The sequence below is a fragment of the Schistocerca nitens genome, chromosome 8 (genome assembly GCF_023898315.1).
Source record: "Schistocerca nitens isolate TAMUIC-IGC-003100 chromosome 8, iqSchNite1.1, whole genome shotgun sequence".
Taxonomy (NCBI): domain Eukaryota; kingdom Metazoa; phylum Arthropoda; class Insecta; order Orthoptera; family Acrididae; genus Schistocerca; species Schistocerca nitens.
In genome coordinates, this window is record NC_064621.1 from 366693751 (window position 1) to 366765839 (window position 72089).

The window sequence follows — 72089 nt, forward strand, 5'->3', positions numbered from 1 at the left end:
TAAAAATTGGGAGCGAGCCCCTAAGACCCCACCCATGTAGCGTGGTGAAGATGTGATGTTGCCATGTCATATCGTACGCCTTCTGCATGTTAAAAAAGATGGCAACCAGATACTGACGGTGGGCAAATGCCATGTGGATGGCACACTCCAGGCAGACCAAATTATCGGTGGCAGAGTGGCCCTTACGGAACCCACCCTGGAACGGAGCCAGAAGGCCCCGAGACTCAAGTAGCCAACTGAACCTCTGGCCCAACATGTGTTCAAGCAACTTGCACGGAACATTGGTGAGGCTAATAGGGCAGTAGCTGTCCACATCCAGTCAGTTCTTGCCCGGTTTCAACACAGAGATGACGATGCTTTCTGCCATTGTGATAGGAACTCACCCTCAACCCAGATACGCATCTGATAGTGAATGCGATCCAGCCCGGGAGCCGTATCAGGGCAAGCGGCTAGGGCACTTTGGAATTCCCACTCACTGAATGGAGCATTGTACAATTTTGGGTGGTGTGTATGGAATGAAAGGTTCCGACATTCCAACTGCTCCTTCAGGAACCAGAAGGCCAGTGGGTAATTCGTAGGAGCAGAACTCTGAGCATAATGCTCTGCTAGAGTTCTGAAATCGTGTCTGATTCAGTACAGACTGCCTCATTCAGGGAAAGCCCAAGTATGCTGACGGGTGTCTGATACCAATAGAGTCACCTAATCTTGCTCCAAATCTGAGACGGAGAGGTACTGACACCAATGGTGGAGACGTACCGCTCCCAGCACTCCTGCTTCCGTCGGCGAATAAGGCATCAGGCTCAGGCATGGAGTCGCTTAAAGGTAATGAGGTGTTCCAGTGATGGGTGCCGCTTATGACGTTGGAAGGCCCGTCTGCGTTCTCTACTCGCCTCAGCGATCTCCGGTGACCACCAAGGCACAGTCCTCTGCCAAGGGGACCCGGAAGAACAGGGAATTGCACATCCCGCCGCAGAAATGATGCTGTTGGTGATCGTCTGAACCACCATGTCAATGGCGTCAGGAGAAAGAGGCACAATAGTGGCGAATGAGTCCCAGTCAGCCTTATTCAAAGCCCATCTGGGGAGGTGCCCAGAAGAGTGATGCTGTGGCAGTGACAGAAAGATCAGAAAATGGTCACTACCGCACAAGTCATCATGCACACTGCATTGGACAGATGGTAGAAGGCTGGGGCTGCTGACTGAAAGGTCAGTGGCTGAGTATGTGCCATGTGCCACACTGAAATGTGTGGAGGCACCATTATTTAAGATGGAAAGGTCAAGCTGTGTCAACACTTGCTCAACGGGAAAGTGCCGCAGCCTGTTGCCACCAACCCACCCCACAAAGGGTTACGGGTATTAAAGTCGCCCAGTAACAGAAAAGGTGGCAGCAGTTGGGCTATCAGCGCAGGGTACATTCTGTGGGACATCACCATCCAGTGGAAGATAGATACTGCAGACAGTAATAGACTGAGGCAACCACACCCAAACAGCGACAGCCTCTAAAGGTGTTTGAAGAGGTACACACTCGCTGTAAAGAGAGGTAAGGATGTAGACGCAGACTCTGCCAGATATCCTTGCATAAGCTGCCCGATTCTTGTAATAATCCCGATAGCCATGGAGGGCAGGGGTTCGCATTGCTGGAAACCAAGTTTCCTGGAGAGCAATACAGAATAAAGGGTGAAGGCTGATAAGTTGGTGGAGCTCAGCAAGGTGATGGAGAAAAAATGCTGCAATTTCACAGGAGAATGACATTGTCCGTGGCCGAGAAAGGCATCAAGGACCGAGGAGGCAGATTATGCCACTGGGTCACCAGTTGCCACCAACTGAGTACCTGTGGGAGCGACGTCCATCGTGTCGGATGGTCCGGCGAGATCTAGGTCCTCAGCGGATGCCAGGATCTTAGGGGTCTTCGGTTTCGATTTTTCGCACTGTTCCTTGGGTTGCTCTATCTGGGACAGCTTCTTTGATTCATTTTCCGGGACAGAGGACCGCGAAGCCACTGGCGGGTGTCTGCTTTGCCACTGGTAGGAACCTGGGAAGGGAGTGACCCAAGGGACCCCTTCCTAGTGAGAGAAGCCAAAGAAGACTTACACTTCTCCAGCCCAGAAGTGGGGACTGATGTCCCCAATGGTGGGGGAGGTTGCTGCTCCTGAGGTAGGTGGTGTGGGAGCAACAGAGAGGGAAGTGCCTCCCACCAACAAGGGGGCAGGTGTAGTCTTATGGCTCTGAGAGCTGACTGGAATTAGTGCAATGGATGGGACTGTATCAGTAGTGATATCGCTGGTGTAAGATGTTGTGATGTGCACGGGATGGGGCCTTTCAAGTTTCCTTTTAGCCTCAGTGTAAGTCAGTCAGTCCAGGGTCTTGTATTCCATTATTTTCCTTTTCTTCTGCAGAATCCTACAGTCTGGCAAGCAAGGGGAATGGTGCTCTCCACAGTTGATACAGATGGGAGGCAGTCCACATGCAGTATTAGGATGGGATGGGCGACCACAATCTTGATATATGAGGCTGGAAGCATGGTGGGAAGACATATGGCTTAACTTCCAATACTTAAAGCATCATATCGGGGGAGGGATATATGGCTTGAAATCACAGAGGTAGACCAAGGGATATACGGCTTGAAATCACAGAGGTAGACCATCACCTTCACCTTCTCGGGTAATGTGTCATCCTTGAAGGCCAAGATGAAGGCACCGGTGGCAACCTGATTAGCCCTCGGACCCCAGTGGACGTGCTGGACAAAATGGACACCTCATCGCTCTAAGTTGGCGCGCAACTTGTCATGAGACTGTAAAAGAAGATCCCTGTTAAAGATAATACCCTGGACCATACTTAAGTTTTTATGGGGTGTGATAGTAACAGAAACATCCCCCAGCTTGTCACAAGCGAGTAATGCCCGTGACTGGGCAGAGGATGTTGTTTTTATCAAGACTGACCCAGAACGCATTTTGGACAAGCCCTCCACCTCCCCAAATTTGTCCTCTAAATGCTCTACAAAGAACTGAAGCTTCATGAACGCAAAGGATTCCCCATCAGTTCTTGTACCTACTAGGTAGCGGGGTGAATAAGCTTCACTGCCATCCTTAGCCTTTCGTTCCTCCTGTCGTGTGGCCAGGGAGGAAATCGATTTGGGGTCATACGTGTTTGCATTAAATTGAGCCCTGGAACCCTTAGAGAGACCAGAGACCAGCAAGAGAAGATGTGCCATGCCCCACTGTGTGTCATCCGCCCTGATGCCATCCACTCCGACCAAGTACCCTCCCCACAGGCGCCACCCACCCGCAGCAAGGGCCACCTGGCAGGATGGCCATTGCCGGGAGTCCAGATGACACAGGGAGATAGGCATCTACTCCTTGGCATATGTGGGGAGTTAATGGTGCAGGCATCAGCAGAGCGATCCCTGTGTTGTCAGGGGGCTACAACCAACAGGGTACATGGCGGCCCCACCACAACAGAGTGGTTACCATGCTGGATATCAGGTGCAAAGAAGTCCATGGTCGTTGTCAGTGCACAGAAAGCAACACAGCATAGTGGATGGCGGAAACAGCAACCAGGAATGTATCCTCACCCAAGAGATGGAGAGTGAGCGGGACTGCAACGTGACGACAAGAAAGCGGACTAAAGATCTCAATGCATAATGGACACGATGCACCATGTAAGGTGCCCTTCCCCAATTGGCTACTCTTCGGAAAAAAATTGGAAGTATGGAGGTCAAACCCTACAGGGGACCATCACATAAAGGCTGAAACATGTGGACTCCTTTTAGTTGCCTCTTACAACAGGCAGGAATACCGCGGGCCTATTCTAACCCCCAGACCCTCAGGAGAGGATTGAAGCAGAAGAAATGAATGTATCAAAATATGAAATGAACTGCCACACTTCTGAAACTTCCATATATCCCACACTTTGCACATTCTTCAAATCTCATTGCACAACACACAATTCAGAAGTCCATACAGAAAGCCATTTACATTGTCAAATGAGTTGTTATGTTTCTTAAGGAGAGACCCTTTGCTTTAAGCAAACTTACTGAAATGTCAGAAAAATTAAAAAAGACCAACTGAAACTGAAACAAGATATTCCAACCAGATAGAGCTCTACTTATGAAATGTTGCAAAGATTTACTTTAAATAAAAAATCCATGATTTCTTGCCTTGCTATTTTGGGTGGAAAATCGATCACCTTAAACATAAAAGGTACAGAATGGAAGATAATGCAATAGGCTTTAAGGATTTTGAAAGTTTTCGATGAGGTAACCAAAGAAATGTCCTCAGAGAAAACAGTCTCACTTTTAAAAATGAAAATCCTGCCAAGATTAATGGAACAGCAACTAATATCTTTTACATACAAAAATAAAGAATATCCTCAAGAAACAGGGTCATCGTTTGATAACTTGCTGAAAGGGTTATCAGAGTGGTTTAGGGTTATCTCCAGCGCCGAATTGATTAGTCAGGAAACACTCTGGACCCCTGATTTAAAGGCAAGGATTTTCAGATGAAAAAACATTTCAGGACTGCTACATGAAGGATATTACATGAATGAAAGTGTGAGCTATTCAACAAGAAAAAAACAGAGTTCTTCAATATAGGAGGAGTTCATTGAAACTATTAGTCGGCTTCAAGCAAATATTTAGTGAAGGGATATTTGCCTAGAAACAGCAATCCCCTAAATTGGTGGGAAACAAGAAAATTCCTGTGGCCAGCACTATGTCAACTGGTTCTAAAAGTATTATGTATGGCAGCAACATCAGTTGCCTGTGAACGAATATTTTCAAAAGTAGGGTAAATGTGCACTAAGAAGAGAAAGAGACTGGCATTGACTAAAATGGGTCAAATTTTATTTATAAATGACAATACTGATTAATTTTTCCTTCATGAGAACATATATGGTAATACTGACTGAAGTGATGACTACAGATACACTTCAATTACAGTTGTCATAACTTTTATATTTTTTTCCAAAAAAAGTATCAAAATATAACAAGAATCAGTCTTCATTCTCAAATTTTTTCTACTTGATAAAAATATTTAGGATTTTGTTGTAATGTGTATAATTTTTACACATTTAAAACTTTTGTATCTGAAAATTACTAGAGACATAACACAAAATTATTACTCCTTTTTGTATGTTATTTCAAAATAGGGCCAAATTAAATAAAAATACAGCTTTAGTGACCTGAATTACAAAGGCAGTACACCTTCCTTTTAGTTATTTTTGTGAGTGAATGGTGAGTGCTGAATCAAGAAAAAGAGGTAGTTCATTTCAGTGACTGACCAGTTCTGACCCGATCCCTGAAAAGAACAGTTTTATGGTAAGCAACGGTACATTTGTATGATTCTCCTGTGTGAGTGATTCCTTAAACATTGAATTTAAAACTACAGCCTTCCTTTTGCTATCTTCTACCATCAAACCAGACTGGTCAACAAGTGACTGGTTGATCAAAATGTTCAAATGTGTGGTATTCATCAGTCCTTAAGCTAACACACTACATAACCTAAATTATCCTAAGGATAAACACACCCATGCCCGAGGGAGGACTCGAACCTCTGCCGGGACCAGCCGCACAGTCCATGACTGCAGCGCCTTAGACCATTTGGCTAATCCCACGTGGCAAGTGACTGGTTTGAAGCCTTGGACCCGCTTAGAGGTTTTACAGAGGACCAGAATTTTTTTTGATTTTCCACCACATTTTTAACCAAGATATGACAGCAGTAGCTGTTGTATGCTTCACGCATAGATCTTTTCACAGATGCACGAATCTCTGTCAATCTTTGCCTGTCATTATTTGCACACTCTCTTTTGAACCAAGAGCACAGTCTTTGCTTCCTCAGCATTTTCTGAGTTTCATTACTAAACCACGATGAGTCTTTTCCATCCTTAATCAACCTTCTAAGCACATACTTGTCCAGAACATAATTTACATTCTGTTTAAATTTCGCTCATAATTACTCTATAGCCATCATTGTGGAACTACTAAATGACTGCAGTTCATTGCCTAAGTAAGATGCTACCAACTCCTTATCTCCTTTTTGTAGCAGTAACTCTCTCCTTGCCCTCTTGCCTGATTTATTAACTTTAGTAACCATAGTTGCTATGCAGACATCACGATCACTAATTCCTGTCCTATACTGATGCCACTGATAAGGACCAGCCTGTTTGTAGCTACAAGGTCCAAGATACTTCCAGTATATGAAGGCTGCCAAACTAGCTGCTCAAGACAGTTTTTGGAAAATGTGTTCAAAAGTACTTCACAAGTCTGTCTGTACTCCCTGCAATTAATCCATACATGTTCCATTCTGCACTCAGTATGTTCAAGTAACCACCTATTAGTACTGCATGATCTGGGTATTTATTCACAACTAATGATAGACTTTCTTTGAATGACTCTAGAACTGCCACAACAGAGTCGAGTGGTTGGTAAAAACATCCAACAATGAACTTGGTTTCACTTAGACCTGTTATGCTTGACTAGATAACTTCACTATCATACTGAATTTCAAGTTCAGTAGAGACAATATTTTTGTTGACTGCAATGACCACTCCCCCTCTTATGGCATCTAATCTGTCTTTCTGATAAACATTCCAAGACTTGCTAAATATCTCAGAGCTTTTTACTTTGGATTTAGCCAGCTCTCAGTCCCAGGAATAATTTGAGGTTGAGGACTTTCCTGGAGGGCGAGTGTTCATGAGAGTGCCTCGAACTACTGCATAGTCTAAAAAAACTCCACGCACTCAACAAGTACACTGCTACCAGAATAGCTGCTTCCTTTATGTAGTACACCTACAAATCCCCACCCGATAACGCAGGTCCAGAAATCTGCAGACAAGACTGTCACAGAGATGATGAAGCTTTTGGTTGAGACTCTACACTCGGCTACAAACCGATGGACCTGATCAATTTTGGGAACAATACTGCAAATCGTAAGCTGTGCTTGCAGCCCACATACGAGGCCAACAGTTTTCCTCACCTCTGCCAGCTGCCTGTAAGAACTGAGGATGGCCTAAGAAACCAATGTGACAGGCATTGTTAGTGCCGATGTGACTCACAACTTGCAGACGACTGCACCCTGTACACTCGATAGTCACGGGCAAGACCATCTCCACATTTCAGATGAGGCCCCCTGGCAGACATACTGTGTGCACATTGGCTTTCTTTCCAGCCCTGAATGCTATCGTCCTAAGGGACTCCATAACGCACCTAACATTGGAGCTCCCAATAACTAGCAAACCCATGTTCACTCACAGGGTGAATGGGTGAGGCCATAGGGCCTGCCTCCACATTGGCCCTCCATCTTCAGTGAAATGAATGGGTTATCACCTTGCCACTCACCCTGCAGGTCCACCACATCGGGTACAATAGAATGTGTCTCAGCAGTAGAGCCCCTGGGCAAAACAAGCAACACCTGAGATGTTCCATGCAGCACTCCATAATCTTTGCCACCGCTACACCTCAAGACAGTAGACCGACGACGACTGATCGAAGCCAAAACCACATTCAATTGTTTGCAAACGGACTGCGGCCAGCTCCTCCCATGTCCGTACGCAGCAGGCACACATCCTACCTATCCTAGCATGACTAACTGAAGAGTAAACACTAAAAGCTGGCAAAAACCTAGATAAGCAACTTATTGCCCTTCTGACATGTCACTAAGGGATGCTGCCACCTCACTGAACTTTGTAGCTGGCTGGTGACAAGCAATCTATCCTTTTCACAATATTATCATTATTCCATCCTGGATTTTTCATTATTTGGGAGTATACAAACTGTGCCAACTGGATCCTTCCTACCAACATCAGCTTTTCTGAACTGAGCAGGTCAGAATCCCCTTGCAATATATCCTATGTTCCCATAACCCTCATGGTCTCAACTTTGCCAGTTACCAGGTTGGGAAATGTGGCGTGGGACAGAGATGGAGAGCACACTGGCGGAGCCACAAAGAATTCTCCATCTCTCTCTATGTAGAAAGCAAATGGGCACTCGCCTTCTTATTTGCACACTACTATAGGCACTACAAAGAAATGTGAAGTGTGATTTATTAGTCTCATTTCATACAGTGTACAGATTGCTGCCTCCTGTAGGAGGCACTTGAAGTTTGAAAAGAATGTAATGATTATCTAAAAATCTTTTTACTTGATTGTTCAGTCACTAATCTTGGCTGAGTCACTGGATGATGATGATAATGATGTTTGGTTTGTGGGGTGCTCAACTGCACTGTCATCAGCACGCGTACAAAGCCCCAATTTTTACACAGTTCAATTTTTTTCGTAGTTCAATCAAGCCACTGTCACAAATAATGATGATGATGATGAAATGATGAGGACAACACAAGCATCCAGTCCCGGGGCTGAGAAAATCCCCAACCCAGCTGGGAATCGAACCCGGGACCCCGTGATCCAGAGGCAGCAACGTTAGCCACTAGACCACGAGCTGTGGACTGTGAATCACTGGAGAGTGCTGCCCTCTCTCAAGTTATATGTGCCTGAGGGCCATTGGCCTGGACGCCACCCCTCCAAGTGTGGCTAACAGGACACTCACCACGGCAAAAGTGAAAGGCAGTTGTGAATGGACACTCAGTTGGGCAGCTGTTGTAGGTCAGGGCCCGCACAACTTGTGTGTGATTGTTGTCATTAAGTGCTTGTCTATATATGTTGTAATTCATTGCAATTGAAATGAATTCGAACCATTATACGGTCCTTTAAATTCCCGGTCCTCCGGTAAAATTTATGATTCAAATTTCCGTCTGCAGATGCTATCAAATTTCCGTCTGCAGATGCTAACATTTTGGTCCATCAGAGGTGGATAGTGATGGATGTGATGAAGCAGCATGCAGTGGCAGCCATCAATGTTTGGAACGGCAGTGATGAGCTTCAATGGAGCAGCATGGGGAGACAGCCAGTGATATCAACTTGGTGAACCTATAAGCTAAGTACCTGGTCTCATTATTCTGCTTCCTATAAATTCCCACTCATTCTAACTGGTGCTTCTGCTCTTGCTCGTTACCACTAATCTTTCATGAAGGATGAAGTGTTAAGAAGGAAACTTGTTACTACACACTCGGTGGTGAAAGCAAGCCTCACGCATTTGTTAAAATTAGCAAATGAATTTGACATAAGAGGGAAATCAGACACTTTGGATATTACTGTCAGGTTAGAACAGTTGCCAAAGATCATGGAGAAGTATGAAGACAAGGAGTCACAGCTCAAACTGTTTGACAATGTAGACAGACATGTTGACAACAGAGAAAGTTTGAAAATATGATCTTAGAGGTTTTGAAAAAACTGAGAGCAATGCAGATGAATCACATCCATGCAGCTGACAAGGTTTTGTCAGATGCTGGATCTGTTTTGCATGCATCAAAACCTAGCATCAAGTTGCACACTATGAATCTGCATCATTCACTGGTGACATAATGCATTTTTAAGACACATACATGAGGCCTTTGGTGCATAAGGAGGAATTAGAGAACATAGCTAAATATCATCATTCACTTAGTTCATTAACAAGTGAAGCTCACAATGTAATTGCTCATCTTCTGGTAACTAGCACTAATTTTAAGATAGCTTTTGATACAGCTTGCAACAGATACAATAGCCCCTGATTGATTAAGCATATCTGAATAACCTCTTAATGATGCCATCAATGAACCAAGGGCATTTGCAAGTGAACTTCATGCACTACTTAATGAGGCTGCAAGTAATGTGCATGCGCTGATGGCATTACAACTATATGTATCCTTGCAAGACATAATTACATCACAGCTCCTTATAGAAAAGGTTGACCAGTCTATAAGAACAGAATATGAAAGCAGTCTAAGTTCCAATAACTATCTGACATTCAAAGAGGTGTGTGCTTTTCTTGAAAATATATGCAAATCATTGGAAATCATCAAGACTACAGTACCACCATGACCCAGCACATCTGGGAACAAACAGCAGAATGCTTCCAACGCCAAACACTTTGGACATTCGAGACAAACCTAAATCGCTACTAGTACTGCATGTCATGTGCAACCTGCCTTACACATTTCACAAGTGCAGCAAATTCAGGCAGCCCGCATGTAGTGAAAGCAAAGCTGTTGTGATGCCAAACAATTTGTGCTACAATCGTCTGAGGGGTGATCATAGGGCTTCTAACAGCAAATCTGTTTGTTGTTATAATTATCAAAAATGACATCACATGCTGCTACATGCAGAAATACAACACACTCAGAATGGACCAAGGAAAGATAGTGCCAATAACATGCAAAACAAGCACAATGACATACATTCGTCAACTTCATTGAGTTATTGCTCATTAAAAGTCAGCCCTGGCAAACGAGTGCTGCTTGTGACAGAGAGAATAAGGTTACAAGGTAGCACTGGCAAATGGTAAACTGTTTATGCTCTCTTAAGATTCTGGGTCGCAGTCATGCCTTATATCAGAAGCATGCGCACAACGCCTCAGACTTCAAAGATAGCACAGGAGAGTACCGATTCATGGAATAGGTGCAATCCTTTCAGAAACAAAACACCATGTCTCTGTTCAAGTTGACTCCTGTATAAGTAACTTCCTGTTATATGCTGACTGTTTGGTTTTGACGAAGATAACTGACATCTTGCCGAAACAAATAATTGAACCCAGTATGTGGGACTTGCTGAATGTACAACTCATTGATCCAAAATTTTGGTCACCTGGCAAAATTGACATGTTGCTGCAAGTAGATGCTTTCCCATACATTCAGAAGGCAAGGACTACCTCCATAGTAACTGATCATCATGTGCTTCAAGAGGCAGAACATTGTTGGTTTATGTCAGGACAATATCTACAGTAGAGCACAACATTTCGTCAAGGTGGCTGGTCATGTCTTGCTTTGTAAAATCCAAGATTGATGTTCAAACATTCTTGAAAAATTCTGGGAGACAGAAGAATTCAATCATGTTTTAATTACAAAAGAAGAGGAGCAATGCGAAGCACACTTTGTGGATCACACAAGTAAAGATTCCACAGGCAGATTCATTGTTTATCTCCCGCTCTGCAAAGAGCAGAGTCAATTAGGCAATTCTTTTCAATTAGGCAATTCTTTCCAAACTGCAGCAAAACTCTTCTCTCAGATTGAACAGAAACTAGTAAGATACCTGAAGCTTAAGGAAAGCTACACAGAGTTTATGAGGGAGTACGAGACTTAGGACATTTGGAACCAGTAGTCACAACAGCTCCTATTTCATATTACATCTTGCTGTCCTTACGGAACCCAACTTGACTACTAAAACAAGAGTAGTGTCACTAATCAGTTTGCTAATGGTAGGTCCAATCATTCAACAAGAATAGTGCTCCATAATACCACACTTCTGCATGCATCACATTGCCTTCACAACAAACATAGAGAAGATGTATCAACAAGTTCTGGTAGCAGATGAAGATCACACTCACCAGCGAATATTATGGAGGAGTGATAGACCTGCATCACTGCAGGAATACCATTAAAGACAGTCATGTGTGGAATGGATTGTGCATCCTTTCCTGCAGTACGGTGTCTGTCACAATTATCTTGTGAAGAGGGTGAGCGGAGCGAGGCAGCAAACGTTCTTGTGAATGTTTTCTATGTGGGTCATTGTATCTCAAGCTGCGATATGGTAGAGGCTGTAATCAAGGTTCAGCAAGATCTCATGAAGCTATTGAAGGAAGGTGGGTTCTCATTATGGAAATGGTGCAGCAAAAGTATGGAACTACTTGAACATATCCCCTCAGAGTTGCGGAAACACAACTACCTTTATGGCTTGATAACGATGAGGATGTTGAAACTTTAGGTTTACTCTGACATACAGCTGCTGATAAGTTTCAAATTGTGAACAATGTCAAACCAGCACATTATGTCTACAGCTACACAAAATGCACTGTCACGTCAACCATTTTTGATTCACTATGATTAATTACTCCCATTGTGATCACATTCAAGATATTTTACCAATGTCTATGGCAGCATAGCTTAATGTGGGATGAGCTCTTACCTCCAGAGTTGCACTGCTTGTGACAGACATTATACAATGAAATTCGTATGATAGACAACTTTCTTGTTGATCATAGAGTCATTACAGGAGGGGCACCTGTCAGCATATGACTGCATGGGTACTGTAATGCTTTGGAGAAGGCCTATGGATGTTGTATCTATGTACGATCGAGTAATCAGCATGGAGTTACATGTGTTAAGCTATTGAGCTAAAAAACATGAGTGGCTCCAACGAAAAGGCTGTCATTACCTTGCTTCGAACTTTGTGGGGCTCTTGTGCTTTCACAACTACTGCAGAACGTTGTTTGCACTCTGGGTACAAAAATTGAGTGAATTTACCTGTGGGCTGATTCATCCATTGTGCTGGCATGGCTCATGGCTCCGTCCACGGGGTGGAAGACATTCATAGGGAACTGTGTTTCTGAGATACAAGACACCACAGCATCTCAGTATGGAGACATGTATCTAAAATAAAAAACCCAGCTGATCTGACTTCGCGAGGAATGTCTCCTACTGAACTGAAAGAAAACAGCCTATAATGGAATGGACCATCCTGGCTAAAAGAAGACGTCACCTCACAGCCTGTATTAGATGCCTCTAGCAGTTATGCATCTCAGGAGTTGCCAAAAGAAAAAGCCAATGTCCTCTGTCACATCTGCAGAGTAATCCCAGATGATCTCATCTGTCAATTCTTGAATTTGTCCAATTACTGTATCAGATTTATTAAGAACTGCAAGGGAAACAAGAGTCACTGCTGACTTGTGTCCCAATGAACTGCAGGATGCTTTGCTATGGTGCATTGGAATAGCACAAGAGAATAGCACAAGAATCCACATATACAACATAAATCTACCAATTAGAGAATAAAAAGCCAGTAGAAAAGAATAGCAAGCTCAAAATCATTGCAGCCTATCCTCGATGACACAAGATTACTATGGGTTGGCGGCAGGCTATGGAATGCTGATCTGTCATGTAAGGAGAAGCATCAACTGATACTACCACCTCATCATCATCTCACAAGACTAATAGTACAAAGTGAACATCGCCATCTTTCCCATGCTGGGTGTCAACTGTTGCTTACATCTCTCAGGAAGCATTATTGGATATCTAAAAGACAAAATGCAATTCGATGTGTTCTGCATCAGTGCTCGACTTGTCAGCAATTAAAGGCAAAGCCTGCATATCAGCTCATGGGAGACTTACCACACCCAAGGCTTGAAGCTGTGGGGCCTTTCTTCAAATGCAGGGTTGATTAAACATGACTGTTCTACATGAAAACTTACCCACAGCAATCCAAATTAAAGAAAAAGCTCTGTGTTGCCCTGCTTGTGTGCCTGGCAACATGAGCAGTGCATTTGGAGGTAGTTGGCAACATGACTACTGAAGGATTCCTGTCGGCCCTAAGAAGATCACGGGGTGGATGACAAAACTTGTACAGCAACAATGGTACAACTTTGTCAGAGTTAGTCAGAAACTCTGTGAGTTACAAGCTGCTGTGAGCAGTCATTATCAGCAGACACAGGTAAAAAGCTTCACACATGAAGAAGACACTGATTGGCACTTCATTTCTCCAGCGTCATGACACTTTGGCAGAATATGGGAAGCAGGATTGAAGTCCTTCAAGTACCACTTGTGGCAAATGATGGGAATCTTATGCCCAACATTTGAAGAGTTGACAGCCCTGCCTTGTCGAATTGAGGCTTGCTTGAACTCTCATTCTCTCATGCCACTATCTTGCGATCCTTCTGACCCTCTTGTCCTCACCCCAGGTAATTTCGTGATTGGACCTGCTATCACAAGTATCCCTCAGCCTGATCAATGTACAGCCAAATAGAGCTAGCTCACAATGTGGGAACTACTGCAACAAGGGTCATCTGACTACCTACTACAGCAGTGGGCTAAGGGGACGGCCCCCAGTCAGAACATGCAGCCTGGCACATTGGTTGTGGTAAGGGAAGATAACCTGCCACCCTATGCTGTAAGCTGGCCATCACTGAAGAAGTACACCCTGGACACGATGGAATGGTGCAAGGGCTACTATTCGTACACCACAAGGGGGTTTTCAAGAGACCAGTCTGCAAGCTATGTCCTTTACAGACTGAAGTGATATACACACAAACATTGCATTTGTGTTTTTTTCCTTTTCTTGTACGGATTCTTTCTCTTGCTCTGTGATTACTTTGCTACAGACTCAGTGAATTTCGTCATTTTTTTATGTTTCATTGTATTCTTTGCTTATGTGATTGTGTTTCTCAGGCACCAGATACAAACTGTAGTAACGAGAAGACTGGTTAAAAGATGCAATGATGTATGTACTTCAAAATGTACTCCTTTACCCTTTAGCAGGGCTTGCATCATTTGGAAAGAAATTAATATTTCTTTGGCGATCGAGTCACTGGAAAGTGCTGCCCTCCCTTGAGTTATTTGTACCTGAGGGGCGTTGGCCTAGTCGCCACCCCTCCAAGGTCGGCTAACGAGACACTTGCCATGGCGAGAGTGAGAGACAGCTGTGAATGGACACTCAGTTGGGCTGCTGTTGTACATTAGAGCCCGCGCACCTCAGATGATAAAAGATGATTGAATGTGATTGTTGTCAATAATAAGTGCTTCTCTAAATACGTTGTCATTGACTGCAATCCGAATGAATCCAAACCATTATATGGTCCTTTAATTCCTGGTCATTCAGCAAAATTGACGATTCAAATTTCCGTCTGCGGACGTTAACATTGATTTTAGAAAGTTATGCATTATAGTTAACATTTATGCAAGTGCATCTAATAAAAATACATATAATGCTACATTTGGTATATATTGGCAGTTTACAGAATTACAGTCTATGTCTTTCTATTGTTCAGAGTGTAAAACTGTCTTCCATGAATTCTTTAATGGTACAGTAACATTTTTCTACTAGAATGTTGTGGAATAATCTTTTCCAAAGTGGGTGAAGTTGAAACTAGACACTTGTTGATTTTTTCTGAGACTTATTTATGATATTAGTTGAACAAACAAATGGATAAGAAAAGAAATGGAAGAATATGATGAACCTGCCTCTCATGGTGAATAAATACAGATGTTGATGAAGGAAAAAGTTTTATGAGGCTGTTTCTGTTGATGGGGCTTTGTTGTTTTCTACAGTGCAAGTCTTATTACACTGTTCTTTTATAATGGAGGCTCGAATTTGATAATAGGTGATGGAAGAAAAGGAAAAAGTAAAGGAGAGCAAAGAATAAAAGAAGGGAATGAAAGGGGAAGCTGGGAGGCAGAATTTTGCACAGAGAACATTTTAATCATTGTTAAACAATTTTTCTGTTTCAGTCACTTTTCTCAAACAATATTAATTGGCATGATGCCTTTTCAGCAGCATGCTGCTATTGTCAGTTGCTGTATTGTGCAAATATTGGGTGGATAAAGCCTACCACGGGATCTCAACCACATTAAGGACATATTCAAGATGATACTGCATGAGACAAATATGATGTGCTTTCAGGCAGAAGTTACAGGTACAGCAAATAGAACACAACAAGGTGGATAAGACAATGGTGTACGTGTTGTACACTGATAAAGTATCGGACAAAATTGGAAGAATCTTGGCTCGATGTAACATTAAACATGTTTTATGTCCACCTCCTAACTCATACACTATTAGGTATGGTAAAAGATGACATGGGGCAGGATAAACCAGGTATCAACCATATTCCATGCTAATGTGTTACGGCATACATCCTATAGACTCTGCAGTCAGGAGACATACTGAACTCAATCAACCAACAAAATCTGCAGTTGCAAAATACCATATAGCTGTATACAGGACTCAATGAAATATGAACTCAGAGAAATGTTAAGACAGATCTAATCATTTTGGGATTGTATTCTAAAGGAGGTTGTTGAAATACAAATGGTTGATGGTATGATCAGCACAAACTGTGACTTCACTTTCAGTAAAGTGTGGAACCCAGCACTCAGCCATCTCGAGTCACAATGTTGACTAAGAGTGATTTCCATGCTCAACAGGGTGACCAGTGTTTCTGCCCAACAACTTACACATTAAACAGGGGTGACAAAAGCTCTGAGAGATCAGAGTTCTGCACGACATTCGTCAATAGCATCACCCATAACAACAAAGAACACAAATTTTATGTTGTTGTTTGCAAGAAACAAATGGAATTCTTCAACATTTCTAATTTTCATCATATTGAAGACGATCAATATTTGTCACTGACAGAAAAATATCGTGAATCATGTCATTATTGTCCAATTTATGAGGGACAGCCAGCTCTTTGATTAAAAGAATGTTTCAGTATTCATCATCAATAAAAAGAACTTGAATTATTTATATCTGCAATAAAATGTTTACATTTTGTGTCTAAAGTTATAGTATTTGTATGAATTTTGTACACTCTTTAAGTTCTTTCATTCTTAGTGTGAAAACAACCATTCTGTACCACTGCATTCAAACAATTTACAACAACATCTCTCTGCCTCCATGGCTTGTACATCACACATATTTGCTGCGAATGTTTTCATACTGGCATTATGTACAATTTAATTTGTAATTAGAACTGGACAAACTAGCATCTTGCATGTGGTTTCCATTACAGATGGACAACACTTCCCATTCACCATTACTAACACTGTTTTTATTGTTTGTTTCATTTCTGTATCACTTCTTAGTGTTATCCCTAAATATTTAAACATTGTGATGGCTTCAGAAGTTTAACACAAATTTTGTAACTGGATACTATCGCATTCTTTCTCTTTGTCATGGATCTTATTTTGTTTGCATCCACATTTAAAGAAAGCTACTACTCATTACAACAAGTAGCAATTATGTTCAAGCCCTTTTCCATTTCCTTCCAATCATCCAGCAGCAGTACTTTCTGTAGATAACAATATTGTTGGAGAAAAATCCAAAAGTGCTCTGCCTTTATGTGAGGGCCACCCAGAAAGTTAAGAGCATGTCACCATACCAAATATTCTTTAATAATAATAATACAGAAATTGAATATACACGTTTTGGCACATACTTTGTCTGCTTTTCCACACATTAAGGCAGTTGTTGCACCTTGGCACCAGTTTGTGTATACCATCTTCATCCATGTGGCTGCCTGGCTATTTAACCAGGTCATGACAGCATCCTTAAGGCCATCATCATTTGTGAAGTGTTTACCAGTAAGGTGCTCCTTCAGTTTTGGAAACAGGAAAAAGTCTGATGGTGCCAGGTCCAGATTGGAGGAACGTTTCTCATAGATGTCCCATTGAAATTTCTCACACAGCATTGTTTATGTCTGGTGGGTAGTATGCAGATGTGCACTGTTGTGCAACAGAACAATTCCACACAAGAGTTTGCCTTTTCAGCAGTGGACAGCCCGACAATGACATCCAACGGTAGTACAGCACGCTTTACTAATGACTGCTGTGTTGCAGGGCATGAAATCAATGAGTAGGACTTGTTCACTGTCCCAGCATAAAGAAGCCATCAATTTTTGAGTTAATGCAGTTTTTTTGAACGTATGTGGCTTCTAAGACAACTGAGGATGATGCCATTCCATAGACTTCGCTTTGTTGTGGCGGTATTACGAGAAACCCATGTTTCATCTCCTGTAAATATCTGGTCAATGAATGTGTTGCCATCCCTTTCATAATACTCCAAGAATGTAATGCAGCACCCATTCTCACAGCTTTCTGGTCATCTGTGACCATGCATGGCATCCGATGTACACAGATTTTGTCGTACCCTAAGTCCGAAGTGACAGTTTCATACACAACTGAATGAGACACTTCCTGACATTGTTCATGCATGTTGCTAATAAAGAACAATTGATTCTCTTGAATGATACAACCCACCTTTTTTTTCGGCATATCTGTGATGAGGAGGGATCGTCCTGATCTCTCTTCATCATGAATGTCTGTTCTCCTATTCTTAAACATTATGCACCACTATCAGATACCATTTGCATTTATTACAACTTCACCATAAATGGTAAAAAGCTTGGGTTGAATATCACACGGTCTAATATGTTCTGCCTGCTGAAAACAAATAACAACTCATACCTCTCATACTCGTCGGGATTCACAATCGGACAACCATGGTCACAGCTATCTCTGCACTAAACACGTGACAAAGTCTGACTTACAGTCACATGCAGCAACTGTCCACATCATACTGAATACCAGAAAACAATGAGCAGCTCCCACAACACAGGTAAACGGAGTGTATGTGCATACCTTCTGCATGGCTATCGTATACTGAGTTAAATCTGTAGTTGCTATGACAAGGCGGATACCTCAATGATGTAGGCAGCTGTACTGGAGGGTATCTGTGGGAGTGACCAGACCGACTATGGTTTCTGAAGATGAGAACAACCTTTTCAGTAGTACTAGGAGCATCAGTTTGGAAGATTGACTGATCTGGCCATCCCAAAATGGCCTTGCTGTGAACAGCTGAAAGCAAGAGGAAACTATGGCTGTAACTTTTCCCAAGGACCTGCAGCTCTCTATAGTTAAATGATAATGACATCTTCTTGGGTAGAATATTTATAGGTAAGATAGTCACCCACTAGACCATTGGGTGGGGGCCATTTTGCTGTATGTCATTATCAGGAAAAAGAAGACTGGTATTATATAGGTTGGAGTGTGGTATGTTAGAGCACTTAATCAGGTAGGTAGCTTGGAGAATTTTTTAAAAAGTAAATGTATAGATTGAAGTTAGATATAGTGGAAATTAGTGAAGTGCTTGACAAGAAAAGAAGAAAGAACTCTGAATGTAATTTTTAGACATACATTTAATTATATATTAGATGACCATAACAATTTTAAAATTGTACACATATGGGTCAAAACTGGGAGAATCCCTTGGCTGCTAAATAGTTTTTCTTTATTATTTCTTCAGTATCTGCCTTCCAGGTATGTTCACAGTTTACCATGATGACCTGTATACAATTTGGAAGGCACCGGAGAAGACTATATGACATTAAGGGAACATATTGCTCTTCTTCTCTCATTTCCTTAGCATTTTGTAGGCCTTTCAACAAATGTACCCAGCAGAAAAAGTTGTACAGAATATTCAAGATGCATTTCTTTGCTGCACAGCTTGGAAAGGTGTGATACTCTGCTGGGTACCTGGGCACAAGGGGATAAACAGAAATGAACAAGCTGACACAGCAGCCACAGATGGTTCTTGGTGTGAAAGAGTTGAAAAATGTACTATTTAACACACTGTTGAGCTTTGGTAGAAGGACGTGGATTGATGGGAGGAAAAGTGATTGGAGCTGGGGAACAACGAGCTACAGGCTGTGAAACCAACAATCATCAGTTACATTCCTCCTCCTGGTCACACAGGCTGGATGAAATCTTACTCACTTGGCTCCTTATAGAACACAGCTCCCTCATGGGTGTTTTTTTTTTTGTCCATTGGGAAGACCAACCATTAGTGATGTTTGTGCTGAACACAAGCATATACATCAAATTTTATTGAAGTGGTTTTTATACATTGATGGGGTAGCTGAACTTACATGATGATGGGTCCTCTATTTTATGAGATGATGACACAAGTGTGATTTATGTTTTAAAATTTTGTGAATTATCCAGATTCCACCCTATAGTCTTAGGTTGGTGGTTTTAGTGTGTTGCAAAGCCACTGGCTCATCCTTTATTAGTCCAGTGACAATACCAGTTGCATTATTTTTCATTGCATCTTTCCTTTTTTAATTAAAAGTTTTTGCATGGATTTCAGTTTTACTTATTTTGTTTTAAGTCCAGCTGATGCAACAGTAGTAGAGTTGCTAGCAAAGAAATGAGTCACCTTTTAAAAAAATGGAAATTTACAAAAAATATACAATAATGAATCCAGAAGTCTAAAAATGGTAGATGCATGTTACAGCTCATACCAGCTGAAATTTTAATGCATAAAGTACAAACAGTATATCACATACAGGGCAGTCAAATGAAAACTGAACACCCGCCACAACAAGACAGTGGAGTTGTTGCATTCAAAAATAATCACCACTTGTATTAAGACATTTAGCCCACTGGGAGATGAAAGAGTCAATTTCTATTTCACTGAATGTGGTCAGCCTCTGATGGATCCACAACCACACTCACACTTGCACTTTCTCGTCTGACTGAAACAATATCCGCACATGTCTCTCTTCAGGTCGCCAAAGATGTGAAAATCACTTGGTGAAAAATCTGGGCTATATGGAGAATGTTGCAGTGTTTCCAAAGCAATCTGCTAAAGCATAGCCTTCGTTTGACTGGCAGAGTTGGGGGGAGCATTATAGTGCTACAGGATGATTCCATCTGACAGCATTCCTTGGTATCTTGATTTTACGGTCCATCACAGTTTCTGCAAAGTGTCTTCATAGTGCTGAGCATTGATTGTGGTTGCATGCTTTAGGAACTTGACAAGTGCAGAGTCCCTGAAGTTGGAGCAGGTGGTCATCATGAACTTACTGGAACTTGAGTAACCAGCTCTGGATTTCTTTGGTGGGGGTGATGTGGGATGTTTCCACTGCTGGCTTTGCCATTTGCCCTCGGGTTATGAGAATGCTGTCGGACGGAATCATCATGTTGTATGATAATGCCTGCCCCCATGTTGCCAATTAGATGAAAACTATGCTTTAGCATTTTACTTGAGAAACACTGCAACGTTCTATGTACAGATCATATCTTTCACTGTACGATTTCCACATCTTTGGTCACCTGAAGAAAGACACACAAGGATGTTGGTTTCAGCCAGACAAAGAAGTGCAAGAGTGGGTGTGGTTGTGGAATCGTCAGTGGCCGAACATGTTCTATGTAACAGGAATTGACTGTCTTATCTCCCAGCAGGATAAATGTCTTATGCTTATGGCAATTACTTTTCAGTGGAACCAATCCATGGTCTCATTGTAGCAGGCGTTTGGTTTTCATTTGACTGCCCCCTCATATAACAAAATAAGAATTTATAATTATGCATATACACATATGCAAATGAATTATTCATGTTAGCACTCACATTGACTGAAGTAACTTCTTCATATATATGAAAACAGAAACAGTATATTTTACTACAAAAGGTAACAGTTTGTACTTACTACTTATACATATACTAATGAGACATCCCAAAATAAAAGCAATACATGAAAATAAATACGGTATATTTTACAACAAAACATTAGAATTTATATTCATTCGGACAGGTAAACAGACATACCAGTAACATAACTGCACATCAGTATGCTCATTTATACAAAAAAAAAGAGGTATTCCTTCAATTTGCTCTAAAGTTTTGGCATTTCATTAGTAAGGCTTTTGATGTTGGCTGGCACTGAGAGAGAGAGAGAGAGAGAGAGAGAGAGAGAGAGATTGGAGCTGATATGTTTTTATTCACATTGAAACTTTTATGTATTTCTTTTAACCACACTCAAAGATCTTCATAAAGATTAAAGATACTGTAGGCCCAGATGTCATGTGCTTAAAACAGACATAATTATCAATGCACCATCATTGCCATCACACAATCTTCTTACCCTGACGTATATGCCACATATTAGGTGCTTATAACATACATATTCACCACCATCATCATTGCCATCACCCAATCTTCTTCCCTGATGCATCTGCCTGTCTAGGCTGCCACTCATAAACAGTTATTTTCTGTCTCTTAAGTGTGTCTATGCACCATCCACCACTGCCTTCCCTAACTTTCATGCTCTGTTTCCATCTTGGCATTTCCATTATCAAACAGTGTTCGGAGTAAATAGTTGATAAAAGAATGGCCTGATTCATAATCTAGTCATCTTCAAACAGTTTTTCTGTGTGACACGTAAGTTATGTATCACCATCCTTTATACGATTCCTTAGCCAGTTTCTTTCCTCATTATTGTTCAGTTTGATGATGTTATTTTGTCCAAAAAGTTAGTGGGTACAGGTGGTTAAGGAGGAAATCTTGTTCTAGTAAAAATAAAACAGGTAAAAAATCTATGTGAAAAAATGATCCATTGGAGTCTTAATGATTTAAATATCTTGGGTGGCATTATGAATTAGGGAACAGAAACTTAAATCAGGAAAGCAGTTTAATAGTCATTTGTACTCAGCAAAATTTTCTTTGTATATGCAAATGTAATTAAAGGAATTTCAGGTTAAGGTACAGATGAAAACCAAAACATGTGTTCTGAACTTCAGGTAGTAATTAGACACTATGTGACTCCCAGAAGTGACAAGAATTGATTCATTCCAATACGTAATTATACATGACTGAGTCATGTCAACATCCACTCCAGGCTATATCTGAATGATTAGTGTCATTAGCAATGCTTCCTCTACTTGGAGAATAGAAATGTAAACATTAGAGTCTACACTTTCTATCAGAGTTGAAACTAATTATCTCTTCATTTTTTCCCAAGCATCATGCTTACATTTGTTTAACTGTTTATAAGAATGCTAGGAAGAGAACCAAATTTCTAGTGCTTTCAAGTTTTCAATCCCCACATTGAACTGTTGAGAGCTTTACAAGCCATCCAGTCTTCAATGTAGTCGAAGAGCAAATATCTGACAGCTCTAACCACATGGTTTGTGTGTAGTTTTCTCTACTAAAGGTGTGTTTTTGTCTCCTCCTGCTGGAGTATACGTTTCTTTGAGAAACTCCTGTTCACCATTAACAGAAAATAACTCTAAGCAAAGGAGAAAAAGAAACAGCTGAAATGATATACAGATGAGCTGGCTCCTAATTGGGAAGAGATGCTCAGACAATACAGAATACATAAAAACAAGGGCTTGAGCCGGATGACACTACTTATAGAACTTATTTACAATGTAAAAGGAACTATAAAGACAAACTGACCCTTGCCAAAAAACTTGCATGTGAACTTTACATAAAAGGTGCTCCCAACAAATGCAAAACAGCATGGGACATCAATCAAGAAAAGTTGCAAACCCACATACAAGATGAGGTGCTGGACCCAGAAAAAGCAAATGATTACTTTCTAGCCTCAGTGTATGAGTTGAAAGACAAAATTAAGCAAAATGACACCTGTGCTTCAGATCTTCTTGGTGCTGAGCCCTATTAAAAGGTACCGGTATGCATTCCAATGGAATGTTGTCACCACCTAACGATATCATGAAAATTTTTGGATGTGAGGTTGGCCAGTTATGCAAAACAAAAGTGATCCAGAAAATTCATGCACACCAAATGTAAAGGTATTTACAAAAAGAAACGATCTGTTGTTTGAACTAAAAATGCACATAATTTTATATCATTTAACAAAAATGTTCACATTGCAGAAAAAATAAAAATGAAAACCCCCTGATGATGGCACAGTGGTGCTGAAACATATTTGGGTACTGAGAAAAATGGTGTTTTGCATAACTGGCGGACTTCACATCAAAAAATTTTAACTGTAAAGACGGCCAATACAAGGAGCTGCAAACCAAAAAGATTGATATTATGAAAGTTGTGTCAATGTTTTCAAATTACAGAAGTATGGACTGTTATTGGTTCTCTAACTATATAATTAAAAAATGACATGACACTGCTCACTACACACCATGACATGACAGAACAGCATCAGGCGGTACAGGAAAATCAGAAATGGCAATGAATCAGTTTTCTTCCAATGAACTCCTATGTAATCCTGATAACACACAGAAACAAATTCTGGGTTTAGCTACAGCCAAGGAAAGTAAATCAGTACTGTTTTTAGGCTTTCATGTTGATTCCAAATTAAATAATGTTATTTTAGCAATTTCTGCAAGAGAATAGCAAGAGTATACTATCTCATGTGGAAACTGACAGATACAGTCACTGAGATATGCTTGAAGGTGGCATATGCTGGCCAATTACAATCACAGATTTTCTATGGCATACTATTAAGAAGACATTCTTGCCATGAAAAAAAAAAAAAAAACAGAATAAGGAGCAAAGTTAAGCCTAAGGAGTACTGCTGTCCCTTCTTTATCAAGCTCCAGATATTAACTCTTGTTAACCTATATATATATATATATATATATATATATATATATATATATATATATAAAAAGAAAGATGATGAGACTTACCAAACAAAAGCGCTGGCAGGTCGATAGACACACAAACAACCACAAATATACACACAATATATATATATATATATATATATATATATATGTCAAAAGCAACTTAAAAAGAGTTCAACACCACAGAGACTATACGCCCTCACCATACCAGATGCAAACTGAACCTCGATATGCTGAGACACAGACTCGCAAAGATGACAAACTCACAAAAAATAATGCACTTAAAGCTTTTTAATAAGCTTGCAATATCTGCTTGAGCACTGACCTATAATATTTTCAAAGTTAAGATAAATGACTGGTTACTCAAACAGTCATTTTACAAGATAGTAGAACTATTAATTGAAATAACTATTACTCTTTAAGGATGTTTCTAAAAGATGGGGGGTTTAATTGTAAAAACTGCACTGTAAAAATTGTTGTTGATTATATATGCAATGTATAAACCTGTTTTGTTGAAGGCAGTCAATGGTGAATAAACTGAATACTGAAGGTAGGTGTTTCTTGACTACGGTCTCCGGTTACAAGACATGTGCCCATGCAGTAGGAGAGAAGTGTTACATTTAACTTTGAATCTGTGTGTTTGCATCTCCTTCTCAGCAGATGGGTGAAGTGACAATATGTTTGATACTTGAGCTTCTCCTTCAGACCATCTTACTCAATGAAACAGCCTTATGCCACTTTAAAGGGTGTCTTTCTTTTCTTTTTTTCTTTCTTTAAAAGCCTATTATGGTGATTGCCATACATCTTTGGGGTTTTCTGAGCTTTCTTTTCATTAATTCATTCAGTGCTCACATCTCAAAGCAACAGGCCAACACTCATATAGTCTTCAGATTACCTGCACAAGCTGAATACCACTAAATGTTTCCCAAAAGCTTCCCACACTACCTTGATGCAATGGAAGATTTCATGTCTTACAATACACAACATATTTATAAGCTGAATGAGATGGATGTACCTTGCTAGCTCATAAATACGAGACTGGGTTAAAGACTTCTCTCCTTCTCTTAGTCCCTACAGTGGAAATTCTTTGTCATAAGTAAACCTACCAATCAGATTCAATCCAAGACAAATACTGAACCCTGCCTGACTCACGTTAATCCTCCGTCCACACCCACTAGCCTCAAATCACCTCCTGTTAACTTTCCAGAATTCCCTAACCTCGAACCTTGGCTCACCATCATTTCTCCAATCCCTCAACAGGAAAACTAACCTCACATCCACAGTAAGAACTGCAATCCACCACCTACACACAAATCCTGATCTTATAATCCTACTTGCTGACAAAGTCCTCACCACTGTGGTTACTAACTGCAGCAATTACTTGGTGGAAGGACTTCGTCTCACTTGTCAGATACATCCACCTTCAAGCTATGCCAAAGTAACACAATTCCAGAAGTCCATTAGGATATCCAGTCCCTCCTCAAATCCTTAGGTTCACCTCAGAACTATTCCCTGAGTCTACTTCTCTCCTCACCTCCATCACTCCCCACACTCCTACCTCTACATTTCCCCGAATTTCATAAACACAACTTCCCCAGACACCTATTGTGGTTGTTTACTGAGACCTCACAGAGAGAATCTCAGCACTTGTGGACCAACACTTTCCACCCATTATTCATAACCCAACTTCCTATAAAAAAAGACACAACAATTTCTTCCACCGACTCTCCAAAGTTCTGTTCCTTTATCACCTGGCATCGTGCTCATCACTATTGATTCTATCTCCCTCTACACTAACACCCCCAATGCCATGGCTTTGCCACCACTGAACACTACCTTTCCCAGTGCCTGACTGACACCAATCCAACTAGCTCCTTCCTGGTCACCAAGACCAATTATATGCTCACCAATAATTACTTCTCATTTGAAGTTATCGCCTATAAACAAATACTTGTTATGGCAATAGGCACTCCCGTGGCACCATCCTATGCAAACCTATTCATGGTCCATCTAGAAAAATCCTTCCTTATCACCCAGAATCCCGAACCATTGCATGGTTCAGATTCAATGACATCTTCATGATTATGACCAAGGGTGAGGACACCCTATCCACATTCCTCTAGAACCTCAACTCTTTCTCTCCCATTTGCTTCATGTTGTCCTCTTCAGCCCAACAAGCCATCACCCTTGATGTTGGCCTCAACCTCAAGGGTGACTAAATTAGTATCCCTGTCCACATCAGATCTGCCAATCACTTACAACAGCTCCACTTTAACAGGTGCCACACACTCCACACCAAGAAGCCTCTTCCATGCAGCCTACCCATATGTGATCATTGCATCTGTTCTGATCAACAGTCTATCTTCAAAAATGGCTATGGTATCACGGAGGCCTTCACAGACCAAAATTATCCTCCCAACATTGTCCAGCAACAGATCTCCCATGCCTTTTCTCATCAGTCATCTACCATCCCTCCACCTACCTATAGTCTGACCACAAACAGGCACTTCTCTCCTAGCTCAGTAACAAGCAAATCTAGAGCAACTGAATAACACTCCCATCGATCACTATGTTTACATGTGACACATCTTCCGAAAGACAAAAGCTGAATTTCAGAAAATGTTTTCGCAGTCACGTTTACATGTTCCGGCATGAAGCGAATTTTCTAGCCCAGTCAAATATGGCATCTGTAAAGCACCTGTTACAGTTTCTGATTTAGTCAGTCTCTTCAGTTAAATATTAGAGATAGACAGCTTCATGTTCAGTCTAAGATTTCTACTTTTCCTTCATTGCACAAAAACCCTCCATCCATACTAGCCAATTTTTTTATCTACAAGATATAACCTGATAACTGAAGCACATTTCAAAAATGGTTGTGTGTTCACATAGCAGTGAAAATTGATAGTGGGAGTGGAAAACTGGCAGCTAGAGCTGGATTTTCAGAACTGATTTTGGTGTGTTTACCAGTGATGGATCATGGGCCTAAATTCTGGGGGAGGGCTTTTCATGTACGTATACTCAGTGTTCCTAAAGACAATGACCACGACCACTCTCACCACAATCAACACCATCACCACTACTACTAAAACGACAATGACAACTACCACCACTACTGCTGCTGCTGCTAACAACAACAACAACAACAACAATAATAATAATTATTATTATTATTAGGATAATGACACTCACTTTTATTTACAAATGAACAAGTCGACTGGGTGTTTGAGCATTGTTATTTGTGAAACAAGTTAACTCAATGATCCTTCTTCTTCCCAAATCTTTCGATGACATTGTCACACTGTGTGCCTCAGCATTGCTACTGAGGTGGTTTATCAGAATGAGAAAATCTTATTGCAATGTGAAAACCATGTTTTCACTTGTATTACAATATTGTCCAATACCCTGAAGTACACCTGTTTGTATTTTGACATTAATGAATTGACATTGTATTATCATTTCACCTCTACTCATGAAAGTTTCTAGTTGCAAATTAGTCAAGCATTTCATAGAATTTAAAAAGTTGTGAATGGCAGATATTATTCTGGCATTACAGTTCCATCAAAGGAATGCGTTTACCAACAATACTGTTGAGAATTGTTGTGTGTCTGGAAGACTGGTGGAGGAAAGCAAAAATACCCTGAAGCTTCGGGAGAAAAATCTTTATTGGTTTTATACAAGAACAGGCTCTGATGCAAAACTAAGCTTAAATGTTGTGCAAAATAGAGAGTAAAAAAAGATTGGGAGGCAATTTCATGAACCTTAGCTTGCAGACCATTTAATTTTTTAGCTAGAACAGAAGCACCATCATAGGTTTGGGCCACCAGTTTGTTCCCCATATCATAATTCTTAAACACACCACTCAGCACAGTGAATAAAGCAGCTTGGGTAACATCATGAAAATCAAGAAAATGTTCTTAAACGTTGCCTTTTCAGTCCACAAGCCTCACAACAATAGAGCATTGTGACTTGTCCAAAATGTCTGTTGCTTCATTCACAATGCTAGCATAAAATGAGGTTCTATCCAGACTTAAATACAGTATACAGGGTGTTACAAAAAGGTACGGCCAAACTTTCAGGAAACATTCCTCACGCACAAAGAAAGAAAATATGTTATGTGGACATGTGTCTGGAAACACTTACTTTCCATGTTAGAAACACACAGCAACAGAACGTACCAGCGTGATTTCAACCACTTTCTTACAGTAAATGTTCAAAATGTCCTCCGTTAGCGAGGATACATGTGTCCACCTTCCGTCGCACGGAATCCCTGATGCGCTGATGCAGCCCTGGAGAATGGCGTACTGTATCACAGCCGTCCACAATACGACTGCAAAGAGTCTCTACATTTGGCACCGGGGTTGCGTAGACAAGAGCTTTCAAATGCCCCCATAAATGAAAGTCAAGAGGGTTGAGGTCAGGAGAGCGTGAAGGCCATGGAATTGGTCCGCCTCTACCAATCCATCGGTCACCAAATCTGTTGCTGAGAAGCGTACGAACACTTCGACTGAAATGTGCAGGAGCTCCATCATGCATGAACCACATGTTGTGTCGTACTTGTAAAGGCACATGTTCTAGCAGCACAGGTAGAGTATCCCATATGAAATCATGGCGGTGAATCGAGGAAGTACAGTACATACTAACGAAACTAAAATCAGCTCTAACATGGAAATTAAGCATTTCCGGACACACGTCCACATAACATCTTTTCTTTATTTGTGTGTGAGGAATGTTTGCTGAAAGTTTGGCCGTACCTTTTTGTAACACCCTGTATATATTCACAAACTGACTCATTTGCACACTCAATAAATTTGTTCTATATAGTTTTTGAAAATCCCAAAAACAGCCCATTTTCTTCCAATGTACTTTCAAATCTTCTATCCTGTTTAGCACATATTTAACAATGGCTCTGAAATTCCTGGGTTCAGGTAATCTTCTGTCTCATCATGACCTCTGAAACTAGCTCTTGTTTACAAAGAAGACTTGTGATGTCAATTAGACCTTTCATGATTCTGTTTCCTTTCACTTCTTCAGTGCATCTGATTTTCATCAGTTTGCAATGTTCATTAAGTAGCTCTAAAAAACTAAACACATGTTTGGATAGTTCTCGTAAAAAATAAAACTAGTCAGATGGTCTTTAGAAGAAGCATTCTGTGCTAAACCACTAATCCGATGCTTCAGATCGTTGAAAGCTTCAGCGGACCATACAATCTTTCTTGTACATAAGAGCAAACATGGGCAGCAGAATAATTTTCCTTTTCTAGGACTAGTACATAATCACTTGTGCTGCTCACAGCATGGAGTTTGGAATGTGTGTGTTTTGAATTATCTTTTTAAAGCAGGTATAATTTTGGTCATGTACGGCCTTTCCTCAAAATTTCATGTTGTCCAGTTTCACATCTCCTTGAAAACGAATGCTTCTACAAGTAAGTAATGATATTCTCACTTGAACGTGTTACATCAGCACTTGTACAAGGTTGGGCTTTATCCACATTCACGGCACATGGGACAATTAACATAAGGGAAACCCAGAGAGGCAGCAGCAGCATAGTAATAGTATTACTATTATTCTATGCAAACAGTCTTTTCGCCATCAATTTTTTAAAGTTTTAGAGTACCCAGCAAAATTTTGAGTATTTTTTTCCCTTTGATTACTCATAAACAAGAGTCCACTGGGGGAGTGGCTGCAGGGTGTAGTAATACTTGGGACCTTAATCTAAATTACCATATAGATGGTTTCTAAAAGTCGATGCCTCTGCTGGGGACCTCTCCTTGTTAGCACAATATTTCCCAACCCCAAATTATGTGCAATAAATGGCTCAAAGCAGGAAAATTTTGCACTGACAACAGGGCTAGGGGAAATGTTAGATCAGTATTTTAATAGCATGCACACATTGTAAATAATTTAAATAGAATTTGCAGAAAAAGGAGCAGAAAAATATGTAACTTACATGGATTATCGAAACGAGGTGGTATGTGCAGTGTTCTGTAATAATCAGATGTTTTTAGATTCTCTGTGGGCACATCAGCTCGCGGAGCTGGACAGACATCTAACATTTTGATGGTTGTGCTTCAGGTCCCTGTTAACACAAAAGATAGGTATTTTTCTGCAGATTACTTATTTTCAGTTTATAGAAACAATTGGGCTGTAAAATTATTGCAAACAAATTTATCAGTAAATATCTCATGTAAAAGGTGAACGTCAACAAAACAAAAATGTCAAAAATGTACAAATACGGGGTAATTGTAAAGGCATGTAAGTGAAGATACTTCCTGTTACTAAAACTGGACAATAAATGCATGGAAATGTACTAATTAACTGAGATAAATTATCTGGCAACTGATTCTGATATTAACTATGAACTCAAATGACAAAATCATCAGAGACGGTGATTTTACTGCCCTCCTGTTATCATCTTCTACACTGGCAAAACATTTTTCAATGTATGTGGCTAATCCACACAGTACATGTATGAGCTGAGTGCAGTAGCAGAATAGCATCTGGGATACAATAGCATAGTGGGAATCACTAATTATTATCTATTACCCACTTAAGATCTTGCTATTCAAGAGAGATAAACCTTTTTTAAGTTTCATTTCTTTATTATTATTATTTTGTGCTCAATTACCACCTTAATATTCTTCCTTCATTAGCAAAGTCAGTGCTGTTGTACCAGCTTTACCATGCCAATAAACAGAGTGTTTATTTCGTAACTACTCTGCACACAACCCATTGGAGGTTGTCTTTGTCATTCCAACTGGAGTCCAAGATGCAAAAATTATCCAATGCATACTCGTCTCAGGAATTATTTTATACTCTTTATCTGGTATGACCTCTTCTATGAAATTATACATATTCATTTTCCTTTGTCGGTACTAATCTCCACTGCTGTTGCCTCTCTTCTACTTTCTTACTTAGCTGTCTTAATTTTCACATCTTCCTACTTACTTACAATCTTTTTTTCCTCTCACTTCTAAATGTCTTAATTTCCATTTATGGCTGATTTGATTGTAGTTATTCTAGAGACATTATGAAGCTCAAGCGTAACTATACAAGTCTTACCCGAAAAAGGCCATTATACGAGGATCAGTCAGAAAACAATGCCTCCCAATTTTTTTTATTATTTGTCAAGAATTTGAAATACAACTACGTATGTTGAAAACCACAACAATGACAATTAATTTATGAGTTTTCAATGTAATTTTCCACAGTTTTGGTGCAGCTTTTAACAAGAGCATGTATTCCAGTGGTAAAATGCTCAGTCCTGCTTCTAAACCCATTGATGCATGGACATTTTCACAGCCTCCTCATATTCAAAGTGGGTCCCACAGTATCTTTTAGTGGCCCATACAGATGACAGTTTGATGGTGCCAGGTTAGGGCTTTACGGGAGAGGAGGTGAAGACTTCTCATCCAATTTCACAATCTCTTCAGTGGGTTGACAATTTGTGTGAGGTCTTGCATTGTCACGCAAAAGAAAAACATCTGTCGTAGCTTTTGTTGTGCGAACTCGCTGAAGATGAGCTTTAAGCTGTTTCAGGGTTCTGACATATTGGACAGAATTTATTGTGCATTGCAATTTTGAACTCTTTTTTTTTTCTTTGATGAGTTTCTATGATAACATTCCATAGACTGCATTTTTGATTCTGTTTCAAAACAATGAACCTATGTTTAATATCTGATCACAGCTTTTTCCAGAGACTCCTCTCCCTCCAAATGGAAGAACTGCAAGAGTTATGAGGCAATTGTTTTTCTAGTCTCTTTATTCTGGTCATCTAACATTCTAGGTACCCAAATTGCATAAACTTTTGAGTATCCCAGTTGCTGAATAATCATCATCGCACTGCCTTTACTGATGGATGTTACGCAATAAAAATCATCTGCAGTCACCCAGCAGTCTCTACAAATGATGTCATCAACTCACTGAATGAAGTGTGGAGCCACTGCAGTCACCCCCTTGAGGTTCTGCATTTCATCAGCCAACACTGTTTGTACTTCAGCTATGTTACAGGGATCAACTCAGCATCTAACAGTGCTGATATCCACTGTTGCATCACTGTAAGCATTTGTCAGTCTTTCATGAACATGAATGGGCCTTTCACCTTCTGCCTTGAAGCACCCTATCACAAATTCTGTCTTGTACAAACATCAGTGTCAGCCATTTTGCACTCAACGGCAGTATTGGCATCTACTGACATAGAAAGTTACAGCTCTGATTACATATACACCTACTTCCATCTATATCTACATTTACGCTCTGTGAACCACTGTGAAACGCAGGCAGAGAGTACATCCCACTGTACCAGTTATTAGGGTTTCTTCCCGTTCCACTCACATATGGAACGGGGGAAGAATGACTGTTTGAATGCCTCTGTGCGTATTGTAATTATTCTAATCTCATCTTCATTATACCTATGTCAGTGATACATAGGGGGTTGTAGTATATTCCTAGAGTCATTGTTTAAAGCCAGTTCTTGAAATTTTGTTAGTAGACTTTCACAGGATAGTTTACATTCATCTTTTTAAGGCCTATCAGTTCAATTTCTTCAGTATCTCTGTGACACTCTCCCATGGACTGAACAAAGCTTTGACCTTTTGTGCTGTCCTTCTGTGTATACATTCCACATCTCCCGTTCGCCCTATTTGGTATGGGTTCCACACATTTGAGCAATATTCTAGAACCGGTCACGTGAGTGATTTGTAAGCAGTTTCCTTTGTAGAGTGACTGCACTTGCCCAGTATTCTACCAATAAACCAAAGTTTACCACCTGTTTTACCCATGACTGAGCCTATGTATCATTCCATTTCACATCCCTACGAAGTGTTACACCCAGATATTTGTAAGGGTTGCTCAATTCAACTGTGCCTCACTGATATAGGATACTATGTCTTTTGTTTTGTGAAGTGCACAATTTTACATTTTGGAATGTTTAAAACTAGTTGTCAGTCTTTAAACCACTTTGAAATCTTATTGAGATCTGACTGAATATTAATGCAGCTTCTTTCAGACAGTACATTATAGATAACTGCATCATCTACAAAAAGTCTGAGGTTACTGTTAATATTGTCTGAAAGGTCATTAATATACAACATGAACAGAAAGGGTCCCAACACACTTCCCTGGGGTGCACACAAGGTTACCTCTGTATCTGAACAGGACTCTCCACCCAAGATAATGTGCTGCATCCTCTCTATCAAAAAGTCCTCAAATCCAGTCACAAATTTCACTTGATACCCCATATGATCATCTTTTTGACAATAAGTGTAGGTGTGGTACTGGGTCAAATGCTTTTTGGAAATCAAGAAATACTACATCTACTTGCCTGCCATGATCCACAGCTTTCGGTATGTCATGTGAGAAAAGTGCGAGTTGGGTTTCACATAATCAGGGTTTCGGAATACATGCAGTGGACTGGAGGAAAAGCTTTGTGGAATAGTGCCAAATTCAAATTTTTCACTTAACAAACTTTATTTGAAGGAGAAAAATTATGGGACATTATTTCTTGACTGACCCTCGTATGTCATTCTGAGGTAGACGCTATCACAAACAGAACTGACATGACTTTTTAATTCCAGGTAACAGTAAACTTATGTTCAGAATGTGTGTCTTCACTGCTGTTAAAAAGCCTAAAATCTGTCACTGATTTAGTTATCCAGTGTTCTAAATGCTAATGTGTTTCAAGTAAGTGCAGATAAAAGATGGGCATAACTTCTGACTCAATATGCCAAACCAAATGGTATAACAATTCCGTGAGCTAGCTCTTACACTACCAAGTTAGAACAGATATGCCCTGGAGTTGGATTTTAGTCATGGTTCTAGTATCCTTGCCAACTACAAATTGTGAGATATATAGAGGCTCAGATAAATTTTATTACACAAGAGGTACTGATAAAGTCTTAACTATCATCTCAAAGAAAAAGAAGTTACTCCACTTTTTGTTTTTTGTTTTTAACAATTAGGCTACATTTCTGGTACACACAGAAATCCCAAAACCACCACACACTGCTAGAAGAGCCAAAACAAAGTGGAGCAGCCCATTGATAGAGTATTGTACAATAATTTGTTTTTGCCTTTGATGGGGAACACGTAATGATGATGAATGAAGTGGCAGACCATCTCTCTTTGAAGAACTGGGAATTGAAACAGAAGTGGAGGCCCTGGTGGTCAACGCCTGGCATACCACAATTGAGGTGAAAGTGAAAATCAGTCATGGATAAGTTTTCAACATCTCGCATCTCGCGACACATGACAAGTTTTGATGCCTGCTGCATTTCAAGACTACTGTCACCATTCAAAAAGCCCACTGAACCAAGGTAGCAATGGAAATGTTTCAGCTGAGTCAGACTAATCCATATTTCTTAAGGGGCACTGGAAAACCCTATCTTTTCAACATTACAATAGCGCTTATAAATTACATATTTTCTCAGAAAGTATTTGAGCTACGAAGTTGAAACTTTTACAGGTTACTTATTGGAGTGTTGGCTACAACTTACCATAGGGATTTTTAAAAATTTGAATTTAGTTGTTAAGAGATTAATTTTTTTTCTTTTGTAAGGAAAATTCACTACTTTTTGTGCCATTTTTTGTTTATAAGTTCAGCAATATACAAGTTTTTGGAAAAAAGGATGTGTTAAGTTACGCAGAAGGGACTATGTAACATTTCCTGAAAATGTGAAGCAAATTGGTTTGGTAGATCTTGAGAAAACATGTAATTTGTATGAAAAAATAAAACTTTTGGGAACCGAGCAACAAAGTTCGGATTGCCTTTTTATTGCATTCCAGGTCCATAGGATGGATTATCTTCATTTTCTGCAAACTCCTCCTCCAGCTTCCTCTTTGTCCTCCTCCTGTTTACTCTGGCTTGTATTTCTAGGCTATTTACAGCCTGTCAGCAGCCTGAAGATGTTCCTTGGCAAAAGCAAGCATTGTTTGTACCATGTTGAAACCTACCTTCATTCCCATATTTTGAAATACTTTGCACCTTACAACATTGCCATCATTGAAAGTAGCAACAGCATCATACACACCAAAGTGAAGTGTTTCTATTCCAACAAACACACTCTTGTGGATTCTTGACCATATAACACTGTTTGCACCTTTCACTGGGGTTTTGAGTTTTCCACGAACACACTTTTTCAACAGTTTAGGCGCTGCTAAGTATCTGAAAATAGGTTTTACCACCTCCATTACCGCATCAGGCAGACTGTGTTTATGAGTGTACACTTCACCAGCTAGGAATCCCTTATTGTACATACATCAACTGTTTTCCACTTTGGGATGCAAGTAATGATGGTGACTTTGATAAGTTGATAAAGTACGGAAAAAAAAAGAGAGAGAGCCCAAACAGCTTCTTCATCTCATCATCACTGTGTGTGTTTCGCCTAATAGCCACTCCATAACAGTTCTGGTTTTTGTTGGTTACACTGTCATTTAACCTCCTCTCCCCATCCAACCCTTTACTCTCAATGAGTTTTTGTTTTTAGTATGAAGCTATTCGGTCGTCGAAGTCTTGATTCCATTCATTTCTGAACATGTCCAATACACCCAAATTTCTGCACTGCAACATTCTCACCATAGAACTTCAGTTCTTGAATATGTTTTAAACTTTTAGAATCACCCTCACCAAGGTAATTCGCACTTTATCACACACAACGGAATGCTGAAATATACTAGCAACAGCAGCCACTTCCATTCCTTCACCTGCCACTATAATTAGCTATGCAATTATTCTGATGTGTACCTTTATTTTTTTGTGGACACTACAATATTTAGATATTACTACTACATCTAAAACTTTCCCTGTATACATACTGGTGGCAGATACTACACCATACACCATGAAGGGATGTGTGTCTCCATTCACGACAGGTACCATTGAATGCTGCAGTCAAGTCTCTATTACCACTGTTTTCTATTACTGCCTCTTCCACAACTTTCTTCATAGATTCTATATAGACATCTTCTGCTTTATACCCTATAAATCTATTATAGTTCATAAACTTGGTTGGGGGATTTGGAAGATTCTTTATGCCACAGAAAACTGCACTTGCAGTAGCACTCTTAACAACTGTATGCAAGGCATAAACAAATCTAATTTTGTATTCATAGATTTCACTACCATTTTCTTCATCTGGAGTAACTGCAACACTGTTCCAAAAGGTGGTCATGTATGAAAACTTACCACACTTCAGTTCCATTTCACTGGCAAGTCCTTCGTGATTTTTTTATAGAGTTCCAGGCCAACTTCACTACACTGAATACATGTTACACAGTTTGCAAGAATTCCATTGAGAGCTGACATATCAAATATTTCATTTACATCTGATTCACCCATAAAACATTCACATTTTTTACTAACTGAACCAAGCTTCCTCTGCAAAGTACTTTCTTTCTCACTTTTATTGCAATGGGCAGGTGTACCAGCAACATTAGGTCATTAGGTTCACACACTTGGTTATCGTCTTCGGCTTTCCAACATTTCTCCTTTTCTTAAAAGGCTTCAGAGGATTTCTAGTCACTTTACGTTTACCCATGATTACTCTTCAATAAAACAGGAACTTACATGAACAGAATTCACTAGGTTAGCCACAACACTTATTTTCTCTCACATCACTAAAATGTACATGGTGAGCATGTAGATTAATGAGTACAACACTTGACAGAAGTTTAGCATTGCCACAGTGGGTCACACCCATGCATAACACATTTCAAAAATATTTTAAAAATAGTTGTAATCTCCTGAACTGAATAAATTATATAACAATTGAACGGGGTAGGTCTATAGGCTTTTAAAATGCAAAAAAAGTAAAAATTGAATATTTCATGAATTTGAACGTTTCTGAAGCCTCTTAAATTACCTAATCACCATGGACAAGTGCTGGGTGTAATAGTACAACATTGAGACAAAGCAAGCATTGGAAACATGCAGGTTCACCAAAAGCAAAAATGGGATGAAGATCAAACCATCACTGAGCAAGGTGATACTGAGTATTGTTATGGGACTGACAGTTGTAAGGAGCAAACCATCTCAGTAACATATTACTGAAATCTTCTTATGATGTTACAGGAGGCTGTCAAGACAAGGACTTCAGGAAGCTGGTCACAGAAAGAGTTTTTGCTCTGTGATGATGTCCCTGCTTATATGGTCAGGAAACAGCCACAGGTGCTGCTTCTATGGGCCCTGAAATTTGGTCTCGGCCCCTCCCGTTTTCTCCTAACATGGCATTCAGTGACTTCTTCTTCATCTTTCATTAGATGAAGCAGGTATCATGTGGCAGGCATTTCCTGAATACAAAATGGTAACACACAACTTGGGCAGGATGGAAACAACAGGTAACAAGCAGTGAGTAGGTCAGTCTACTGTTTGACATAGCGAGGAGTGACACTGTACATGCCATCTTGTTAATTTATCACGTGATGTGGAATAAAGCCACAGTCCCTACAGTGTCGCCAATATGTCGTCTACTGGTTAGCACTGCTGTCGCCATATCACAGGGTTCTGGATGAGTCAGCGAATTTTCTCAGTTTGGGTGTGTACATTGTCCTCATCATACATCTCATTTCACCAGACGTGCAAGTCATCAAAGTGGTGTCTAATAGAAAGACTTGTACCTTGTGGCTGAACAATCCCAGACATGGTCTTTTGGCCAATAAGCCATACAGTCATATGGTGCCTACTGTGGAGGGAAAGCTGTGCATTTATGTAGGAGCTGTTTCGCCAATAATTATTATAAGGACGTTGGATGTACAAAACTAAACTGGCTGGGTTAACTTAATAAATTTTCATAAATTTTTAATAATGCCTATCTGTTTGTGCTAACTGGAAAGCTTTTGCAATACTACGTGCATACTTAACAGAGGAATCTAGAAATTCCACAGCTTCATGTGGTACCTCCTTATTTGGGCCACATCTAACAACTATATTAAAAAGAGGTCTTTATCAGAATGCTCACACTCGCTATAAGTAAATGCAAGCTTGGAACTTAAGGGCTGAAGATCAGCCATCCACAGATGACTAGATATAATATGAGAGATTCTTTTTAAGTTCTTACAAACAACCACTAAATGGTCTTTTGCCACTGTTTTGAATTTAAAGCAACAGTAGTCTAAAAATGGGGTGAATATTTTATTTACATCAAACATTTAAAGAAACGATGCCATGAAAAATGCAACTCTTAGGAATGTTTTGGTGGGGTGACTTTTTACAATTTTTGTAAACGTCTAACTCAATAACAAGCCCTTGAACTGTTTTGTTCGAATTTTAGTAATCAATTGCCTTCAGGAATGTCTGCTTACAATTGGTTTGCAGAATTTCATCACAACTGTGCTTCTGTCAGTTATGAATTTCATGAAGATCAACCAAAAGCTGCTCCTCCTCCGAAAATCAATGGCACTGTATGAAACATGAGTGAACTGTATCAGTATGTGACTTACCGTGAGATACTAGCATCCATAGACATATTACAGATTACAGTACATATGATTCTTTATGAACATTTAGCTATGAAAGAAACATATTTCTGATGGATTCCAAACAATTTGCATGGAATTAAAAATGGGATCAGGTCTATTTGTCGAAGGAAACATCAAACAATTCAAACAAGGAATCTGTAGTAAATAACATTGCAACTTCGATATGTCCATATAGATGGAAGCGAAGCAAACTCAATTGTTTTTGTGTCCCAAGATGAAGTGAACCACGAGAAGTGGTTTCTTTGTGAAGCACTTCAAAGAAAATGATTGTTTGTTTCTTTGGATGCAATTTTTATGTCATGACCATTACATTAGAGGATTGATGAAGTTATTGCTGGATGATATACAATTATTTGTTTACCACATGTCATTGATGAAATGAGGGAAAGCAACAAAAATTCAGATCAGCCTTCAGCATGACAATGCCAGCTGTTCCTAGGCATATGGAACAATTGATTGATTGATGAAGAAAAACACAAAATGAATTCTTTTTGTTCCCCTATCTCCAACCAAAAAAACATATGGACAGCAATTTTCTTCAACTCAAGAAGCCTCGTTGTTGAGGTACAACATCAAATTGGAAAAAAATGTTTCTGGATTTTTTCAAATGCAAAATATATAAATTTTAATGGCAAATATGTTGAGTAACTATAAAGTGATTTAAAATGTCTAATCAAAATACCTATAGCTGTCTAAATTTCCAGTTATTTTATCTGCGAAACCAGTTAGCACCACATGATGCCATTCTCAAAGCCCTCTGACTGACATATATGAAGAATCCCACCTCTGGTCCAGTCAAAACAGGGGCCAGCCACAGTGACTAGTATCCTTAGATTTCTTCTTGACACAGCAACGCCTTCGATCATCACTTGCTGGCATTCCGTGACTGGTATCCATGGATTTGATTTAGGGATACCTTTGATCATCACTTGCCAGCATTCAGTGACTGTTATCTGTAGATTTCTTCTTGACACAGCAATACCTATGATCATCAGTTGCCAGCAAGTGATGATCGAAGGGATCATTGTGTCGATAAGAAATCTATAGATACCAGTCACTGAATGCTGGCCCTATTTTGTGTGGTTGACCACAAGTGGGATTCTTCCTACTCGTACGTCAGGGGACCTGAAGAGGACATAATGTAACACTAAAACTGGTTTCTCAAATAAAATAACTGGAAATTCAGATGGATGAAGGTGTTTCGATTCAACAGTTTATGTTGAACAGCCAAAGTCCTGTAACCATCTATATAAAGATGGACTTGCAGAGAATAAAATGATTTGTTCCCAAACTTGTTTCCTTTCATGATTTTTGTAAAAACTTAATTGTAAAGAGTAGAAACCAATTGCTACTTACTTCAGTGTCATTGTAGTTGGCATTCAACTATACAGGCCTAGCTAATGAGAATTTAACAAATCGTTCAGTTGTTGAATCAATGACAACATAGGGTCCACTAAGAGAGGTAATTTATTTAACAAGTAACATATATCAGCATATGACCATTAGAAACAGAAAGCTTTCCAGCTTTGCTGATCTGTCACCTGAAAGGTGCCGAAAAGCCGCCACAGCATGAATCTGCAGGGTCCAGCCTCCCTTGTCCCCAAGAGGTGATGCATATGCTGAGCAGCGAGGTCAACTACTGTTGCTGTTCCCGCAGGAGCTAGTTAAGAAGGAACTGCTGTTCATTTACTAACTGCTGATAGTGGCAAACCTCCTGCATCTGGAAAAAATGATGTAATGACAGGTCCCTGCAAATTTTAATCAACATGTAAAATATGAAGTGTCTGACCCCAATTGTATATCTGTAGTGAGCAGCTGTTTATTGAATATAGGAACTGTGAGTGGAGAAGCACATAGTTACAAGTTACAGAGGCAAAATTACAACACTCTGAATAGTATGACACTGTACAGATGCTACCATAAACCTATCTAAGAACAGGACATACAAGTCATGTCAAACACTTCTCACCACCAATATCCAAAAATAAAAGATGTTATTATGTGAGGATCCAGCAGAACAGGTCTGTAACATGAACAAACTACAATGACAGTGGCAGTGCGGCAGGATTTGTGCCACAACCAATGGCTGTTCCTGGTAGTTTGTGTCAACGAATCTTGAGATTCAAAACTGCAGTTATGCTGCTTTCATCAGATCCTAAGTATAAGATGTCTTACAAACAAACAAGATCAGTTACTAGTTTCAGTAAAAGAAAATAAAAGAACTGGTGGAATATCAGCTGACGTATTATGCTTATCAGTATATGGAACAGGGAGTGGTGATATATTTTAGACTGGTGCATAAGTTCATAGCGTTTTTGTTTTACATGTTGGTAATCCAGTTGCTATGGGTTTATTTATTGACTGTCTTTTTTTATTTGTAGTTCACTGCTACTGTTTGAGCTTAAATATTGTCATTTTGTCATTTGGAGAAAGTGAGTGGAGCTGTGGGTGCTAGAAAATGGAGAGATAGGCAGAGAAATCGGAACATTTCCAACATATTCTTCTGCTTGAGTTCAACAGAGAGGTGACAGCAATGGAGGCAGCCAGAAACAATTGTACCATGTATAGGGATCATGCCACAGGACAGAGCATGGCAAGAAAATGGTTTTCTCATTTTAAAGAGAATAGTTTTGATGCTAGTGACTCTCCACATTCAGGAAGAAGGGTTTGATGAAGATTGTTTAAACACATTAATCCACAATGATGCAAATCAGTGTATTCGAGAACTGGCAAATGTGATGAACTGTGATCATTCCACCATTATGTGACATTTGCAAGCAATCAAGAAGGTTCAGAAATCGGGTATTTGGGTACTGTATGCTCTTAAGTCAAAATCACAAAAATCTGTGGGTGGCCATATGTGCATCTTTGCTTGCTTGTCATCAGTTGACTCATGAACAACAATGACCATTCCTATCCTGTATCATTACTGGTGATGAGAAATTGTGTCTTTACATTAAAACAAGGAAAAGAAATGAATCGCTCAAACAAACAAAGCAGCAACTCCCCATACAGAGACATGCGCGCATCAACAAAAGATACTGTTATGCACTTGGTGGAACAGTGATGGTGTGGTGTACTATGAATTGCTTCCCCTAGGTTTAACCATCATTGTTGACATTGTCATCAACTGAGAGGCCTGGAACACTCAACCCGATAACAATGACCAGGAAGACTGAGTGAAGCGATGCTACTCCGTGACAATGGCAGCCCCCATTCTGCCAGACTGACAAAAAACTCTGTACAGGAGTTGGGTTGGGAAGTCATTCGACACCCACCTTAATAACCTGATCTTGCACCCTCAGATTTTCAACTTTTCCACACTCTACCGAACAAGCTTCAAGAAACTTCCTTTCCGAACATGCATACCAAACATGGCTCCATGAGTTCTTCACCTCAAAACCACAAAATCGAAAATTTACCCGACTGGCCAACTGTTGTCAATAGTGAAGGAGAATATATTATTGATGAGTAAAGTCTTTGTTAAGTGTATCCACTTTTGGAAAAAGGGTCTGAACTTATGCAACAATCCAATACCTTATTCACGAACCTAATATACATAAACAGTTAATTAGTGAATATTACGCGGAACAGCTCTCTGAATGCTGTGGCGCAATGTTTATCTGTAAACATGCACACTAATAGCACTTGCAGTTTGCAGGCTATTCACAGGCATCATCCATAATTTAATCAAGCATTTAGGGAAAGTGTTAATAATATTAAGCAGATATAACTGATGATTTATTATCAGAGATACTTTAATACTTACTGTCTGTCTTATATTACTGATGGTGTATAACAAGAGTAATTGTCGTCTAGCTTTAGATTATTTCACACTGTAAAGTTCCCAATGAGGATTGAAAGTCATAGCTCAACAACCACTGACAACCTGCTCATACACTTAAATATTTTCAGGGATTTACATACAATACTGACAATAAATCATTTATAATAATAATGATAATAATAATAATAGAGATTTGTTTAAAAAATGATGTCCCTAAAGGGACAACAAAAATCATTAGAAAACTAAAAAGTGATAATTTTCCTTCCTGCTATGATGTTTATCGTAGACAATTAAAAGTTTTTGGCTGATATGACAGGGCAGCAGTCAAAGCCACCTTTGTAGTCAGCCAATGAGTCAAAGGATTTTCCTGGCAGAATTAAATATTCAATAGTAACAATTTACAATAAAATGCTAAATAACTGTTGCAAATTTGCTCCTTTAACAACACAGATTTTATTAAGCACAAATTATATGCAAATAAATCACATAAAATTAACAGTTCCTGACTATTCTGGAAATACACAAAACAGAAAACTTCTGTACCAATATGGTACTCTTGAAATTTGTCGAAAAATTCACATGACAGGCAAGGAGAACACTGTTTCTAGGGCCAAATGGGAAGCACTCAAATACCATCCACACTCTGGGTGCACCGATATGCTGTCCGTTTGTTCACTGAAAACGCCACTGTTGATTGTATAGTAAGCAAAGACAGTACCACATTAGGCAGATCAGGAGTCAGTGTGCATGCCAAACTTTTATTTATTTAATCAGGTCACAGGCTTCAAAGACTGTACATAACGAGAAACAATGGATTAAATTTATAAAGATAAAATCTGTGAAACTAAAAACTGTGTGTAAACAAACATATAATGTGAAATATTATTGGGCCTAGAAGCTTTGGTCTAAATCTGGTCACCTCTGAGGCAGTCTCCATGAGCTCATCAACAGTGCCACACATTAATGGTAACTAACAATAAAGTCCAAATGATAGTCTAGGAGAAAGCCATGTAGCATAGGGTTGTTGTCGGTAGGTACATCGGGAAGCTCACTGTAGACATCAGTCAGTTGCAATAAGTGACAGCCTGTGGGAGCCCTTAAGCTTGCTGTGGGTGTCTTGCCACTTGACCTGGCCCTGGAAGGTGTATCCTTCTATGCTGGACATATGCACAATTACATCAACTGATCCATCAAAATGTCTGGCAAAAACACAACATCCCTCCCCCTTTGAATTGGCTCATAGGGCTGGAACAATCCTGGCCGGTGCAGGGGAAGACAAGGTGGGTGTGGTGTGGTATGCTTTGAAGGCTGACATGCAGCTTCAGAACTGCTGGTGGTAGAGGATTCTATCCTGAGTCTGGCACAGGAAAGGCAGGAGGCGACATATTTCAGACTTGCAGCTCACAGCTAGTCCCTGAGAAAGCAGACGTCAGACCCTGCACAGACTGTGGTGGCTTCCAGCACATTATCCGGGTCCAGATCCATAGTGTAATGGATGACGGCCAGAGTATTAGGAATGCCAGAGACCCACTACCGAGATGTTGTCCTGGAGTCAGACTCCACTTCTGCTGTTGTTGGTCCATGGGATGGGTGAGGCAGGCTGCCACCGCTGGCGGAGAATCTGGAGGCACAGATTTGCCTCGGATAGCACAAATGGAGCTGGTTCCAGAGTTGGTGAAGGATGCCTTGAGTTGTGGTCATCAGGACAGATGGTAGCCTTGAAGAGTGGTGATGAGGCCATGTAACCAGACAGGCCACATCCAAATGTTGTAGCTCCATAGGGGAGGCCATTTTAAAATGTGTGGTTGCTTCTTGTTGTTGTAATGATGGAGGATACAACTCATCAAATGTGGTGCAATGAAGGCATCCATGTAATAGTTCTGCAATGCTTCAAACAGAAATGTGGTGTTGTTGCAATCAACACCACTGGAGGCGATGCCTGGTGATAATTGGCAAGACATCACAAGATTTCAGCAGACGCCAATTTTGATTGTGCAAAATAATTCCGTGGCCAATGATGCGCCCCCACAAACCCCAGCCTTCATCAGTGACATCTGCAAATTGGATAAAGGACACCTTCATGGCAGATAAGGTTCAGTTCAGTTGGTCGTGGGTCACAGATCAGACAACATTGCGTCCTGCCTTGCATGCTGTTTGTTTTTATGTTGATGTACATTACTGTGAACCTTGGACTCTGATTTTGGATTGTACTTTAGGAGTGACTCAGGTAAAGATACGATTACCAACTTTTGGCACAATTTAATTATTTTCCCTTGTGCAGATATCTGACTGCGATAGTTTGCAACTCCGCTACTCCTGGCCACCTGTCTCCCTATGTTGGTATCCACAAAGGGACATCACAGGTAAGAGGATAAAAACGAAAGCAGTTCATGGACTTCATAGTTTCTTCATTTGTCCAGTGTTTGCACAAAACATCTGACCATTCCCATGGAGGCTAGGCGAAACAGAATTGCGGTAATGTGCTCGATTCCATTTTGAATGCAAAATTATTGAAAACTAGCTGGTGCAAACAGTGGACCAAATTGGTGACAAGAGATCTGTGGCTCCTTCAATAAAAAAACACAGTGGCCAGGGACTTAGTGGTATCATCCATAATGGTTTGTTGCATTCTGATGACATTTGGGCAATGAGAATGTAAATTATTAAAATTGACCACATGGCTCCCTGAAATGGATCAACAGAATCAACATGCACCCAAGCACTTGGCTGGCTACATGTAGGCCACAGCTGGTGGGATTGGGGCAGTGCTGATTGCTGTGTCTGACTAGGTTGGTAGTGTCAACCAATGTACAGTATCCCCATCCACACTCATCGGTCGCCAAGCCGGATCATTCATTCTCGAAATTCTTCAGTGGGTCTGATGCAAGAATCACAATATATGGGAACACAGAACCTCTGGAATCATCACTCAATGCTGACAACCATCTAGATTCAGTCATAGGACACCTTTAAAAAAAAGAAGGTAATGGCATTGTGAAAAGAAGCAACAAAGTTCTGTGGTGGCTACCGAAGGAAGGGCTTGTGGCCAACTGGACTGTGCAAACTGATAAACCTGCTCAAGAGTGGATCCTTATGGCTGCTGCAACATCTCTGGAAGTGACAGGAAATTCTGCCACCGACTGTTTCAGTTGTGAGTCAATGTGAAAGCTAACAGTTTAACTTGTAGAAAACTCGGATGTCTGCTCGGATAACGTCATCATAATTTCTACATGACGAGAATTCTAAAAAGAGACCTGTGTTTTAGACTATGAGACATCCATTCAAGCAACTCTAAGTTAGGGCCAAATGTGGACAACAGCAACTTTTGATCTGTGACCAGAAGAAATTTATTGCCACACAGGAAAATGCAGAACTTCTGGATACCAAAGATAATTGCTAGTGTCTCCTTCTCTATCTGTGAATAAATTTCTAGTGTCATGGTGAGCACATTAGAGGTGAACACAAGAGTTGTTTTGAACAATTTGGGTTCTTATATGATAGACTGGCCCCAACACCATACGGTAACATGCTGGTATGCAATGTAAGAGGCTGAGAAGCCTTTAGTATAGAATGTGATCCATACTCTTAGTGTAGTATCCAAAAACAAGTTGATGAGAAACTAAAAGTTGAGATAATTAAAATTTTATAATTATGTCTCATTCTGCTACAGCATGCACATAATTTGTGTAACACTTCATTTCCAAGTAAAAGCAAAACAAAAACATAAAAATAGTATTTCAGTCTGTATTCATGGTAGCAGGATGGTTACTGGCTGATACTAGGTCAGGCAAGGAGCAGTTTGGACACACTGCTACGGTTTAAGAAATGCTAAACAGCAGTCAGCAGACTATTGGAAAAGGACACCTTTTCTCTGCATTCGATTCAATGTATGGGCTATGATAGCAATTTGGGAAATATATTATGTGTAATATGTAACTTTATCCATGAAAACCCACAGATCCTTAATGTTCTTTGGGGTAGGAAAACAGGAAATGTTTACCACATTCTCTGATAGCAGTTTTGAGGTTACTCTGGGACTATATACTTAACAGAAGGCTTTGAATATAACTGAATGGATAAAAAATTTATTCACCAAATCATGGCAGGAAAAAACACCGATAAAAAAATGTTTTAAGTCTTTCCTTCTCATCCCATCAGCTAAGTCTCCCCTGACCTGGGGTTCCAACGACTTTTCCGAACTCTACCACTTTTCCTAAGCCTCTTCAGTCCTTTTCCTTCACCCCTCTTCCTTCCCATTCAGTCCTTCTGCTGGAAGAAGGAGCCACTGGCTCTGAAAGCTTGCATACCTAAGATCTTTTTATATATGTGTGTTCTCCTGCTGCTGCTGCTTGGTGAGTAGATTTTTTATCTATCCAATTACATTTTATTGTCAAGAATTCATTATTTTTGATAATAGAGAGCTTTGGTACTATTTATCAATATCTTTAACTGACAATGGAGGTGGCCATGCCTGAATACTTTGCTAATATGCCTAATAAAAAATCTGGTTCAGCTGAAATGTATTTCACATAATCATAATAGAAGAAGCAAAAAATTCAATGTAAGTTTTTCTCCTTGTCCACAACTCAGAGTGGGATTCTGTAACATTATCTTCTGGGAGTGTTCTAAGAGATTCCTTCTGGCATAAAACAAGATGTCCATAATTCCTACAGATTTCAAAGAAAACTAAAAGCATGCCTCATTAATCATGTCTTCAAGAAATTATCTAATTACTTTGACTCAAGGAACGAACATTCCAGTTAGCTCCATCAAAAGTAAAATCCCCTCTATACTTTTGGCAAAGAGGTAAATGTTGTTCTATGATTAATATCAATGCTGTCATGGGGATAGTACACTGACGTTGGGAGATAAACAGTAGCCATTGAATGTAACTGAGAAAGGAGTAGCTTTTTCCACAGCTCCTTGTTAATGTAACAATTTACCTCGAATAACAACAAATAGCAGTGTAACAACAGTCCATCATTAATACTTTTCATTATTAATACAGTTTCTGACAACTGCTTCAATTTGTTAAGGAATATCTTGCCTCATTCCATATACCTGCAGCTTCTCCTTCATGATGGGACCTTACAAAATATGATAAATTAACAAATACAAAACAAAATTGCAGAATCCCAGCTTATTACTTATTTTCAGATGGCCTGGGTTGTGAAGCAGCCATTGAAATTGAGCATATTATTCTGTTGTCACCATGTTGTACCATAAGGGGGCTAACTTTTTTCTTGGCAACAGTTTGGCAGTGGCTATTTATCCTTGTGGACAGCTGGTTGGTAGTCATACTGACCTTCCAGGAATGCCTTACCTCCCATTTCACCTCACCATCCTTCCCCAGTTCCCTTCCTAAGAACACTAATCTTTCAGCAAAAGGATGGACAGCCAGGCACAACATTAATTATATACCAACATCCCTTATACCCATGGCCTTGCTGCTATTGAACACTACCTCTCCCATCGTCCTTCAGACTTCAAACCCACTACCTCATTCTTTATAGACCTTACCAACTATACCCTAAAACACAACTTATTTTGCTTTGAAGGGAAGGTACATAAACAAAACCACGGCACAACCATGGGCACTCACATGGCACCCTCCTATGCCAACCTGTTAATGGGCCATCTAGAAGAAACCTTCCTAGCCTCCCAACTTCTGAGCCTCCCAAAACACCCAATCTTTAGTCTGGTTCAGGTTCACTGATAATATCTTCATGACCTGAACTCAGGGACAAGGCAACGGGTTCCCAATTCCTCACAACCTCTACACCTTCTCTCCCATCTGCTTCATCTGGTCCTCCTCAGCCCAATGTACCGTCTTCCAGAACACTGACCTCCACCACTCCGATGGTTCCATCGACACTTCTGTCCCTATTAAACCCATTAACCCCCTACAGTACCTACATTTTGGCAGCTGCCATTCCTTCCACACCAAAACATCCCTCCCATACAGCCTGGCCATCCATGGACAACGTATCAGCAGGGTCTTGAAATCTCTTGCCTAGTATGCTGAAGGTGTCGTAAATGCCTCCACATACAGGCACTACCCCTCCTCTCCAAACCTAGCCTGGAAACAGATGTCTTGTACCATATCCTCACACATCCCCTAACTCTCCAACCACACTGAAGGATCAGCTACAGAGAAGTGTCCCCCTTGTCAACCAATATTATTCTGGACAGGACAAGCGAACCACATCCTCTGTCAGAGCTTTGGTATCTTTCATCATGCTCTGAAATAAGAGGTGTCCTACCTAAGATCCTTCTCATCTCTCCTAAAGTGGTGTTAGTGGTATGAAATGGGAGAAGCAAAGTGCAACATTGGAATTAAGTTAGCTTTGGTTGGAGAGAATGGTGGCAAGGAAATGTTTCTACTGTGGTGATTGGGAGAAGGAGAATAGGTCTTTGACAAGTACAACATGTTTAAAACTTGGGTGTAGGGCTGCAGGTGTGGCCTTGCATACGACCTGTGAAATCAGCCATGTCATATGCCAACTTTGCTGCAAACACTGCACTGTTTTTTATTTTGGTATGACTACTAAACAGCTGTCCAGCAGCATGAATGGCAACTGCCAAATTGTTGCCAAGAACAAAGTTGACCACTCGTTGACACAACTTGCAACTGACCATAATGCACTCAATTTCAGTGGCTACCCCAAAATTTGGGCCATCCGGATCCTTCCCTCCACTACCAGCTTATCTGAAACAAAGAAGAAATCTTGTTAGCTTTTGGAGTAATCCTTTTTTGAGCTAGAGTGCAAATGCACACACACATGCACACACACACACACACACACACACACACACACACATACGCACAACACTTGCGCCCCCCCCCCCCCAACACATATATGAGTGCATGTACCCACGCCCCTACATGGTGCCAGCTGGATGCACAAAGTTGCATTTCAACAGATGGATTAGGTTGTGGTGGGGGTTATGTCAATTGGGTTGGGTAGAGGAAGAGAGAGGCAGGAGGCAGGGAAAGCGGCTGTGGGTGGCTAGTGGCTTGGAGGGAGGTAACCAGTTTGTCAGCTAGGAAAGCAATAGTGTGGGGTGACAGGTGCTCTGATTAGGCATGTATGCACAGCTGTCAGAATGGTGGGGAGGGGCACATGTTGAAAGTGATGTAGGGGCATGAATGTGTAGAGGGGCAGACAGGATGAGGAAGGACATACTGTTGGCTGGAGGGGTGGGGCAGTGGGTTACTGGAGGCTCAGGCCAGGGTGATTATGGGAGTAAAAGATGTGTTGCGGGGCTAACTCCAATTTGAATTTTTCAGAGAATCTGGTGGTGAAGGACAGTGCGCAGACGGCCCAGGTCGTGAAGTAGCCATTGAAATTGAGCGTATTATGCTGTTGTCACCATGTTGTGCCACCAGGTGGTTAATTTTGTTCTTGGACACAGTTTAACAGTGACCTTTCATCCTGATGAACAGCTGGTTGGTAGTCATACTAACATAAAAAGCTATGCAGCGTTTGCAGCAGAGTCAGCATATGACATAGCTGCTTTCACAGGTCCTATTCAAAGCCTCACCCACTGCCCTAAACCCAGGTTTACCATGTTGGACTTGTCAAAGACCTTTTCTCCTTCTCCCAACCCCTACTTGGAATTTATTTCCACCAAGCCCTCCAACCAAAGCTAACCTAATGCCAACATAGAACACCTTGCATCCCCAGTTCATTTTTCCATCCAACAGTGACATTCCCGCCCTTTCTCCCTGGTTATCTTCGACAAATTCCTTACCTCCAACATACAAACAGACATGTTCTGCACTGACTTTCCACATCCCACCCCTTTACCTCCTGGATCCCTACTCATCACTATTGATGCTACTTTCCCATACACTAACATCCTTCTTGCCCATGGTATTGTCACTATCAAACACTACCTCTCCCAATGTCCTTCAGACTCCAAACCCACTACCACAACTTATTTTGCTCTGAAGGGAAGATACATAAACAAACTGTAGCACATCCATGGACACCTGCATGGCACCCTCCTATGCCAACCTGTTTACAGGCCATCTAGAGGAAACCTTCCTAGCCTCCCGAAACACTCAATCCCTAGTCTGGTTCAGATTCATTGATGATATCTTCATGATCTGACCTCAGGGCCAAAACAATCTACCCAATTTCCTCACAACCTCAATGCCTTCTCTCCCTTCTGCTTCACCTGGTCCTCATCAACCCAATGTGCCACTTTCCTGGAGATGGACCTCCACCTCTCTGATGGCTCCAACCACACCTCAGTCCACATTAAACCCACACCTGCATTTCAACAGCATCCAGCCCTTCCACATCAAGAAGTTCCTCCCATACAGCATGACCACTCATAGACAACATATCTGCAGTGACGAGAACTCCTGTGCCTAGTATGCTGAAGGTGTTATAAATGCCTGCAGACAGACACTACTACCTTCCCCCCACCCCACCCCCACCCCCCACAAACCTAGTCCACAAAAACAGATATCTTGCACCATATCCTCACACATCCTCTAATCCTCCAACCACACTAAAGAACCAGCTACAAAGAAGTGTACCCCTCACCAAACAATACCACCCAGGACAGGAGAAGTGAACCATATAATTTGTTAGGGCTTTGACTATCTTGCACCATGCCCTAAAATGAGGGGCATATTACCCAAGATCCTTCCCATCCCTCCTAAAGTGGTGTTGGTGGTAATGAGGGGGAGGGGTAAGGTTCAATGTTGGGATTAGCTTGGTTTTGGTTGGAGGGAATGGTGGCAAGGAAGTGATTCCACTGTAGGGGCTGGGTGAAGGAGAATAGGTCTTTTTTTTTGACAAGGCCAAGATGGTTAAAACTTGGATATTGGGCTGTAGGTGAGGTTTTTGGTAGGACCTGTACAGCAGCCATGTCATATACCAACCCTGCTGCAAACACTGCATTGTTTTTACGCTGCCCACCAAACTGTTGGCAAGAACAAAATTGACCACTCACTGATACAACTTCCAACTGAGTATACCATGCTTAATGTTGTGTCTAGACCATACAGCCCAGACACAATGCTGTAGCCGATAGGGCACGCAAGGCTAACGCAGACGGGCGTGAAGTCTGGAACATGAGACTTATAAATGCACTAAAGAAAAATACGTAGCTTTTTTAATACTTAACTTTATTCTCTTGTTGGAATACATCTCTCCTGCATACTCGTAAGCTATTGGCACTGATACAAATGGCGCCTTGCTAGGTGGTCACCATTTAACTTAGCAGAGGGCTATTCTACTGTCTATCTCTCGGCAAATGAGAGCAAGGCTTAGCACGTCCAATCGCTAGCTATGTTGTCCGTACAACTGGGGACGAGGTCTCCTCAGTCTCTCGAGACCTGCCTTGTGGTGGCGCTAGGTTTGCGATCCCACAGTGGCGACACGCGGGTCCGACATGTACTACAGGACCGCGGCCGATTTAAGTTACCACCTAGTAAGTGTGGTGTCTAGCGGTGACACCACATTCCTCCCCCGCAAATCAGCGAACGGTCGTGAGATAAGGCTTCCGCCCGCCGTGGGGAGGACCGCATGTTGACGTATGCGATGAGGTGGGGAGCCTAACAACAGGCGAGGCTGTGCCACCCGCACCCGGCCATTCGGTCCGAGGGGAGCTAGGAAACGCCTGAAAACCTAGTCCAGGGTGCACGTCAACATGCGGTGTATGCGCACGTAATGAGACAGGAGGGGCCGAAGGGTCGACCTCCATTGCGTCGGGGAATCCGACGCGCGATGACGACATCTGGTCCGGAGCGGGCAAGAGGTCCATGGCGGAGGACGGCTGGTCACGGGAAGCGAGCGGCGGCGCGTGACCCTGGGAGGCGCCGGGCGGTTGCAGCGAAGCGTCCACTGCGGGCGGCGCCGGCGGCGGCTGCGGCGGCGGCGCGACGCCATGAGGCAAAAGGGAAGGCAGCGTCGGTAACACCTGGGGATGAGACGAGCCAGTAGATGGGTCCCCAAGGCGCTGACCGGACGGCTCCGTCGCTGAAAGCAGACGGGGAGCGGCAGAACCCAGGCGACGACAGAGGCGCAGCTGATTGAGATGCCGACGCACCTCACCAGAGGCCCCCAAAACCAAATACATCGCGCGGCCGAGGCAGCGAAGAATGCGCCCTGCGAGCCAACGCCGTGAACCGCGATAGGTGCGATAATAGACAACGTCGCCAGGAGCAAAAGCAGGAGTCTGCCGCTGCACAGGAACCTGATGTGGCGGATGCAGCAAAGACATCAAGGTGCGATGAGAACGACCATGGAGCAATTCAGCCGGCGAGCGACCATCGCGGGGCTGAGAGCGATACGAAGACAAAAAGAGCAACAAAGCGTCCTCCCGAGAATGCGACTCTTTCAATTTCAACATCTGTGACTTGAAAGTCCGGACCAATCGTTCAGCGGCACCGTTTGACTGAGGCGAAAACGGCGCGGATGTCAGATGATGAATACCATTGGCCTCGCAGAAGGACTGAAATTCTGCGGACAGGAATTGTGGGCCATTGTCGGAAACAATAGTCTGCGGAAGACCTTCAATGCAAAAGATAGCAGACAAGGCTTGGATTGTGGCAGAAGACGTCGTGGAAGACATCCGGACAACAAAAGGAAAATTACTGAAAGCATCGACCACAACCAACCATCGAGCATTCCAGAATGGACCAGCAAAATCGATGTGCAAGCGTTGCCAAGGGGAAGTGGCTTTCGGCCATGCAAAGAATTGCCGCGGCGGTGCGGATTGCTGTTCGGCACACGCCACGCAAGAGGAGCACATATTCGTAATCGCAGCATCGATTCCGAACCAAGTACAGTGCTGACGAGCAAGTTGTTTCGTACGCACTATACCCCAATGTCCTTGGTGAAGAAGCTTTAAGACAGAGGACTGTAACGAACGTGGGACCACGACTCTGGATTGATCATTATCGGAACGCAATAACAAAACACCACGTCGGACAAAAAATCTCTCCTTGTGAGCAAAAAAAACGGCGAACCAAAGGATCCTCGATCCGTGACTTTGACAAGGGCCATTGCGTAGCAACAAAACGCAAAACAGTAGCAAGGACAGGGTCAGCAGCTGTGGCTGTAGCTACACGACGAAAATCAATCGGAAACGATTCGACCACGTCATCGGTTTCCGAATCAATGAACATGCAAGCAAGTTCGGAAGAATCGAATGCTTTATCCTCAGCAACAGGCAAACGGGACAACGCATCAGCGTTTCCGTGCTTAGCAGTGGACCGATACAAGATATCGTAGTGGTACTGCGAGAGAAAAAGAGACCAGCGAATGAATTTCTGCGCTGTACGTGGAGGTACAGGCTTGTTCGGATGAAAAAGCGATGTCAAAGGTTTGTGGTCCGTGATGATTGTAAAGTGACGACCATACAAGAAATCATGAAACTTTGTAACACCAAACACGAGAGCTAAAGCTTCTTTCTCTATCTGGGAATAATTTCTTTGCGCAGATGAGAGCAATTTGGACGCAAAGGCAATAGGGCGATCATGCGAACCATCTTTGTGCGCAAGCACAGCACCGATCCCGAAATCCGAGGCATCTACCATCAACAAAAGAGGTTTTCGGGGATCGAATGGCGTAAGGCACGTATTTGAAAGTAACGCCGATTTCAACTGGCGAAAGGCGCGGTCGCATTCTGTCGTCCAGACGAACGGAACACCTTTACGGCGTAAGCGATGAAGCGGAGCTGAAATGGAAGAAGCGCGCGGCACAAACTTTGCATAATAATTAATTTTACCCAACACACTCTGTAGCTGTTTCAAGTTCCGCGGTGCAGGTAAATCCTGTATGGCACGGAGGTGCTCTGGACTCGGATGTATACCTTGGCCATTTATGACATGCCCCAGGTAGGGTAAGTCACGAGCAAAAAACACACATTTGTCCTTCCTCAAGCGAAGACCATTCTGACGCAAGACCTGAAATAATGTTCGGAGATTTTGCAAATGTTCGGCTTCTGTCTTTCCTGAGATCACAATATCGTCCAGATAGTTCGCAGCAGTAGGGACCGACGCACACACAGTTTGTAAATATTGCTGAAACAAAGCAGGGGCGGATGCACACCCGAACGGTAGTCTTTTGAAGCGATACAAGCCAAGATGCGTGTTAACCACTAAGACGCGCTGGGATTCTTCGTCCACAGGTATTTGCAAGTACGCATCTGCTAGGTCCAATTTGGAAAAATATTTTCCCGGGCACAGTTTGTCAAAAAGATCTTCCGGGCGGGGCAAAGGAAAAGTGGCAGTCACAAGTTGTGGATTCACTGTTGCCTTGAAGTCCACACAAAGTCTCAGTTTACCGGAAGGTTTTGGCAAAATTACTAAGGGTGAGGCCCAGAGAGAAGCCTGCACACGTTCAATTACACCTTGAGATTCTAAATCGTGTAATGTTCTTGCGACCTCATCACGCAATGCGTGGGGAACATTGCGCGCTCTGAAAAATTTCGGTTGCGCGTTGTCTTTCAGTTCCAAATGCGCTTCATAGTTCTTAGCGCAACCAAGGCCCGGTGCAAAAACGTCTGCAAATTCTTCACAAAGACTAGATACACTGGCGGAAGGCACAGTCTGATTCACTGATAGGACCTGATTTACTATAGACATATTAAACAAGTGAAATAAATCTAAACCAAACAAGTTCACTGCAGAAGTAGAACGAAGAACGTAAAATGATACAAGTTTTGTCTGTCCCATGTATGTGGCAAGAAGGCTGCACTGTCCTAACACAGGTATATGCTGTCCAGAGTAACTATGTAACTTAACATTTGCGGCACGCAATGGCGGTTTGCCCAGTTGTTTGTACGTGTCGTGATTGAGCAATGAAACTGCAGCTCCGGTATCGAGCTGGAAGGGTATCACTTTGCCTTCAAAGTCTAAGTCCACAAAAAGTTTATTGTCCTGCTGACGACAAGAGCGACTGTCACGTGCAATGTGAACTGATACAGGTACAGAAGCACTTGCGACTTCACGGGATTTTCGGCGACGTCGACGCACACTGTTTGTGGGACGAACACAGTCACCGTTAGCTAAAGTGTCACTGGACGGGTGGGAATGAACTACATGAATGTCCATGGGCGAAGGTCCACGAGCCTTATTGTCCTGGGTTCGATTCCGGCGCGAAGCAAAGGGCCTGGAATTATTGTGATTGTCTGATCTAAGCTTTTTCTGGCAAACACTTTGAACATGTCCTTTCTTTTGACAGTAAAAGCAAATAGCTTGGCGTGACGGGCAATTTTCACGCGAATGTCTAGCTGCACACCGCGGGCATGATTTCACTACAGTTGCTTGCTTACGCGGCGCACGTGTTTGCAAGGTAGGCTGCCGCCGCTGTGACGGGCGCGAGGGCCGCGTAGCGTCCCGTGCAGCGGGCCCGGCGGGCCGGTTAATGTGACACACTGCTGGCGAAGTTTCAAATGAGTCCTGAGCAGAGTCAAGTGTGTCTTGCCTATCCAATATGTCTATCACTTGTTGAAGGGAGGGATTTACTAGTTTCAAAATCTGTTCCCGTATGCGAACATCAGAAACGTTCTGTGCAATTGCATCACGCACCATAGTATCTGAATAAGGGAGGCCACATTCACATTCAAACACACACTCCCTAGTAAGTCCTTGCAATGTCGCAACCCACTCCCTATTAGTCTGACCGGCCGTACGTTTTGTACGAAAGAACGTATACCGTTTTGCAACAACATTTACTGTTTCTTTGAAATAGGCATCTAACGCCGACAAAATTTCTTCGTAGGACAGAGTTGCTACGTCGCGCCGGGGAAACAACTTCACTATCACACGGTAGGTGCACACACCGACACAAGAAAGCAAAAACGGCTGCCGCTCATTACCTTGAATTCTGTAGGCGGCGAGATGAAAGCTGAACTGGCGGGACCATTCCGGCCAGGACTCCAAGGATGAGTCAAAATGACGGAAGGGCGGTGCAATGGCGTGTTGTGGCTGCGGTAGCGATGAAGCGGCGGCTGCCGCATCGTGTTGCAGCACACGTTGACCCTGGACGAGCTGTCCCAGGGCATCCAATAACGCCTGCGACTGCTGATTCTGCAAGCGAAAAAATTCGGACAGTACATCCGGAGATTGTGGCGAAGCCATGACACAAACGAAGTAATACAAACTCTTTTTTCTCGTCGCCAATAATGTTGTGTCTAGACCATACAGCCCAGACACAATGCTGTAGCCGATAGGGCACGCAAGGCTAACGCAGACGGGAGTGAAGTCTGGAACATGAGACTTATAAATGCACTAAAGAAAAATACGTAGCTTTTTTAATACTTAACTTTATTCTCTTGTTGGAATACATCTCTCCTGCATACTCGTAAGCTATTGGCACTGATACAAATGGCGCCTTGCTAGGTGGTCGCCATTTAACTTAGCAGAGGGCTATTCTACTGTCTATCTCTCGGCAAATGAGAGCAAGGCTTAGCACGTCCAATCGCTAGCTATGTTGTCCGTACAACTGGGGACGAGGTCTCCTCAGTCTCTCGAGACCTGCCTTGTGGTGGCGCTAGGTTTGCGATCCCACAGTGGCGACACGCGGGTCCGACATGTACTACAGGACCGCGGCCGATTTAAGTTACCACCTAGTAAGTGTGGTGTCTAGCGGTGACACCACACTTAATTTCAATGGCTGCTTCACAACCCGGGACATGTGGATCTTTCCTTCCATCACCAGCTGAGCTACACAGATTGGAGTTATCCTTGCAACACATCCTTCACTACCGTAAAAATCCTGGCCTGAACCTCTGGCAACACACAGTCCTCCTACTCTCCACACAAATCTTTCTCCTTCTTTCATCCTTTCAGCCCATCCCACATTCAGATCCTGACATCACATTCAGCATGCACCACTCTTCAACGGCTCTGACAACCATGCATCACATGCCTAGCCTGAATACCTGCTACATCTCACTCCTGCATTCCAAGCTGTCAAATTGGCTGCCTCCTGCTGAGCCGCTTATCACCCACCCATAGCTTCTCTCCCTACCTCCTGCCTCTCTCTTCCTATACTCATCGGCAACTGACACAACCACAATCTAATCCACTTGAAAAAATGCAGCATTGTGCATCCAGACAGCGCCATTGGCATAGGCAAGTGTATGTGTGAATGTATATTTTTTGAGTTTATATATAAAAAAAAAAAAAAAAAAAAAAAAAAAAAAAAAAAAAAAAGATTACTCTGAAAGGTAGCAAGTTTTTCTTTCTTTCGTGTGTGCCTGTCGATGACTCATTGCTTCTGGTTTTCTCTTTCAATCCAAAGGTATTACACTCTACCCGAACTTTCCTACAAAAGAAAGCCATAAAAGGTAAGATACAATCCAAAATAATCTCCAACATATTTCTTATCATTTATTAACACGAAAATGTCTAGAATGTCACTGACAGATCATCTTATTACAAACATACTATGGAACATGGTGAATATACAAGCTATTAACACTGCAATATCAGACCATTGCGGATTGCCAACAGACATAACTGACAATACAAGACACAGTAATAATATCTCCATGGAAGTAAGATTGATAAACCATAGAATATGAGATATTTCCGGTGTTTCTTTCAAATTTCCCTGATTGCCCTGACACATCTGAAATTCCCTGATTTCCAGAACTTGTGGCAACCATGAAATTGCACTTCCACATTTAATAAAGGTAGAGATGAGCAGAGTAGTTGTTTTTACAGAACTATTCCTTTCAAAATAGTTCTTCTTAATGAACTAGTTAAAATGAATTACATAGTTCATTTTTAATGTTTTTGTCAGAATGGGTGAAGCACTTTCAATTTTAACCCGGGGCTTTACTTGGGAACCTGGGAAAAGGTATTCTCATTGTCATCATGACCATTTATCTGCTTCCTAGTTCTTTTTCCTCATCTGACACTGGAAAAAGAAAAAAACTCATTCTTTTTTAATAGTTTGCACAATTAATTCTTAAGATGGGGAAGATATATTAAGACACAGATACTGGAGGCTGAAATGAACTAAGCGAAGTAACAGAATGGTTTTGGTCTTCCAATCTGATGTAGTTTGTGCATTTTGGAACTGTGGCCTGAAATGAACTAAAGGAATAGTTTTGGTCTTTCAATCTGACACAGTTTGGAAATAAAGCCTGAACTGAACTAATAGAACAGTTTTGGTCTTCTGATCACCATTAGGAGTGCAGAACTACAGACACTTAGGTCCTCGGAGTGGGATTTACACAGCATCAAGGGAGGGGAAATTCGTTAATGGGCATTCTATCTTCCAATAGGTAGGGGAAGAGAGGAGTAAAATAACTATAGTTCACTAAAAGAAAGATTGCTACAAACAGATCCTTTCTCGGAATAGTTCATTTGAAGTAGTTCGTTCATGAGCTACATATCCATAATAAAGAGCCTAAATGCAACTACATAAACTTATCGCAAAGAAAGGAAACAATATGAAACAGAGTAGAGTACAAAAAAGTAACACAGCAGATACCAACCAATACTTCACATAATAGTGTCAGCTAGGTAAGTTACCATCAACCAAAAACAAGTGACTACCAGCCAAAGCCTTCCAACTTCTATCAATAAACATGTAGAGAGCTGATATGTAGAGAGCTGATCAGTCAATTTATGGTTAGTGCAGTATACTTCAGTAACTCTACTGAAGCCTCCGACAATATTGCAGGAAAGGTTGATCTAGTGTAGGGCACGGAAATATAACTCTACGACAGGATCAAAAAAATTTTCAGACACAGATGGAATTAGCCCCATTCTCAACTAGTACTATACGGATACAGTAGACAAACTGACAAGACATAAAGCCTACACAGCAAAGGTTAACACAGCTGAAGCGACAAATTCTGTTCCTGTTCCCAACAGATGAGCATGTAGAAGGAAAAATAAGACATCTATATCCAACAATCTGCTAAAAGCTAAGAATACAGAAGGGCTAGATGAGACATCTTCTAATGAATTTTAATCATACAATGTGCTCAATATATAGTACAACAGTTCATGTTTTCGATAGACATCACTTCGGAAGAAGATATTTTCCCTGAATGCTTAAAAAAAAAGAAAGAAAGAAAGAAAGAAAGAAATTCCATTACATAAAGGAGGCAACAAAATGACTCCATTAAATTACAGACCCATAAACATTACTTGCATTTTTTTAAAAAAAAAATGCTAGAAACAGTTACAGAAGACAGATTAGTTAATTTCACAGGTAGGTACAGCATTCTAAGTGCTGTGCAACACGGTTTCAGGAAACATAGGTCAACTAACACAGCAGTTGCAAACTTTGAAGCATTCATTTTAAACGTATTAAATGAAAGAAAGAAAGTCTGTGGTTTGTTTCTTGATCTCTCCAAAGCTTTTGATTGTGTATGTCATGACACATTAGTGTGGAAGCTACATCATTATGGAATGATAAAAGTCAACCAATCTCATAAAATCTTTTGTGAAACAGAGAGAACAGTGCCATGAAATGAAATATAAAATAAAAAGCAATGTTGTTATTAGCTACTGTAGATGAATTGGAGTCAAGTATGGAGTACCTCAGAGTTCAGCACTTGGATAATTACTTTTCATCTTTTGCATAAATATTATATTAGAAGGCAAAGTTATTGTGTACACTGAAGACACTTCCGTTATTGGTAGCTGTGACACTGTTGATGAATTTGAAAAACAGCTCCCTCTGAGTACCGAAAACACATCTGATAGCAATCTTGAAGGGCAAATGACATAGCTATAGTGATAAATCACAATAGTAACAAGACTTAGTCTTGGAAACTTAGTCCAAAAGGAAACAAACAGTTATAAATTCATGGGTGTCGTAGTGGGCAGTTACATTAATTGGGAAAATCATATAGGTAAGGTCTGATCCAAAATAATCTCTAACGTATTTCTTATGAATAAAGCAACTAGCACTTTAAAACAAGAAACTTTACCAAAATTTTCCTACGGTCTCATATGTTGACTCTTAGCTTGTTGCATTCTGGTCTACATTGCACTCCATATATGCACATACAAATATTGTTAAAGCTTTGTAACAAATCCATTATGCGTATTATAAAAATGTCTCAAAGAAATTTTTGCAGAGACAAATTTAAAGACCTCAAGATACTAACTGTACTAGTGTTGTACACACATGAAATAATTCTTTTCTGACAGCTTCACTGTCCAGACACTTTAAGCCAAGACAAATTGACTACAAATAGGAATGATTATCACATAGAAAATAAGTATCTAAAAGTAATGAATAAAAATCCAGTCAGTAGGTACAGGCAGTAGTTTTTACAATGAGCTTCCACACAACATAATTAACATCAAAGTGCTGCCAGTCTTCAAAAATAAATTAAAGCAGCTTGTGACTGGTTCATCTGGTCACCTGTATGGAATATTTAAATTTAAATTAATGATGGCAGACATTAGTTGCTTATTATACACCATAAGAATGCTTCCTACAGCTATCTTCTATTTGCCTGTTTCTGCCGATATATTAATAGCATACCTGCCCCTGTTGATGGAATAAGAAATAGTGGTTCAGATATAACACTGAGTGGCTCTGTGATATCCGTCATTTCACTGTTTCCTGCAGTCTCTCAAATTTTGTTGTTTGCCATTGAAATTCTAATAACAAATGTAATACAGATTGGTGTGAGCAGCAACTTTTGGTGAAGCAATGCTTGTTTATGAACTCTTGTTACAATGAGTGGGCTTTACATCATAGTTAGGTTTTCCATTGTTTCTCCCCTACCACTGAAACAAATGCCAGGACGGTTTCTTCGAGCCGCGCGGGATTAGCCGAGCAGTCTAAGGTGCTGCAGTCATGGACTGTGCTGCTGGTCCTGGAGGAGGTTCGAGTCCTCCCTCGGGCATGGGTGTGTGTGTTTATCCTTAGGATAATTTAGGTTAAGTAGTGTGTATGATTAGGGACTGATGACCTTAGCAGTTAAGTCCCATAAGATTTCACACACATTTGAACATTTTGGTTTCTTCGAGCAGGCCATGGCAGACTTTTACTTCCACATCCTTGTAGCATGTGCTTTGTCCTATTACTTACCGGTGCATACAACTATATTTTCCTTTATATCAACAAAAATAATCAGTGTCTGAAAATGTGACTGGATAGATAAAAATCTACCCAAAATGTGGCAGCACAAGAAAACACATATAAAGTGTAAGAAAATACACAAGCTTTCAGAAGAGCTAGTGGCTCCTTCTTCTGACAGCAGTGTTTGAGGGAAAGAAAGAGGTATGACGGATAAGGCCTGACAAGATTTAGGAAACAGGGAGAGTTATGGAAACATCACCCAGAATCCCAGGTTGGGGGAGATTTACTGGATGGTAATCAATAAATAATAACAAGTTTAAAAAATATATTGCTAAAGTCAACAACTGGACATCTTCCAGAAGCCTCTTGAGGGCCTTAGTATTCTTACACTCATGTGCTAATGCATTTGTTCAATAACAGTATATGTAGCTACTGTTGTTGTTGTGGTCTTCAGTCCAGAGACTAGTTTGATGCAGCTCTCCATGCTATTCTATCCTGTGCAAGCTTCTTCATATCCAAGTAACTACTGCACCCTACATCCTTCTGAATCTGCTTAGTGTATTCATATCTTGGTCCCCCTCTATGATTTTTACCCTCCAACGCTACCCTCCAATACTAAATTGGTGATCCCTTGATGCCTCAGAACATGTCCTACCAACCGATCCCCTCTTCTAGTCAAGTTGTGCCATAAATTCCTCTTCTCCCCAATTCCATTCAGTACCTCTTCATCAGTTATGTGATCTACCCATTTAATCTTCAGCATTCTTCTGTAGCACCACATTTCGAAAGCTTCTATTCTCTTCTTGTCTAAACTATTTATTGTTCATGTTTCACTTCCATACATGGCTACACTCCATACAAATACTTTGAGAAAAAGACTTCCTGACACTTAAATCTATACTCGATGTTAACAAATTTCTCTTCTTCAAAAATGCTTTCCTTGCCATTGCCAGTCTACATTTTATATCCTCTCAACTTCAACCATCATCAATAATTTCGCTCCCCAAATAGCAAAACTCATCTACTACTTTCAGTGTCTCACTTTCTAATCTAATTGCCTCAGCATCACCTGATTTAATTTGACTACATCCCATTATCCTCATTTTGCTTTTGTTGATGTTCATCTTAATCCTCCTTTCAAGTCACTGTCCATTCTGTTCAAATGCTGTCTCTGACAGAATTACAGTATCATCGGCAAACCTCAAAGTTTTTATTTCTTCTCCATGGATTTTTATTCCCACTCTGAATTTTTCTTTTGTTTCCTTTACTGCTTGCTACTAATAACAGCAAATTTTAGCTGTATTACAAACCACAGTGAAGTGCACACCACTGTAACACATATTAAGGTTTCTTCCCTTTGCATTTGTGTTCAGATCATGGGAAGTATGACTGTTTAAATGTCACCGTATACTTTGTAATTCATCTAACACTATATTAAAGGTCCCTATGAGAGATACATGTATGGGACTGTAGAAAATTCTTACATTTTTTGTTTGATGCTGGTCCTTGAAACTCTGAAGCATGTTTTAACATGATAGTTTACATACATCTTTCAAGTATCTGCCAGTTCAGGTTTGTCACTTTTCTATGGTGTTCTCCGATGAAGGAGGAGCAGGGACTCTGAACACTGCACAGAGAACAAACACGGAGAAAAACTAGGCATGCAGTCAGTACAAGCAATTGATAACTGAATACACATAAATGGAGCACTTAACAGGGAAGGCTTGGTGTGTAGGCATTGAAATCAGTGTTAGATCTGCCAGATCAGACCTACTGCTGCTGGCAGATAAACATCTGAGTCGGTGACTCTGCCGATGCCATGCTTCGTAGGCACCCTTCATGACAGTGTTCTGTACTGTTCTGCAGTGATATCAACAACAGCTCCTCTGCATGAATCTCAACGTCTGCTGGCAGTACTAAGCTGTACCACCTGAAAAGGCTATGTAAGGTTGAAATGATCTAGTTTCTACCATGACCTCCATCACCCAATCACAGAGGGAGAGAGATTCCCAAGCAGTGGATCGACCACTAAAGGAGACAATGCTGACACAACAGGGGTGGAAGATTGTGGAGGTTGGGGTAATGTCCAGTCCAACAGCAGGAACTCTGCCACTGGTGAGCAGGGAGAAGAGGGCACCAAATCAAATTCCATGGGCTCCATAGTGGTAGGTACAGAAGCTAATCCTGCACTCACCCTATTCCATGGTCAAACATAGGATGGTGGAGGGCGAGGTGGGATGAGCACATTGCCACAATCGGAATTCTTTCACTGGAAGAACGCCGCGACCGCCACTATCACCTGGCTGCCTTGGAGATGGCGGCATTAGAGGTCCAACAGACTGCAGCTGACTGCAAAGATGGACCAGCTGCTTCCACTGGCTGAAAGACTGGGCCCAAACAGCAGCCCAGCGAGGAAAACATTCAGGCCGCAACTGTCCAGTGCATATGACTCGTGGTGCAACAAATCCAAAACACCCTGTGGACGAGGCTCCTGCAAACATTCTACCAAACTACACCTACACCACACAAGATGATCAATATCAAGACCGACCACCAGCCAGTAGACGTGATGACGTGCCAAAGTCTTCATACAAGTCATACCCCTATGCAAAGCATGCAGGAGCTGGAGTACGTGAGGATGCAACACTGGAGGGACAACCACTCAACAGCTTTGCTCCTCATTAGCAAGCATGAGGACTCTAGACAAAATGAGTCTATCTTGTAAAAAAAAAAAAAAAATTAAGCCACACCGAATCCACTCTTGAAAGAGCATGCTCTCCGGATATGATCCTGCAGGCAATCAGATAATGCATCTACATTTGCATGCTAGGTGGTGGGCTGAAATTGAATGTCATAACGATAGTTACTGAGGAAGAGTTCTCGTGTCTTCAGTCAGTGGGAAGTCTTATCCATCAACTTGTGACGTGGGCCATATAAGGAAAGTTTATGGTTGGTGATGAGTCAGAAACTCTGCCCCACACACAATATGAAACATTTTAATCCCAAAAATGACAGCCAGTGCTTTTTTTTCGACTTCTGAGTAATTACCATTCACTGCAGAAAGTGCCAACCAGGTTCTCATGCGACAGGACAACACAATGCCATACTTGGACACTTCACAGGCCAGGGTTAGTTTTAACCAGTGCAAAAGAAGCCAAATAGGGAGCGGACCACAAACAGTGAGTGAGGGAGTGAAAAGCCTTGATAATCCACACACCAGACAAATTTGACACTCTCTTGGTGAAGCCTGTTAAGAGATAACACATGTGCGCAGCATGGGGAATGAACTTAGAATAAAATGAAATCTTGCCCAAAAAGAACTGGATTTCTTTCACGTTCTTAGGTTCTGGCAGCTTGATGACAGGCCTGATACGCTCCTCTGTAGAGATGAGGCCATCTATGCTGAGAACATGACCCACAAGATGCACCTTTTGGAGAAAAAAACCACATTTTTCCAATTTGCAACAATCGTCTTTTTCCCGAAGGTATTGGAAAACCACATGCAGATTCCGTACATGCTCCTCTTGCTTGGCGCCTGTGACCCAGAGACATTTTACACAACAAGAAATGTTATGAATCAGATTTTGCAAATATTGTTGATATATTCCAGACACCAAAAAGATTCTAAAAGGCAAGCAACTAAACTAATAACTTCCAAAGGCGCTATTGAAGACTCAGAAACTCTGAAGAATGGGATGCAGTGACACTGCTGGTACATGTCACACAAGATGATGCATGAAAAATGCTGGTCCCATGACAACTTTGCCAAAAACTCCTGTGGCCGTTGAATCAGATATGAGTCTGTGACATCTCTGTTCAATTGTCTGTTAGTATAGGTAGGACCCACGTGTCATCACTATCAGTGATTGCAGACCGAGTGCCGCCACACGGCAGGTCTAGTCTACAGAGACTCCCTAGCACTCGCCCCAGTTGTACAGCCGACTTTGCTAGCGATGGTTCACTGTCTACATATGCTCTCATTTGCAGAGACGACAGTTTAGCATAGCCTTCAGCTACGTCGTTTGCTACGACCTAGCAAGGCGCCACATTCTTCAAGAATGTATACTGAACAGATATATTGTGAATCATGTACCGTCAAGAGCGACGTCCATCATTAATGGATTAAAGTTAAGTATCAAACTAATTGTGTCTGCTTTCTGAATTCTCATTCCTTGTCATGTTCCAGACCTCACGTCAGTACAGTTCTTCCCTCCTCACGCCAGCCTGCGTGAGCTAAAACGCGTGCATTTCGGCCTCCATTCGTAACACGGTGTTGGCTCTTCTGCCAACACAACAGAAGCGACAAAATTTAGGTGTTGCAGACAGGTTAAGGAAGATGTATGCCTTGAAATTTTCTGCTCGACCTGAGATATTCTCAAACAACTGGTCATATGACCATAGCAAAGAGGCCAAATCTTTGAAAAAGACTGACTAAGGGATTAAATGCCCTTTGTCAATCCAAAAAGTAGAAAAGGTGTCCAATCCAAAAAATATTTTGTTCCAATGGTGAATTAATCACTACCTAAGTAATTTGCCATTCCACATCCTTATAACATGCAGAGTTGGAGAATTGTTCCTTTAAAGAGATATACTGAGTGAGGTGGTGCAGTGGTTATCACACTGGACTCGCATTCGGTAGGGCGACGGTTCAATCCCACGTCCAGCCATCCTGCTTTAGGTTTTCCGTGATTTCCCTAAATCGCTGCAGGCAAATGCCGGGATGGTTCCTTTCAAAGGGCATGGCCGACTTCCTTCCCTAATCCAATGAGACCGATGACCTCGCTGTCTGGTCTCCTCCCCCAAAACAACCCAACCCAACCCTTTAAAGGGATACACTGTTTACTATATGGCATAATGTGATGAGCAGCTGCTGCAGTGCAAGGTAACCCAAGAGCTACTTAATGAGGCTAATTGTCACTCCTGTGTCTACTTCAAACTGAAATGGCCACCTCTACACTACCAATGTCAGCAGAACTCAACAGGGTGACACTTGAGGGGTGTCGGAGACCACCTCTGGGTCCAGGGAAGACAATGGGCCTCGATGACCTTGCTGTGGCTTGTTCATAGTCACAAACTGTTGCCAAATGGCCTATTTTGTGGCAGACCTCTACATGTGAATATCCTGTTGACCATGGATCAAATGACAACTCGGGTAGGACCAACAGATTGGCCATTCAAGTAGAAACAGGTGCAAATGGGGAGACACAAGAGTCACAAAATGTTGTGAACAGGTCATTATGATGTTTCAGTTTACATGTAACTGATGAAGATTTGCAGCGTCATGAAGTCACTGCAATCAGATCATCACTGGCTTTAACACACGGCAGACCCGAAGAGGGCAAGTCCGCTTGTTTCACACCATGGGGCAGGAAACATGTCTAACTTTGACACCTGCCAATTGTTGGAAAGTATGTCCCTTGCTGCTGTCATAGGTTCACATGATTCAGCAACTTAGCGACTTTGGCTACAGAAGAATCAAAGAAGACCAGTGCCCAATTTTGATAATAGCGCCCGGTATTAACTGGAGGGCATGCAGCTTTACTGTATGGTTAAATGATGATGGTGTCCTCTTGGGTAAAATATTCCGGAGGTAAAATAGTCCCCCATTCGGATCTCTGGGAGGGGACTACTCAAGAGGACGTTGTTATCAGGAGAAAGAAAACTGGCGTTCTATGGATCGGAGCGTGGAATGTCAGATCCCTTAATCGAGCAGGTAGGTTAGAAAATTTAAAAAGGGAAATGGATAGGTTAAAGTTAGATATAGTGGGAATTAGTGAAGTTCGGTGGCAGGAGGAACAAGACTTTTGGTCAGGTGAATACAGGGTTATAAATACTAAATCAAATAGGGGTAATGCAGGAGTAGGTTTAATAATGAATAAAAAAAAGGAGTGCGGGTAAGCTACTACAAACAGCATAGTGAACGCATTATTGTGGCCAAAATAGACACGAAGCCCACGCCTACTACAGTAGCACAAGTTTATATGCCAACTAGCTCTGCAGATGATGAAGAAATTGATGAAATGTATGATGAGATAAAAGAAATTATTCAGGTAGTGAAGGGAGATGAAAATTTAATAGTCATGGGTGACTGGAATTCGAGTGTAGGAAAAGGGAGAGAAGGAAACATAGTAGGTGAATATGGATTGGGGGTAAGAAATGAAAGAGGAAGCCGTTTGTTAGAATTTTGCACAGAGCATAACTTAATCATAGCTAACACTTGATTCAAGAATCATAAAAGAAGGTTGTATACATGGAAGAATCCCAGATATACTAAAAGGTATCAGATAGATTATATAATGGTAAGACAGAGATTTAGGAACCAGGTTTTAAATTGTAAGACATTTCCAGGGGCAGATGTGGACTCTGACCACAATCTATTGGTTATGAACTGCAGATTAAAATTGAAGAAACTGCATAAAGGTGGGAATTTAAGGAGATGGGACCTGGATAAACTGACTAAACCAGAGGTTGTACAGAGTTTCAGGGAGAGCATAAGGGAACAATTGACAGCAGTGGGGGAAAGAAGTACAGTAGAAGAAGAATGGGTAGCTCTGGGGGATGAAGTAGTGAAGGCAGCAGAGGATCAAGTAGGTAAAAAGATGAGGGCTAGTAGAAATCCTTGGGTAACAGAGGAAATATTGAATTTAATTGATGAAAGGAGGAAACATAAAACCACAGTAAATGAAGCAGGCAAAAATGAATACAAACGTCTCAAAAATGAGATCGACAGGAAGTGCAAAATGGCTAAGCAGGGATGGCTCGAGGACAAATGTAAGGATGTAGAGGCTTATCTCACTAGGGGTAAGATAGATACTGCCTACAAGAAAATTAAAGAGACCTTTGGAGAAAAGAGAACCACTTGTATGAATATCAAGAGCTCAGATGGAAACCCAGTCCTAACCAAAGAAGGGAAAGCAGAAAGGTGGAAGGAATATATAGAGGGTCTATACAAGGGCAATGTACTTGAGGACAATATTATAGAAATGGAAGAGAATGTAGATGAAGATGAAATGGAAGATACGATACTGCAAGAAGAATTTGACAGAGCACTGAAAGACCTGAGCCGAAACAAGGCCCCGGGAGTAGACAACATTCCATTAGAACTACTGACGGTCTTGGGAGAGCCAGTCCTGACAAAACTCTACCATCTGGTGAGCAAGATGTATGAGACAGGCGAAATACCCACAGACTTCAAGAAGAATATAATAATTCCAATCGCAAAGAAAGCAGGTGTTGACAGATGGGAAAATTACCGAACTATGGGTTTAATAAGTCACAGCTGCAAAATACTAACGCGAATTCTTTACAGACGAATGGAAAAACTGGTAGAAGCCGACCTCGGGGAAGATCAGTTTGGATTCCGTAGAAATATTGGAACACGTGAGGCAATACTGACCTTACGACTAATCTTAGAAGAAAGATTAAGGAAAGGCAAACCTACGTTTCTAGCATTTGTAGACTTAGAGAAAGCTTTTGACAATGTTGACTGGAATACTCTCTTTCAAATTCTGAAGGTGGCAGGGGTAAAATACAGGGAGCGAAAGGCTATTTACAATTTGTACAGAAACCAGGTGGCAGTTATAAGAGTCGAGGGGCATGAAAGGGAAGCAGTGGTTGGGAAGGGAGTGAGACAGGGTTGTAGCCTCTCCCCATTGTTATTCAATCTGTATATTGAGCAAGCAGTAAAGGAAACAAAAGAAAAATTCTGAGTAAGTATTAAAATCCATGGTGAAGAAATAAAAACTTTGAGGTTCGCCGATGACATTGTAATTCTGTCAGAGACAGCAAAGGACTTGGAAGAGCAGTTGAACGGAATGGACAGTGTCTTGAAAGGAGGATATAAGATGAACATCAACAAAAGCAAAACGAGGCTAATGGAATGTAGTTGAATTAAATTGGATGATGATGAGGGAATTAGATTAGGAAATGAGGCACTTAAAGTAGTAAAGGAGTTTTGCTATTTGGGGAGCAAAATAACTGATGATGGTCGAAGTAGAGAAGATGTAAAATGTAGACTGGCAATGGCAAGGAAATCGTTTCTGAAGAAGAGAAATTTGTTAACATCGAGTATAGATTTAAGTGTCAGGAAGTCGTTTCTGAAAGTATTTGTATGGAGTGTAGCCATGTATGGAAGTGAAACATGGACGATAAATAGCTTGGACAGGAAGAGAATTGAATCTTTCGAAATGTGGTGCTACAGATGAATGCTGAAGATTAGATGGGTAGATCACATAACTAATGAGGAGGTATTGAATAGAATTGGGGAGAAGAGGAGTTTGTGGCACAACTTGACGAGAAGAAGGGACCGGTTGGTAGGACATGTTCTGAGGCATCAAGGGATCACAAATTTAGCATTGGTGGGCAGCGTGGAGGGTAAAAATCGTAGAGGGAGACCAAGAGATGAATACACTAAGCAGATTCAGAAGGATGTAGGTTGCAGTAGGTATTGGGAGATGAAGAAACTTGCAGCATGGACGGCTGCATCAAACCAGTCTCAGGACTGAACACCACAACAACAACAACAACATTAACTGGATGATCATTCCTCGAATTGGTGAGTCCGCATACAAAGTAGTACATTGGGAACACTCAAACTGGCATTTGCTAGACAGAGCTAGCAGGTTGGCAATCCATCTCACATACACCTGTCCGGAGTGATTGTGGTGAAGGTTAAACTGTTATTGTGCTGCCATCACATGATCAACCTGACGGATGATATGCCTTACCTGACAGTACAGCAAGAATCCATGCAGGTAATTCTCGCACCTTCCTCTTGATTTGTCGCAGCATGTGAATGGTGTCAGGGGTGGTGTCGGAGTGGGGGGGTACTATTTCGGCAGGCACCTGGCCCTGTCCCAGTGCACCATGCACACAAAGCAGTCCTGCATTCTATTAGAGTAGTTTGTGCATCCGCTCCCACTGTAGCTTTTGGAGGCAGAACTGCTCCTGCCAGCATTGCAGAGCTGCCAGGACCATGTCTGGCATAATTTAACACCATGAAAAGAAAAACTGTCAAACATGTAGAAATGTCCTTCGTTGCCACTTTAGTATCTGCACAGGTGTGACAATGTCCCTGATCATAACTATCTGCATGAATGCATATACTAGCCAATGGAGTGTCAACTACAAGCAAGAGAGTTGAACCTCGGAGAAGGGAATGAATCTCAACTGCAACTCAGTCTGCATGGGAGGATGGAGTCCAAATACAGTGTAGAGAAAGAGCATGGAGATAAATGCAGCATGCGACCAGTTGTTCTGCTCATACCAAGCTTGGCTTTCTATACTATTCTGCTGCAATACCCACACCAGTTCCTCTGCATCCACCTCAATGTCTGTTGTGGAGGTACTAAAGGCCCCATTTCAGGTACATTATGGAAAAGTTAAAATTTCCTATGACAAATCTTACTGCTTTTTTGTACTCCATCAAGGTCCAAAATGATATTTCATTTCTTTACTGAGCTTTGGACCATTTATCAATATTACTGGGCAAGTCAGATACATTGCACAGCACATTTAGGGCATACGTATACAAGAAGTAAGTAGGTATACCACTAGGTCAGACAACAACTAGAATGCAGCAGGGGCATTGGAAAGGTGGCCTTAGCCTCTTCAAGTAAACCATAACAGCAAATGCCTTAGGAGGTTAGGGAAATCATATATTCATGTTTATTCATCAGCCTCTGACCATGTACATGATACAGGTTTGAAATGTATACATTAATAAAATTTTACTTTAAAATTTAGATATTACATTTATGTTGCACATAAAAAATTAAATGTTTTGTTTAGGCTATTATACTATTATAGAATTCTGCCTCATAAACACAGAATTAATAGGTTCTGCACCTCAAAAAGGTATTGTATGGTAGGTTTCTTACTGCCACGGGGTAGTTTATTATACAACTTTCTACCAGTACATATGAAACCAGTAGAAAAATACTCCTATCAGAGAACCAAAAGAGGCAAATATGCTCTTGTTTAAAAGACTCAAATTGAAGAGTGGGATACCAGGTGCCTCATTCTACCTTCTTCAGCACTTTAAAAAACTTCCCCAAAAATTTTGGCCTATGAACATACTTGCACTCTTTTTAACATGCAACTCACCTCTCACTCCCACAAACTCCCCTAACTGTAACTCGCTCACATTCAGAAGTCCTTTGCTGTACGTCACTCAAACCCATCCAGACCAACTTGCCCATTCTCGCTCACTCAATCAGCCCAACTCACTGTCATTATCTCTTTGTGTCTCTCTGTTAGTGTTGCCTGCCTTAGTCACAGTCCCCTCATTCTGGCCTACTACTACTGTCTCCTCTTGCTGTAACTATCTCCCTCTTGCTCTCTGCTACAATCTCATACACTCATTCCCACTGCTGCTGCCTCGTCTCTTCCTCATTGTGACTGTCATAGACTCTGTGTCTCATTATCGCTGGCTCTCACCCACTTCCACATTCTCCTTCGCTTTATTCCTCTCCCACCAGCAGTGTCTCTTCCAGATTCCCCAGCACTGTTCTGTCACTGTCAGTCATGTTACACTGCCACTGTCTTTCTCTCATACTGCCATTGTCTCCTTCACTCTTTCTGTACCACAACCATTGTTGTGTACTATCTTCCAACATTTATTACTTTTCTCTTTCCCATGCCTTCTCTCTCAGCATAAAAAAGGATGAATATGTTGGCATGACAATATATTTGGGAAAATTTGTAGAGGTACTGAGGAAGTTAGAATGAGGCAGCTAGTACCCCACTTTTCAGCCAGAGTCTTTTAAACTGGAGCATATATGTCTTTTTCATGTTCTGATAAAAGCATTTTTCTGCTGGTTCCCTTCTTCTTTCGTATCA